The following is a 72,089-nucleotide window of genomic DNA, read 5'->3' as shown; positions in this document are numbered from 1 at the left end:
ACAAAAAGCTCTGTCTATCTCGTCCAGACGTCAAAAATATACGCCGAATATACAGCGTTTTTAAAAATCTTCACTCTGGCAGGCGTTTTTAAACATCTTCGTTTTCAGGGGGCAAAAACTTGTTTGCGTCTGGACGAACCCCCCAAAACGAATATAAAAATCCACGTTTATCAAAAAAACGGTGTGGACAGGGCCTAAAGTTGTCCTGATACATTTTGATTGAGTGAGTACACCTGTCCGGTCGTTACTGATCGTTAGTTGGGAGGGGCTGCAAGCCTGCTGCAATCACTGAACCTCCATTAATATCCGGTCTCTCTGAGAGCGACAGCCTCCTGACACAAAGACTTGTGACAACAAGACAAAGGGGGTCTGACAAGGGAGTCTATCTGCAGGAGTCCATCGAGGAAGGTCTGAGAGGAAGGCCAGGGCACTAAGAACTAAGTATCTTCTCTTCTATTCCCCCCCCCCCCCCCCCCCCCCTGGGGTGCTTGTCTCTTGTATTACTTGTCTACTTTGAGTGCACTTAGCTACTCCTACTTCTGTTTGTCAATTAACCCTCTTCCCCTCTACTGACTAACATCACAATGTGCTTTCTCCCTATTCCTGTTCTTCTGACACTCAGGAGGACACATAGACGCTACATCCCCCCTCGCAACCCTTCCAATCTCATCTATCCACCTTCTTCTACTGACCATGACTTCATCGCCGCGGACCGTCTCTGGAACTGCCAGTCAGCGGTCCGGAAAGCTGACGCTATCTCAGCTTATGCTTCATTTATGGCTCTCAATTGTATGGCTCTCACTGAGACCTGGATCTCACCTCAAAACACAGTTACACCAGCAGCCCTCTCTGACGCCTACTCCTTTTCTCATTCCCCTAGACCCTCTGGTCGAGGGGGAGGCACAGGACTCCTCATCTCGCCTAAGTGGTCACATACTGTCCTTCCCCTGCTACACCTGTCAATATCCTCCTTCGATACCCCGCGGTGGCGCAGCGGTCTAAGCATTAGCCTCTAGTGCAAGCAGCCCACCGGGGACTGGGATCGAATCCCGGTCTCGCCAGACCCGGATATGGCCGGGGCTCACAGGGAGCGGCATATTGAGCGGCCGCTCCCAAGGGGGGTATAGGACTATTTCCGGACAAGGATCCGTCGCGCAACACCGCCCCCGTCTGGTGCTGGAATAACGGTGTCGGGCTCGAGAAGCCAGACAGCTAGTCTGCCTGGCTATCTCCTCTGGGGCTGCCGGCCACGGGGTCGTGCGGCGGATCCTACGCAATAGGCAGGGGATAATTGGATAATAGGTTGGGTTCAATTGGATACCAAATTGGGTGAAAAAGGGATACAATCAGAAAAACAAAATGTTAAAAAAATTAAAAAATATCCTCCTTCGAATTCCATGCTGTTTTTGTCTCCTCCCCTGTCAAACGTCACATTGTTGTCATCTATCGCCCCCCAGGCCAGCTCGGTGACTTCCTAGGCGAGATGGATGGCCTTCTCAGCTCCTTCCCTGATGATGGCACTCCGCTCATACTACTGGGTGACTTCAACTTCCAATCAGAGAAGCTTCTCATCTGGAGTACATGATCTTCTCCTCTCCTTCGGCGTTACCCTGTCCTCCTCTCCTCCGACTCATAAGGCAGGCAATCAGCTCAGATTCAGATTCAGATTCAGATAACGTTTATTGCCATTATGCATACACATATAGGAATTTGCTTCGACATTACAGTAAGTGCGTTTATACTTTTTTCACGTGTCAAAAAACAGGACAACACAGGACAGACAACAGTGCATTGGATAGTGCAATATAAAGTGCAGTGCAGAGTTTTTACGGTGAGTCCAGTGCATATTCAGTCCTGGGCAGACTTGGGGGCGGGGGGGAGGGGGAAGCCAGAGTCATTTATCAGCCTGGCGGCTGAGGGGTAGAAACTGAGCCTGTGGCGGGCCTTCAGTGCCTTAGGCAGCCGCAACCTTCTTCCAGAGGGAAGCAGGGTGAGGAGGCCGTGGCCGGGGTGGAAGGGGTCTGCCATGATCTTCCTTGCCCTCCTCAGAGCCCTGGTGTCATGCAGGGAGTTGAGGGAGGGCAAGGGACAGCCGATCACCCTCTCTGCTGAACGTAACACCCGACCTTGTCTTTACCAGATCCTCCCACACTTCTAACCTTACTGTTACCCCTCTTCCAGTTTCTGATCATCACTTTGTATACTTCTCCCTTCCCCTCAAAACCTCCTCTTCCCTGTCTGTCTCTAACCACTTTAGACCCTCCCGTCGCAACCTACGTACCCTGTCCCCCACCACCCTCTCTTCCTCTGTCTTATCCTCCCTGCCCTCTGTTGAATCCTTCTCCCTTCTATCCACTGATGCAGCAACCTCCACCCTCCTATCCACTCTCACCTCATCCTTCGACACCTTCTGTCCACTAACCTTGAAGCCAGCACAATCCTCTCCTCGTGCTCCCTGGCTCTCTGAAACGCTACATGCTTGTAGAATAGAGCTCCGGGCAGCTGAGAGGAAATGGAGAAAAACTGGCCTCTCTCATGACCTTAACCTCTATCACTCTCTCCTCTCCAACTACGCCTCCTCTGCATCAGCTGCTAAAGCATCCTACTATCATTCCAAAATACATTCTTCTGCCTCTAATCCTAAAAAACTGTTTTCCACCTTCTCCACACTCCTTAACCCACCTCCTCCTCCTCCCCCTCCCCCTTCCTCCCTGTCCACCGATGACTTTGTCACCTACTTTGAAAAAAAGGTTGATGACATCAGCAGCACCTTTTCCCCTCCTCCTACCAACGCTGCTAACACCCCTTCCAAACTCTCTGCACTACACTCAGTCTCTTTTTCCCCCCTCTCCCCTGATGAGATTCTCACACTTATCACATCCAAGCGGGCAACCACATGCCCTCTCGATCCCATACCCTCCCCTCTTCTCCAATCCATTTCCTCCAACATCCTTCCTTACCTTACCACCGTAATCAACTCCTCCCTATCCACAGGATCTTTCCCAGCGGCCTTCAAAATAGCCAGAGTCAAGCCTCTCCTCAAGAAACCTACCCTTGACCCATCATCTGTCCAACTACAGACCGGTATCCCTTCTCTCCTTCCCTTCCAAAACCCTTGAACGCGCTGCATCTAAACAACTGACTGACTATCTCCGGAAGATGGAACATTTAGACCCCCACCAATCCGGCTTCAAGGCTGGGCACTCCACTGAGACTGCTCTCCTTGCTGTCACGGAAGCCCTCCACTCTCCTCTCCTACGTTCTCATTCTCCTGGACCTGTCTGCTGCCTTTGACAGTCAACCACTAGATCCTTCTCTCCATCCTCTCAGAACTGGGCATCTCTGGCACCGCACACTCCTGGTTTTCCTCCTACCTGGCGGGTTGCTCCTACCAGGTGACCTGGAGAGAATCGCTGTCCTTTCCACAGACCCTCACCACTGGGGTACCCCAGGGCTCTGTCCTAGGGCCCCTACTGTTCTCCCTCTACACCAAGTCTCTTGGCTCGGTAATCTCCTCACATGGGTTCTCCTACCACAGCTATGCTGATGACACTCAACTCTTCCTGTCCTTCCCCCCCTCTGACCTACACGTGGCAACCTGTGTCTCTGCATGTCTCGCTGACATTTCAACATGGATGTTAGACCACCATCTCAAGCTCAACCTTAACAAGACTGAGCTCCTCTTCATCCCCGGGAAAGCTTGCCCTCTCCAAGACATCTCTGTCACAGTGGAGAACTCTACTGTAACCCCCTCCCTGACAGCCAAGAACCTTGGAGTGATCCTGGACAACCGACTATCCTGTGCGGAGAACATTGCAGCAACGGCACACTCCTGCAGATTCTTCCTTTACAACATCAGAAGGTACAACCATTCCTCACCAGAGAAGCAGCACAACTCTTGATCCAGTCACTGGTCATCTCCCGGCTTGATTACTGCAACGTACTCCTGGCTGGGCTCCCCGCTTCCGCCATCAGACGTCTGCAGCTCATCCAGAATGCTGCTGCCCATCTGGTGTTCAACCTCCCCAAATTCTCCCATGTCACCCCTCTCCTTCGCACCCTGCACTGGCTCCCGATAGCAGCTCGCATCAGCTTGCATACCAGGCAGCTAAAGGGACAGCCCCTGCCTACCTGCAGGAAATGGTAACCCCCCAAACTCCAGCCCGTTCACTCTGCTCCTCCACCTCTGCTGGCCGACTGGCCCCACCACCTCTACACCAACACGGCAGTCATGCTGCCCGATTACGTCTCTTTATGACACTGGCTCCCCGCTGGTGGAATGAGCTTCCCACGGCTGTCAGAACTGCAGTCACTACCCATCTTCCGTCTGAGACTGAAGACCCATCTCTTCAGGTTACACCTTAACTGCTCCTCCTGAGACTTCTACTGCCCCCCAGCACTGCGTCTCCTGAAGACACCCGCTTTTTCCTCTTTACTGTGTCCCCTAAAACTTCTACTGCCCCGCGTGTACTGTTTCTCTGTTTCTCCAGTGTCTATATAATTTAAAAAAGTCTAGGTTTAGAAGATGGTGAGAGAAGGTTTAGAAGAAGTAGAAGAAGGTTTAGAAGAAGTAGATTTTTCCTTTTATCACAGAGACTGCCAATGGCCCCGGGCCTGAGCTGGATTATTCTTTGTGCTACGACTGGTGGATTGATGATTCACTTGCTTAGTCAAATGTATTGAGTGTAAATCGCTTTGGAATAAGGCGTCTGCTAAATGCCAAAAATGTAAATGTAAATGTGTGGCTAAACACAAACTGACTAATCTCAAACAGGAACGTGCAAGATGGAGACTTTCTTCTCCAATTTACTTCACTTCTCATCTGAGGAAACTCTGCACTGCACCCATGTCACTAATGGACAGAGCTCAACTATATTACATTTTCTCTGCAGCCTTTCGTACAAACATAATGTAATGTACTACTGATTGTGGTTTCAGATGACGATTGTGAAACTGATTGGTAACATAATTTGGAATAACACAAGACTGATGTTCACAACCGCCCACAAACATCACAGCACTGAAGTGTTAGATGATGGATGAGCTGAAAAATACATATTACAGTGTCTGTCATGAACATTTAGAGATGGGATATTAGCACATAAGATTAAGCCCAAAATGTTCCACTAGGTTAATTTAGCAGAATTTCTAAATATGTTGAAGATTAATGGAATCCATCATGTCTGCGCTCCTAATGAAGTAAAAGTGTATTAACAAAGGATGTCCACATTCTCTTTGTCAAAAGTGATGAATTCCCAGAATAAAATATCAGAGTACGTCATCGGGGGGGGGGGGGGGGGGGGGTAATATCTCACTTACGCCAGAGCAAAAATAGTCTTCTAATTTGAAGAAGCCATATATTCTCTGTGTAATCATGAAACCCATTGCTTGCTGACATGCTCTTCCTTTTGCAGCGGAAAGAAACTCACCCAACCAACACCAGCACCAGAATTAGACCCATCAGTGTCGGTGGCACTGAAATACACAGTTTGGTGGAAAGAAAGGGTCTGCATGAAAACACCTCAAGAATATAATTCTAGAGAGAAAACCCAGTTTATGTAGGCTTACACAACAATGAATAGAAACAAATAATACAAAATAATACAATATAACATAAGAAAATAAATAAACTTTTCTTTAATAGAGTAGAAAATAATGGAATTGTCCATCTGAGGATGGGAGTTTGCCTTTGGTATCACCTGTCAAGAATGTTCTGTTTCGGGGCGCTTAGGTGGTGTAGCGGGTTAAGCGCTGACCATGTAACCGCAGGGTCCCCGGTTCGATTCCAGCCGGGGACATATCCTGCTTGTCACCCCTCCTCTCTCTCTCACCCATCCTTCCTGTCTAAATCTTCACTGTAACTGTCAATAAAAATGAAAAATATGAGTGGGACTGCACCACTCAGAAAAAAATACTTTAAAAAAAAAGAATGTTCTGTTTCTCATCACCCTCCAGGCAACAGCTCCAGGGGCAAAGGCTTAAAAGCATGGACAGAAAGCTAACATTTGCTAATTGTACCAATGGGTGCAAATTTGCACTGGTGTTGTTTGTCTATCATACATGCAATATTCATGATACACGGTTGCATAATTGAGATGGTGTCAATGAAGAATATTTGTGAGGATCCCTTTTCTCCAAAACCCAAAAAAGTTCAGAGCAAAATGTGACACATTCAAAACACAACAGAAAATCAAGTGCTTTTGAAATGAGTAAACTTGACATCAACTCTGCTGAAACAGAAAGCTAGCAGAAAGCTAAAACAATCTGTTTTACTTCACGTTTCTTTCTGGCCTGAAGCAAATAAATAAGCCCTTGAAAAATTTAAAATACAGCCGGATCAATCAGTGATCTTTAAAAAGAAACATTGGGGGTGGATCGGTGGTTTTGGTTTTCAGATTGTTTGAAGGAGAACCGCCTTGCCCCGAGACTCTGACCATTTAAATGAGGAGGTCAGAGGTCAGACTGATAGCAGAGAAACAGTGAAGAGGGTTGTACTGGTTCCATCAGGCTAACAGAAAGCATCAATGCAATTTAGCCACTGCATAACATAACATAAGGATATGAGGTAATATGAAATTATTGTTTCGGTCCCCCTTTTGATTGCGATGAGGACGATTATGTTTGTCAATGAAAGAAATGGTCAGACATTCCTTTATTTATGGCCTTAAATGAGCAGTTAGTCAGAAGAATAATCAGGGCCAAATTCTGTGGAGGAAATTGCCTTTCAGTGGACGAAATTGAAACAGCAGGTAATGGAAACCTTGTTTCATTTTGCTCAAACAAGCACAAATGAGAGCTTGTATGGGAGGGAATATAAATCCAAATTGAACTGAGAATTTTTTTAAATGTATGTTTTCTACTGCTGGAGGCAGTTCCCAAGATGACACCACCATCTCATCTGCTCCTCACTGTTGTAATTAGAGAATCAAACATTTGTCTTAATCCAGACCTGCATCAAAATTGTCCAAAGGTCATTGTATGTATTCATAACAAGTGCAAAGAGAAAAGCAATATGGTAAGTTAATGAATGTTATATCAAGGATCAACCCTCCATGAAAAGATAATCCTTTATGATTAAAACAAGCCAAAATGTCAAACTGCATTTGTCTCAATCTAGAGTGCAGCAAAGCCCCCCCCCCCCCCCCCCCTCCTCTCTCTCTCTCTCTCTCCACCAGGATAGTGAGTATGACAGGATATATATATATACTGTATATCTACACTGGGGGAAATAAGTATTCAACAAACAACTCCATTGCAGCTATTCACATAGACCAGACATTGGTATTAACTCAGTACACAGCAAAATAAATTGTAACATTCCAATCCATAAAAAAGCTATGTGCAATAAAGTGGAATTACTCAGGAAAAAAGTATTGAACACAGTAAGAAAAAGTAAAAAAAGAAAAAGAAAAAGTAAACAAATCATTTGTCACCAAGCTTTCCTGCAAGAAACATCTCATGATGGTTAGAGGCAAAGAGCTCTCCCAAGACCTTCGCAACAAGATTGTTGAGCAGCATAGTAATGCCAAAGGTTACAGACAGATTTCTTCTTAACTCCTAAATGTTCCTATAAGCACCATTGGGGCCATTATCCACAAGTGGAAGGAACATCACTTGACCATCAACCGCCAACGCACCGGAGCTCGTCGCAAGATTTCTGACCGTTGTACAGTTGTTACAAAGAAAACAATAGGCAATGCACTCCACCGCCTCCAATCACAATCACTCCGGAAGACCCTGAAGAAAAGCCATGTTGAAGCTTGTTTGATGTTTGCTACAGAACATTTGGAGAAGCCAGTCAGACGACACAAAAATCTAACTTTTTGATTTAGGCAAACGACAGACTTAAATCCAATAGAACTCTTTGTGGAAAGGAACTGAAGACCAAGATTTACCAGTGGGCCCCCCCAGAATCTCCAAGATTTAAAGACTATCTGTGTTGAATAATGGCCCAAGATCCCACCTGATCACTGTGAGAGATTAGATTTTTTCGTACAGGAAGCATCTAAAAGCTGTCATTGGAAACAAAGGCCACACCAAGTATTGAGTAGTATATATTTAGTATACATTTCAGTTAGCATGCTCAAAACTTCTTTCCTGTGTCATTCCCTTTTATTGCACATAATGTTTTTCTATGGATTGGAGTGTTACAATTTATTTAGTTGTGTAGTTTTATTGAGTTAATACCTATGGCTGGTCTAAATTTCATGAGAATAGCTGCAATGGAAATATGCTGAATTAAAATATTGTTGATGTGTTGAATACTTACAGCATTTCCCCCACTATACACTCAATGGCTACTTCATTAGGTACACCTTGATAGTATCGGGTTGGACCCCCTTTTGCCTTCAGAACTGCCTTAATTCTTTGTGGCATAGATACTACAGATACTACAAGAGATTGGAAAGAGATTTTGGTCTGTATAGACCCTTTTGCAGCCTACGTCACCAGAAATCTGTGTGGAGTGTGCGTGCATCTGCGATGCAGTAAACAGAGGGAGCGCGATGTCATCCTTACACACAGCTCAACTTTAAATAAAATTGCTGCTGCATGGCTGCAGCATGAACCAAGTCTGAAATGTGAAAACGATGGAATCAAACATATTGGGCCCTATTATGCACTTCATCAATAAGACGAGGCGGTAGACCTAAAATGCTCTGAAGTTCAAAAATGCAAATCAAAATTAGTGAAACACTTAAACGAAGATCTCAAAACCCACTTTGAGAAAATTAAAAAACAATGCAACAAACTATGCAATCAGGTAATTACCATGACCAAATCTGCTAAGAAAAAATACCTCGATAACAAAATCGAAGAAAACTTAAACAAACCACGTGACCTTTGGAAGCTACTTAATAGCCAACTAGGTTGCAGTCAAAAACTCAAAACCAGGTCTACAAACATCAGCATAAAATCTGGAGATTCTCTCTTTACAGACAAGCTGGATGTGGCTAAGTGCTTAAACACTTTCTTTACAACCATAGCCACTAAATTAGTTAACAATCTACCACCCCACTCAGGGCGTTATGGTGTAGAGCACATCCGTGCGTTCTACAATAAACTGGGTGTACGCAAAGATGATTTTAAACTCTCCATGGTGTCAAACGATGAGGTGTTTAAAAAACTGGGCGCTCTACACTCAGAAAAGGCCACGGGCCATGACAATATTCCAGCCAGATTTCTAAAAGACTCAGCTGCCTCCATTACCCCAATCATCACCCACATAATAAACCTCTCCATCAAACAGGGACACGTCCCCCTTGACTTTAAAATAGCAAGGGTAACCCCACTGTATAAAAAAGGAAGCAAATTAGACCCAGGCAACTACCGACCTGTTTCTATTCTTAATTCCATCTCGAAACTTATGGAAAAAATAGTTTATGAACAGGTTGATAGGTACCTTACCGAAAAAAATCTGATGTATGAATTTCAATCAGGATTCAGAACATCCCATTCCACTGACACATGCCTTCTCTATTTGAACGACCACATCAACCATGAGGTGGACTCGGGCAAGTACTGCGGCATGGTCATGCTGGACCTCCAGAAGGCCTTCGACACAGTAGATCACCACATATTGTTAGATAAACTGAAAGCAATTGGGTTCGATAGAACATCGGTGAGCTGGATGCAATCCTACTTAGAGGGGAGGGAACAGGTGGTTAGTGTGAACGGAACACTGTCCCCCCCCCTCCCAGTGACCTGCGGCGTTCCACAAGGAAGCATATTGGGACCTTTACTGTTCCTAATATATGTGAATGACATGTCATCAGCATGTGATTGCAATTTCGCGGATGACTCGGCTCTGCTGGTCTCTGACAGGGACATATTGCAGGTGGAAAAAGCGCTAAGCACTGAACTGAGTAGAATCTGCATCTGGCTAGCTGACAATAAACTATCAATACACCTAGGTAAAACTGAAACCATCCTATACGGATCCCCATCTAAACTCAGAAAGGCTGTAAATTTCAAAATAAAAGTGGGTAACATTAATATCACAAGAAAAGAGGATATTACATACCTGGGCTCCATCTTAGAGGCAAATCTTTCCGGAGATAAAATGGCAGCAAAAGTAATCAAAAAAGTTAACCATAGAACTAGATTCTTGTACAGGATATCCTCACTTGTCAGTAAAAACACACTGAGGACCCTATCAGGAGCTCTCATTCAATGTCACTTCGACTATGCCGTAACATCATGGTACTATAGAACCACAAAGGCCCAAAAAACAAGACTCCAGACAGCCCAAAATAAACTGGTTAGGCTTCTGCTAGGCCTCAACCCTAGGACACATCTAACCGCTGCTCATTTTTTGAGCCTTGATTGGCTACGAGTAGTTGACAGAGTGCAGCAGCTTGCACTGGGCCTGGTCTTCAAGATACGCTACACCACAAAGACACCCAAGTACCTGTCAACATACTTCCAAAAAGTGAACAACGTCCACACATACAATACCAGAGGAAGCTCCACGAACCACGTTCAACCGCGTTGCACCACAAACAAGGGGTTAAACTCGTTTGCAAACTATGCAGTAAAAATGTGGAACGCCCTTCCTATAATCTTAAAGGAGTGCAAAACACTGCCCACCTTCAAAACCACTCTCAAAAAACATTTACAGGAGGCTGCAATCCGTAACTGGACCCTCTAAATCAAAAATCAGATTAAAAGACCCGAACTACCCACTGTACATACTTTGTGTTTTGTCCCCCGCCCCCACCTGTGGTGTATGTCCCCACCTGTCCTACCCGCTGTACATACCTTATGTTTTGTTGTATTGTTCTTCCCATGATGGATGTATGTTTATCGTGTAGATAGTACTAGTTATTTGTCTGTATTATCTTGTAGATAGTACTAGTTTTTTTGTCTGTCTTACATGTAACGATGAATTGAGAATCAAGGACCCCAATTGAAATAAGCCAGTGGCTTTCTTGGGTTTTTATCCTGTTAGTTGACCTTGTATGTAATATGTACTTTCATGTACCTACTTCTGCAAATCTTCTAATAAAGTTTTCAATCAATCAATCAAAGATCTAAACTTAAGACGTGGAGGCGTGGTCAAGGCCACTTTGCTATTATGCGTGCGGTAGTGGGCGCCTAAAACCCGGCGCTAAGCAAAGAAATGAGTCATGGGTGTGTTTTGGGCGTCTTCTCAATCAACCCAATCAGCGTGCCAGGTGCCATTCCCTTTAAGAACCGGCTGCGTTGAGTCTTTAGCGCTATGCTATTATGGAAGTCCTAAGAAGGAGGTCAGCGCGCTTCTCTGCAGAAGAAAGTAACAAGCTCGTGCATGAGGGCGGCCTTGACGTCATGCACGAGCCATTTAATTTATGTTAATCATTTGTTAATAAACATTTATCTCGAGCTTACTCGTTTTCTGTGCAAGGGAACCTTATACTCAAATTCGTTAAAGGAAAGAACAGGTCAGCTGGTTTAAGTTCAACTGCAGACAGGGAGACGGAAGGGAGACAGTCACCTGGCAACATGGAACAACCTTGTGTAATATAGTATTCAGAATAAACACAGCAATCATTATTTTCTGAATAAACATGGCAATACCTCCGCTTGTGAGTTGAGAAGTATTACAGAGGGGTCGCTGGAAGACTGCAGGAATGACTTGAATAGCATAACGTTACTCCCCCTGCCATGCAGGTACAATTGGCAGTGAGGATGTAGTTCTCCTTTCTGTTCATGATGACCCAAGCCTCGTACATTTCGGTCTTATGTCCTTGTCTTTGACTGGGCAGGACTTTTAGCACACAAAACTCAGTATCGATGTCATGATGTTTGATGCTCTGTACATGACCACATCCAGAGTAGGGTGGCCATTTCCTTCACATCAAAAAGGAGGACACTTTGCGTACACAGAGACACGCAAGCCGATATTTGTTTGGTATGATCCCGTTTTTTATTTTAATGTGTTTTTCTGGTCACAGACTGGTTGTTAGAGACTGGTTAGAGACTGGTAAGAGACTGGTAAGAGGCAGGTAAGAGGCAGGTGCAGTCACAGGCTGGGGCCTCAGCATGGTGGACAGCAAAACTGAAACACAGAGAGCCATAGCCCTTATCCATAATGCCAATTACCATGAATACACAAAATGTGTCAAACAGGGGGCTATTCCACGTACGTTGATTAGTATATCGGCGATTAAAATAAATTCAGGCAACTCGTGATTGGGATTCAAGCCTCAAGTGATTTCTCGAACGAGGATCAGCCTTGTGTCATCACTGTTCACAGAACACCGGTTTAGAAATCCTCGATATTGAGTGATTGATTGATTGATTATACTTTATTGTCCCCGAGGGGAAACTTGTCTTGGGCATGGTACTTTCATGCTTCAAGTGCAACAGAGACGATACATACAACATACAGCAGGCAAAGTAAACAGCAGGACAGCAACAAACATTGAATGAATGAATGGTCTTTATTGTCATTGATATAGTACAGGTACCAAACAACAAAATTTGGGAGGGGGGGCTCCCCTGGTGCTAGGAAAAAAAACTAAAAACAAGAAGGGAAAGGAGCTGGTTTACATAAATAAAGGCTATGTACACTATCCACTACTATACTATACTATACAAATAAAACACTGTGCTGTACTCTATGCTATGCTATACCTATTCTAACATTTCCTATTCTCTGAACCTTATGTACCCTAGGGTTGTCATATTGCACATAGTGTTATTGCACATTCATTTAAAGTGTCGCAGTTTGCAGGTTTGAAATGTACACATTTGTGTTTCAGTATTACACTTGATTTCAATCTAGTAGCTGCCATCAATTTGTCTAGATTGTCCAGGGCCTAGAACCTAGGTCTTTGCTGTGTTCAGGGCCTGAATGGCCCTGGGGTAGAAGCTGAGCTTCAGTCTGTTTGTCCTTGCGAACATGGTCCTGAACCGCCTGTTCGAGGGCAGCCGAGCAAAGTGTTCGTACCCAGGGTGGGATGGGTCTCTGGAGATCTTGGAGGCCTTCCTGAGGCAGCGTGTGTTGTACAGCTCTTCCAGAGAGGGGAGGAGGGCGCCGGTGATCTTCTGGGCCGATCTCACGACTCTCTGTAGCGCATTCCTCTCTGCGGCTGTGCAGCTGGAGAACCAGATGCAGATGCAGTAGGTGAGGATGCTCTCCACTGCGCAGCGGTAGAAGGTCACCAGCATCTCCTGTCCGATGTGGTCTTTCCTGAGGACTCTCAGGAAGAAGAGCCGCTGTTGTGCCTTCTTGATGATGGCTGCTGTGTTGTTCTTCCAGGACAGGTCATCCTGTATGTGCACCCCCAGGAATCGGAGGGTTGAGACTCTCTCCACGCTCCCTCCGTCGACGAGCAGGGGCTGGACCTCAGATTTTTTCCTCCTGAAGTCCACGATGATTTCCTGGGTCTTTGACTGGTTCCGCAGCAGGTTGTTAACCTTGCACAGCTTGCTCAGCTGCTCTACCTCATCCCTGTACCCCGCCTCGTCCCCCCCCGAGATGCAGCCCACCACGGTGGTGTCGTCTGCAAACTTTACGATGGAGTTGCTGGGGTGGACGGGGGTGAAGTCGTAGGTGTAGAGGTTGTAGAGGATGGGGCTTAGCACGCAGCCCTGGGGGGACCCAATGCTGAGTCTGAGGGCTGTGGAGGTGTGGGAGCCCACCCGCACCCTCTGGGGGCGGTCAGACAGGAAGTCCCTGATCCATGCACATATAGAGTGTGATAGTCCCAGGTCTAGTAGTTTGGTCACTAGCCTGTCTGGAAGGATGGTGTTGAAGGCAGAGCTGAAGTCCACAAAGAGCAGTCTCGCGTAGCTGTTTCCCCTCTCCAGGTGGGATAGAGTGGAGTGGAGAGTCGTCGCGATGGCGTCCTCTGTGGACCTGTGGGCTCTGTAGGCGAACTGGTATGGATCCAGGTTGGGCGGGAGGCGTGTGACTATGTGGGCCCGGACTAGTTTCTCGAAGCACTTCATGATGATTGGTGTGAGTGCCACCGGGCGGTAGTCGTTTAGGCAGCTCACCGTGCTTTTCTTATTAAATAATAAATCTTGTAAATATCTTATTGAGTGACATTGGCAGCAGTTTCCACCTGGACATGGCATAATTTGGTATAAATATATATTGCACATAACCCTTCAAGTGGTGTTTTCGAATATTGCACATATGGGCGCACATATGGGCGCGTGCACGCAGACATAAAGAGTCCCGAAGAGTCGAACTGTCGAAATGAAGATACTACCCTGCGCAGCGGTCCTACTTTTTGCGGTTACATTTACATTGCGCTTTTTACATTTAACCGAAGCCTTCATGCAAATCGATTTACAATATATATATATCTGTCTAAGTGAATCATCTATCCATCAGTAATCATAAGAAAAAAATTATCTATGCCAAATTCAGGGTCCAGTTAGAAGAACATAATTTACTACTCAGAAAGGCTTCAAACACCATTGTAATCGTGTCAGTTCTTGTAAATTAGCCTGCACCATCATTTTATAGCCTACATACTTTTTTAGATTAGATTTTAGATTAGATTCAGACAACAAAATGCAGTAAAAAGTGTGTCAGAAGAGGGATTTGAACCACCGTCTTAAAATGACGAATAAATACTATGGCAGCGGTCGATACCACTATGCCATCGTGACGATATGACGGTTTGTAGCCTGCTGCTCATATCACCACAGTAGTAAATATTCATTTATTAAAATATGAACATATAACAATAACTGGGGCTAGTATGACCTACGCATTTAATCGGTCAGCAATTCCTTGCCAAACCATTTCCCTCGCCTTGTTAATTGCGGCAGTATTGCACTATTTTACATCTTATTTTTCCGTCTTCATAAAGATCAATAAGTCGGAATGCTGCGCAAAAGTAGGACCCCTGCAGAGTGGAGTATCTTCATTTCGACAGTTCGACTCCTCTGGGCTCTTTATGTCTGCGTGCACGCGCCCATAGCGAGGATTTCTAAGCCGGTGTTCTGTGAACACTCATGACACAAGCCTGATCCTCGTTCGAGGAATCACCTGAGGCTTGAATTCCAATCCCGAGTTGCCTGATCGCCTGATTTATTTGTATCGCCGATATACTAATCAACGTTCGTGGAACAGCCCCCAGTTTGAGATGATGTGAGCTTTGTGACAGGCGATTAGAAGGTGGGTACACTGTTGTCATAAAAAGAGATGGCATGGTCAGCAACAATATAGGCCGTGGTGTTTAAACAATGCTCAATTGGTATTAGGGGCCCAAAGTGCCAAGAAAATATTCCCCACACGATTACACCACCACCAACAGCCTGAGCCGTTAATACACGGCAGGATGGATCCATGCTTTCATGTTGTTTACGCCAAATTCTGACCCTACCATCTGAGCGTTGCAGCAGAAATCGAGACTCATCAGACCTGGCAACGTTTTTCCAATCATCTATTGTCCAATTTCATAGGGCCCGTGCAAATTGTAGCCTCAGTTTCCTGTTCTTAGCTGACAGGAGTGGCACCTGGTGTGGTCTTCTGCTGATGCAGCCCATCTGCTTCAATGTTCGATGTGTTGTGCATTCGGAGATGCTCTTCTGCATAACTTGGTTGTAATGAGTGGTTATTTGAGTTACTGTTGCCATTCTATCAGCTCCAACCAGTCTGGCCATTCTCCTCTGAACTCTGCCATCAACAAGGCTTTTTCGCCCAGAGAACTGCCGCTCACTGGGTATTTTCTCTTTTTCAGGCCATTCTCTGTAAACCCTAGAGATGGTTGGGTAGGAAAATCCCAGTAGATCAGCCCTGAAGAGGGAAAGATTCCATTGCCTTAGGTTTATCCCCCGGAAGGGAAATGGCTGTGAGTTCTGTGGAATGTGTGGTGTCAAAACTGTCATCAGTTCAGATTCAATAAAATGAATGATGGTTGGTTGTCTCTTTATTAGATTAGATTAAACCTTTGTCATTGCACATGACAACAAAATGTATATTTTTTTGCTCTAGGCACAGGGTCAGCCATAGCCATACCCCTGGTGCCAGCCTCTCTAACCTCTAGGCTACCTGCGCCTCTGATCAACAGCTCAGGACTAGTTTCAATACTGTGGTTTTTAGGATGGTCAGGGACTAGTTCAGGCGCTTGTTACTGGGCCCTGAGGTTATCATCATGCTGTAAGTATCAGTGTTGTGATGACCAACTCTCTCTCTCTCTCTCTCTCTCTCTCTCTCTCTCTCTCTCTCTCTACTAGAATGTAACATTTCTCTATTAAGTATTTGCCTTGTAATAGATAATAATACGTTATTAATGCCTCATCTGATTCATTCTATTTGTTATTCCTTTTTTTTTTTCTTTTACAAACTTTGCATATAGTGATAATTACATTGGAGTCAGATTATCAATAGTAGATGTATTTTGCTATCAAGAAAATATAGCCGAAAGTCTCACTTTCTGAAATACTCAAACCAGCCCGTCCGGCACCAGCAACCATGCCACGTTCAAAGTCACTTAAATCACCGCTCTTCCCCCATTCTGATGCTTGATTTGAACTTCAGCAGATTGTCTTGACCATGTCTACATGCCTAAATGCATTGAGTTTCTGCCACGTGATAGGCTGATTAGATATTTGTGTTGACAAGCAGTTGAAAAGGTGTACCTAATGATGTGGCCGGTGAGTGTATACTGTATGGATGAATCATTCCACAGTCACCAGGTTAGCACAAACAAACACAGACCAAGAGCAGGTAGCTGGAAATGAAAGAAATGGGCCAAAGTTACATCTCAAGGGGGGGGTCATCTAATCTATAAAACATGCGTGAGGAGAAACACCAAGGTCAGTAAGGTAAGTGACATCAATTCACTCTCATTGCTGTATAATTTATACCCACGGTACTCCTGATAGTTCATGAATAACAAAGCAATCAAACCTCAATTGCATGTGATTGAATGGTGGTTAGGTTAAGTTGGATGAATAAGCCACTAAATCACTATGACTCCAACCTAGTTGTAGCACTCCTAATCACCTTAACCTCTAGGAATGGGAGTTGCTTCCTATGCTAATGGTCACAGGGAGCCCTCTGGTGGCCATCTTTGAACCAAAAATACATTTGACTATGGCCCCAATGTGTCACATTAACGTGACATTGTGTCTATGTGATGGATTAAGGTCCATCCACTGGCTGAGAAGCACAGTATGATGTAACTATAGCTACCTATCATGTTTAGCAATTCTCAATCCTCAATTCTCTGAAGAGTCACATTAAAAGTTCAGTCATATTTTCCATGCCACTTGTGACTATTGTTTGCTACTCAGAGTTCTGTAATAGTTCTGTAATAGTTCTGTAATATGTTCTCAGTGTCATCTGTGGTAGGTCCTGTGGGAGGGAACTTGAAGGACTTCTACCCCCACCAGGCTCCCCTGATATTCAAGTTGTATACACCAGTCTTCTACATGACATAACAGGGCAATGCTGTGTAGGTGAGAAACAGTAGATAGAAACAGTAACATGGAGGGCAAATGAAGTGCATCACTGACACAACAAAGGTGGTATCAAGTTCAACAAAATGAACTAAAGAGATATAGGGCTACATTTAGAGCCATTTACCATCTAATGGAGGAACTGGATTGTAAAATGGTGGGGAAGTTAAATTCATTAAAGAGCTGTCCTGGAAAAATACTGTAGAGGTTGACCCTGAGCTGTACTTCTGCTCATCTAATGTCTAACAGCTCTTCACTGTGATTAGGAATAAAGAGGCTGAATTCTTTCCTCTTAATTACGCCTCATTTGGTTAGAAAATCTTTAATTGCTTTCCTAGCAGCCATCCAATAGCGTTGGCACAACAGCAAACGGTGAAGAGCAAATTAGGGCTTGAACGTTGTGGCGCATCTCCTGCTCATAGAGGACCCATAATGAATTCTGCCGCTTTGTTCTACCTCCTCAACCCCGGGAGTCCAGTAGGCTTGAAATAAAACAGTAAGACTCAGTCATTATCATGCACTCTGAAGCAGGAAGACAGCCCAACAACAATATTATGCTACGATAACGGTTACCATGACAAATAAATCATCTGAATATTGATCCTGTGACCTTGTACTAATCGAAATCATAATGGCGCATGTCCATTATTGATGTACAATATCAGCCTCAAGTGTGTTTGGATGCATTCTCTCTGTCAGTGATGTCAAATTAACTCGAGAACCCCAGCTGTTATCTGAACAATTTCAAACAAATATGGCAAATCTATATCTTGGATACCTGATAATGTAGTTGTGCCCCTAATGAATTAGAGGAACATTAACGGTGCACTCCTAAATTAGTTTTACAAACAAATGTCTAACCTCTAGTTTTGATATATATAGGCCCTATTGGGGAGATGGTGTTGAACAATCATAAGTGATATTCCTAAAGAATCAATGGATATGCAACATGAATTGAAATGAGCATTGCACAGCAGAATAACTCCTAGATTTTGCCTTTAAATTAGCCGTTATCAGTGTGCTAAGAAATAGAGTGATTCCATTTCAATGTAGTTGACCTAATTGGGGTATTATTTGAGCAGGTGAGGCCATTCAGATTAGATTAATAACTTATACGACGTCGACATCACAACATCTGATACCACACACTTTCCTTCTGTGAATCCAAAAGCTGTCAACAACATATTATCAGCTCGCCATCTCCACTGAGAGGATCCAATAAGGTCCTGTGGGTCTATGTCCCGATGGAAGGATAAATGTGTGTATGTGGCTCTCTCTATCCTCTGTGGTCCTTGCTATAAGTAGCCGAAATGTAACAGAGAAGTGACTGATAGTCAGCATGTATCCCAATAGACACAAAACAGGCGTGATTGAATGGCTTGGGTACAGGTGCTTTGGGTTACCATCTGTTTTTGCTGTTTTAAAGACAGTAAGTCAAAATGTAGTTTCAAACATAGGGAATGATTGTATCCCCCCTGAGTGATAAGGAATTGACTGAAAACCCTCTGTCACTGCTCACATTCGAGCCCAAAGTAACATCCAGGTGGAGAAGAAAGTTGTTACTAAGGAGTTCAGTTGCGTGTGACAGTACAGTGGTAGCTTAATGTAGGTGGCTTTAAGTACTGTCGTTGAAATGTTGCCGGCAGGTAAATAGTACAATACAGTAGCCTAGCTAAAATAAAAGGCTTTATCTAGCTGCCAGAATAATTGTGTATGCTGCAGTGTAGACCATAATACAGTAATACAGAGGGGCTAAATTAAAACACAAATTGGTTTATGTTGTCTTTCACTGGAGCAATGTGACCCCTTATTCCCCTGGTCATCGCAAACGCTCCCTGGACAATAGTGCATTGGAGAAAGGGAACGAAAGTTTCAACACTTGCCTTCCTCGCTGATGACAGACACCTTTTGAACTTCTCTGTGAAGCGCATGTTTAATGACGGTGTTCGGACCTCCGGCCAGCCTCTCGTCCGTGGTCCACACAGGCTGTGGCTCCGGGACTGATACAGTGGCGGTTTTCCGTCGCGGGAGCGCGGAGGAGATAGTGCCCATGTGAGAAAAAGAATTGCGCAAAATCTATCAACATCAGAGGTGCAGCTGTTCCTGCGACACCTCACACTAATAAAAAGCCCATAGGTGCACCTGTTTCGATGCAAAGATTCACCTGTTTCTGCTTCTTCACAAAAAATAATGCCTGGAGCATCCCAGTTGTTGCCAGTCTTCGTGGTATCATCAGTCCCCCCCCCCTGGCTGTGGATGATCGGTATTAACGCCTGTCTGTGTTTGCAAACTGGAGCCCGGCGAGGAGAATCCTCCTGATTGAAGGTGGCGATGCCGCCAAATCGTGAGCTTAGAATGATAAGGTTCTATCTCCGTTTAGGGTAGTTCAGAGATATTGAGCGTCAAAGTTCTTACATTCCATTATGTTTTGTGAGATGGAACCTTTGTATTTGATGAATTACTAACTCGAAAAATGTCACAATTGTAAAAATAACAGCACACAGGCATTAATAAACACCTAATGGATCAGATTATGTAAAAAAAAAAAAAAACTCAATTTTGACAAAAATGGAGATAGAACCTTATAATAGGCTAGGTGCACGATCTCCCTACTTCCTGAAAGGCAACTGGGATGAACATATCCTGTCTCACTCTATTGGTTTAATTGATTAATCAGCTGTGCACTGTGTGTTCCAACAGTTTACCGCACAGCTGATTAATCAATTAAACCAATAGAGTGAGACAGGATCCCAGTTGCCTTTCAGGAAGTAGGGAGATCGTGCACCTAGCCTAACGTCACGAAATACACTAACGTCTGTTGTTGCGCCTGACATCTCTAGTACTTTTGGCCAACACCGTGACAATGAATATTATTATGTCTAGTGGTGTAGTAATACGTATTTAATGGGATAGTTCTATTAAATGACTGATTGGTTTCCTTAACCTGAAAGCAGTCTATGGGCAAGAAGAAAGTGCCACTCTTTGGATTTGTTTATCTAGCCACTGTCAAAATATTGTACCATTGAACCAAAAGCCAATGGAAATCAATGCACCCCACAGTAAATTAGCATGTTTGAAATGTCATGCCAGTACATACTCAGTTACATGGCTTCAGTTATGGTTTGTGGTAGCTATTTCCAAGAACTTACCAAATGTCTTGGTATTTCAAAACGCTTTCTTACTACTCTCTGTTGGGGAATTATGATGTGCAATGAATATATTTACTGTAAAACGTCAATAGCTATATTTATTCAAACATTTTATGAACACACACATTCATGCATTGATCAACAGGTAGATTATTGACAAAGAACACACTGTAGTCTCCATGTCCCTGACCATTTTAGATGCATTTGAATATATAATGCATTTTGCAAGTGGTATAGATATGTGTGGAAAACAAAAGAATGAAAATAATGAAATTGTTAGACTAACATTTACATTAAAAACAATATTTCACCACTCCTTTTCTGTCAAACATGTTAATATAAAACAGATTAACATTAATACACAATATATTTCAAAGACTCACAGTCATTCTAAATCTAAAAAGACACATAAAAAACAATATTAAAACTAAAGATAACAATCAAAAATACTGTCATTTACAAAACCTGTATAACATTTACAATCATGCTCCCATTAGATGAATTCATTTATTCAACTTTGTTTGATGTTTACAATAAATGGGTCTGTCATAAAGAATGTTACAGAATATATATATATCTTGGAATCTGGCTAGATGAACAATTTTCATTTAAATATCATATAGACAATCTTGCTTGTAAATTGAGGCAAAAAAGCTGTTTCTTATACAGGAACAGAACCAGTTTTCCAGTGACATGCAGAAAGAGGGTTGTCGAAGCAGTCCTCCTCGCTCCTGGATTATGGAGGTTTATAGAGGTGCTGCTACTTTGACTCTTAAACCATTGCATTCTGTCTGTCATTCTGCTCTTAGATGTATCACTGGTGACAGATATGATACGCACCACTGCAGCTTATATGAGAAAGTGTGTTGGTCTTCTCTGGCAGATAGGCGGAATAAACATTGGTATCTATATTTTTAAGGCCATTACCTGAAAGTTACCTTCTTATCTTACATCATTACTTGATTGGAACTATGGACCCTATTTGACACGCTCAAATGACTGGCTTAAACTAGAGGTTCCCCACATACAGACTAAACTTGGAAAGTCAGCCTTTCGTTATAATGCTCCTGCTGCTTGGAATGGTCTTCAGCTCATGTTGAAGATTAATGCACCTTTGTCCTTTGGGAGTTTTAGAAATGTAATTGCTGATCTGTCTGCAACAGTTTGCGATTGTCTTTATTGTTTTCCCCCTTTATTTTGTACTTTATATATGTCTTATATATTTCATTATGTCTTATGGTTACTGTGTAAATTGATTCTTTGATTTATCAATGTTTATTGTTAACTGTTTAATAACTTGTTGAATAATCTGTATGTCTCGATGATATTGGAAATGAGGGTGACCTCAATTGTCCTTTCGAGAGTAAATAAAGGTTTGAAATGAAATAAAATATGATGAACTAATGTAAGGGTGTCTGCAACATTTCTGAAACCTAGATTAAAGACAAATCAAAACGCTTAATACAATACAGCTCTATTCTCTGTGTATTCATTTCAGCTCTGGTTATTATCAAGTCACTGTTGGTACTAAGTGAGCAAATAGATGATGGGATGAAGCAATAAAGATGAGAACTGCATGCCCTCATATTACCCTTGGAGGTAAACAACCATCAGAAATCGGTATATGCAAGTCAGAGGCTGGTGGAGGTAGTAATCAGAAGACAGACTTATTGTAATGCATGGGACAGAATGAGGAATGGTGTTTGATACCAAAATGTCCTCATCCTCAGATTTATACCTCCACCAGCTTCCCATGGTGCAGGTACTACATGACACTGGGCTTTTGTGAATACAGTGTGTTGCCACGAGTTAAGGGAGGCCTCTTTGACAGAACCAGTGGCTGGTGTGGTGAAATGAACGAATATGAATCAGGCCTACAGTAGGTCAAAAATAGACAAAACATTTAAGACTATTCTATTGATTACATTGAGTCAGACGAACTCAATCAAGCACAGATAAATACCATTTGAACCCAGGTCTGACCCGAAACTGTACTGTAGATGGTGCTCATGCATGGGCCACCCCATTGGCATGCGATATCCCTTTAAAACTCTTCAGCTGGTCAAGAAAGCCTGGATTCGGGCACGTGGCAGGACGGGCTGATTTCACTGTGGCAAATGCCTGATCAAAAGGCTGCCCTTCCTTGGACATCAGGTATCCAATGACAACCGAGGCACCACGAGACACGCCAGCGTTGCAGTGAACCAGCACGACTCCTTTCTGAGGGTTAGGAGAAACAATATGTTGGTCAATTCAGTGGTATTCAGGTCAGTTCAATAGCATAATAGGACATTTGCTTAGATCTAAAGCGAGCCCTGACCCCTCATGCCAAGGCACTCCTGTAGATATATACTATATATAAATGCCATTTAGATAGCTTTAGATAAGATAAATAAGATTGGATATGTATAGGCAATCTGGCAATTGGTCTGTCTTGCCCTGTGATTGGCTTGGTGACAATTGTGCCATATTGCTTAATCCAATCCTCTGATATCTAGAGGAGTGCCAAGGAAACCCTGGCAAGGCCTTGTCTTGGAAATCCTCAATCGTGTCCTTTGCAGCTGTCACGTCCTCAATTCAGCAGAAGTGCCGCAAGATCAGTTGCATTGTCCTGCACTTCATGGTAATCTAAGTCATAAAGAGTATGCTAATCAGACACAATGGCAAAACTACACGTTGTAAGGTGAGAGAACGATTCCCCACTTAGCTAAAAGCAACATGGTTTGATTAACAGAGCTGAAGTTACTCCTGTATCACAGGTTACATCGGCAGTAAAGCCATTCACTAAACAAGTGAGTGGAAACTTATTGTAATAATAAACCTTCTGAGAATTTGGAACATGTGGCAGTGTCAGGTTGTTGGTGACTAGCACAGCGATTTGGTAAAAGGCTGTATGACAAACAAAGAGCCGATAGTGATATGATCTTTCTACAACGTGCTAAATAATGCACGGTGAAAACTCACCATGTATTATTCACCACGAGTGTGGATACCTGGAATAAGGGATGACTGACTACAATGGTTGACTGTTCAGTCTCAGATGGACTAGGAAATAGACTGAAACAACTGACATGTGTTAAAGGTCCATTAGCTTTTGGTCCAACTTACAGTTGCAGAAGTAGAAACAACTTAGCACCACTGATGTATGTCTAGGTGCTCCGGACAAATTCGGTCTAGATACATATTCACACAATTCAAATAACTGAGAAGAGAAAATGAACTGGATTGTTGTCTCTACATACATTGCATTCTAATATTATCATAACGTAATAACACACACGTATGTACGCACACACAAACGCACGCATACACACACAAACCCACACACATACACACACACACACACACACACACACACACACACACACACACACACATACTGCTTACCTCTGAGTTTGCTTGGTCTACAAACTGTGAGCACTCATGAAAATAAGACGTTATGTCGGTGTCAGGATGATCCAGAATGCTCAGTGTTTTATAAATAAACAACTCTGGAAAGGCGTTTTCAACACCATATGCAACGTTCAGTATGTGTGACACCTGAAATGAATGAAGAGCATCTATGAAGCACCAAAACATAAGCAGGATGTATTACAGAACAATACACACAGTTCTGTGATAACTATACCTGATATTTCCTTAAAGTGGCAAAGTCGTGTGCAGCATCTTGTGAGCCTACAAAAACAATCCAAAACAAAAAGCATTATGAGGATGTACGGACTTCTTAGAGATACTGTGAGAGTAGAGGTACTTTACCAATCAGTTCAAGGAGAGTAGAGATACTATACTGAGTTTAAAGAGTTACTAGTGATGTTTATAATTATATAGATTATAGATAGACATACAGACTATATATTATATTAAAGCACATAGCCTACAGAGTCTACAGAGTCCTCTCTTCATGGCAGAGATGTATGAGTTTATATTTATTCAAGTTTATTACATTTTTAGACAAAAATAAATAAAGAATACAATAGCCTTAAGGTTAAAGCTGAAATGGATCTCATCCTATTATGACAGCGATGGGGAAGCACCTGCCATTCCCAGGTGACCAAGTATCAGTTAATATTGCACTGCAAACTCACTCACCTAAAAGTAAATACGGTTTAATGACTCCAACTTGTAAATCCCAGCTGTTATCCTGAACATAGCCGCATGCTGTCCCGGACTGTGCTGTATCTTCAACAACATGAACAGTCGACCCTTTCCATGTTTCAATAATCCGTCTCCCACTCAGTGTTGTCACACGGGTGCATTGCTTCCTCAATTTTGATTTGGAGAATGTCTTTATTTCCTGTGTAAGAGACTGCATCACATGTGTGTCCTAAAACCTCTGAAGCCGAAAAAGTAACTACCTTATTGGTTATTGGTTGGGAAGGTAGTGAAGTTGTATCCCTTAGCATAGATATACTGTAGTCTCTCCAGTGTCTTCCCGTTCAAATACACACACACATTTTTCTTGCCCCCTTTTGTCAACCCCAACTTGAAAACTGAGAACTTCAGGCAGTCTCTCATCCCATATGGTAGCCTATCAGATCTGTTTTCTATGCGTCACAGATGTCACTGTCACCTGCCCTCCAGAGGCATGTGTGCAGCAACAACAAGACTATTTCTTGCCTATAGGCTTGCTAGTATTTGCTACATTCATTAGTTATTTTTGTCATAACTAAAGTATTAGCAGTTAAAAAATACATTACTGTTAGAGCCTCACTATGTAAGTTTCTTTCACTCTCTCTGGTCTCTGATAAACAGCTTGAACCACGTTGCTTGGAAATTATAACTACCCCCAAACCTAGAAAGCTACAAATGCATAATATAACATTACATCAAGAGATCAATAGGATTTCAAATATATACAGTCTTTTACAGCTATAGCCTACATTGTTTGTTTTTAAACTGTCCAGTAAAATGAACACATAAACATTTAAGTAATATTTGATTTTGGGTTATGATAACATTAGACACAGTCATAAGTCATGTTATTCAAATGTTATGTCAACATTTAACAGCAGTATATCGTGAGCTTAGAATTATAAGGTTCTATCTCCGTTTAGGGCAGTTCAGAGATATTGAGCTTCAAAGTGTTTACATTCCAGCATTATGTTTTGTGAGATGGAACCTTTGTATTTTATGAATTACTAACTCAAAAATGTCAACATTTAAAAAATAACACCACACAGGCATTAATAAACACCTAATGGATCAGATTATGTAAAAAACTCAATTTTGACAAAAATGGAGATAGAACCTTATAATTCTAACGTCACGATATGTCACAGATTGCACCTGTACTGTAAATGCTGAACACAAAAGAGTATTTTGGATGGCCGAAATCTGCCCCATTTTTGTTTGATTGGACAACACTAGCAAATGGCAATGGAAGCAATGAAGAATAGGAAGATTCCATTTCATCTCCATCTTTTGGACTTCGAACTCTTATTTCGACATGAACCGCTCTGCGTTTTCTGCTGCAGCTTTCTGATAAAAACCAGGATGTATATGACATTTCAAAATAAAAGTGCTATGATGAACTGATAGGAATGTAAAAGGCGTCTAATTTTGAGATGAGTAAACAATTCCATTAGTTGTGTAATACGCCTAAATCCCAAATTAATTGAAAAGTGAACATGAGTAAATTGGTGTACGTATTCCCCATTCATTTGGCATTACAGCTCATAGCTGGATCTATATCTATTTTAACAACAACAATGTGACAAACATTTTTTATATATGTATTGTGTAGCCAAAACATATGAATTTGAGAAGACTGTGTGTTGCATAGAGCATACATTAGGTTCATAATGTGTGTGTGTGTGTGTGTGTGTGTGTGTGTGTGTGTGTGTGTGTGTGTGTGTGTGTGTGTGTGTGTGTGTGTGTGTGTGTGTGTGCGGGGGTGAAACCTTAATTTCAATAATAAATAGATAGCATTGGTCGCACAACTTTATAACAATTCGTGTTATTCTGTGGTATATTTTGACCTGACCTCAGTCAGGCTGTACAACACACGCTGCCTCAGGAAGGCCTCCAAGATCTCCAGGGACCCATCCCACCCTGGGAACGAACACTTTGTTCGGCTGCCCTCAGGCAGGCGGTTCAGGACCATGTTCGCAAGGACAAATAGACTGAAGCTCAGCTTCTACCCTAGGGCCATTCAGGCCCTGAACACAGCAAAGACCTAGGTTCTAGGCCCTGGACAATCTAGACAATTTGATGGCAGCTACTAGATTGTAATCAAGTGCAACACTGAAACACAACTGTGAACATTTCAAACCTGCAAACTGCGACACTTTAAATGAATGTGCAATAACACTATGTGCAATATGACAACCCTCGTGCACATAAGGTTCAGAGATAGGAAATGTTAGGATATTTATAGCATAGCATAGAGTACAGCACAGTGTTTTATTTGTATAGTATAGTATAGTAGATAGTGTACATGAATGAATGAATGAATGAATGGTCTTTATTGTCATTGCTACAGTACAGGTACCAAACAACGAAATTTAGGAGGGGTGGCTCCCCTGGTGTTAGGAAAGGAAAAAAAAAAAAAAAACTTTAAAAAAAAAATCACAAGAAGGGAAGGAGCTGGTTTACATAAATAAAGGCTATGTACACTATCCACTATACTATACTGTACAGATAGACGACTAGGGTTGTCATATTGCACAATAGTGTTATTTCACATTTATTTAAAGTGTCGCAGTTTGCAGGCTTGAAATGTACATGTTTGTGCCTCAGCACTACACCTGATTTTTTCAGTCCAGCAGCTGCCATCAATCCGTCCAGACTGTCCAGGGCCCAGAACCTAGGTCTTTGCTGTGTTCAGGGCCTGGACGGCCCTGTGGTAGAAGCTGTTCTTCAGTCTGTTTGTCCTTGCGGCCAAGGTCCTGAACCGCCTTTTCGAGGGCAGCCTGGTAAAGTGTTCGTACCCAGGGTGGGTCGGGTCCCTGGAGATCTTGGAGGCCTTCCTGAGACAGCGTGTGTTGTACAGCTCTTCCAGAGAGGGGAGGGGGGCGCCGGTGATCTTCTGTGCTGTTCTCACGACTCTCTGTAGCCATTTATACAGAGAGCCTTTATTTATGTAAACCAGCTCTTTTCCCTTCTTGTTTTTAGTTTTTACCACCAGGGGAGCCCCCCCTCCCACATTTCGTTGTATGGTACCTGTACTATATTAATGACAATAAAGACCATTCATTCATTCATTCATTCAGCTCCAAAAAAGCTTGCTGGGCGTTTTATACTTAAGAACTCTTATTTTGACATCCATGCGCTGTGGCTGCTGCTCCCATCTCCTCCTGCTTCTTTCTCCTGGCCAAACCTCAATGGGCGTAACGCAGTTTGTTGTAGCTCGCTGTGGGACTGTGCTCGATCCACAGAATGGGAAAAATGGTAACATTGTAAAACACTACGTTCATTATTCCCACAACAACACACTAAATTAACACGGCGAAGATTTTTACTACGTAAACGCGCCAGTTAAATCGTCTCTCGCCATGTCGCGGGGAGCGGTGCAGCCAGGCCAGCAGAAGCTGGCGGAGAAACTGACCATCCTGAACGATCGGGGCGTGGGGATGCTCACCCGCATCTACAACATCAAGAAGGTAAGGTCCCGTCTCCCATGAATAACATGGTTATTAGGGACAACATTTTCGGCCTAATAAAATAAAATGCCTCCCAAATACTCTCTTGTTCACGTCTGACAACCAAAGCAGAACAGCACAGCCTGACACCATGGAGTCAAGGCCCTCCCTGCTCCAAAGCTAATGTGGCTAAGACAGTAAATCACTGTTTGTTATTTCTATCCGGATATTTGTCGTGTTATTATTAATTAATACAATTATTTTTTGTATCATTACTTTAGAATGTGTGGTTGTGGTTGTATCACTGGCTTGTGAAAGGAAACACAATGGTCCATATTATCAACTACAGTATGTAAAAAGCCTACTGTAGCTGCGTGACTAGTGGCCGTCCACGGTAGTGCTGGCCTTGTCATTCACTATACTAGGCTCCTTTAAAGCGCTGACTCTCTAGTATGTGTCTCTCATTAAAGCCTCGAATCCAAATTGCACAATAATAAATGCACCATTTCATTTTGACTCATCAAACACACGGTTGCCCTGATTTCTTGTGCAGTAGCTGAGATTGACCCTACATCAGGTCTACCTACCTACACCATGAGCACACATACATTCTCAACCTAGTAAAAATAGCTGTTGTTGATGGATTAGACTAGTGTATGATCACTGATCTTCAATCAAGAATGAGGGATGATGACACACCATTACTGTTGGATATATTAGCCAATAACACAACAACAGCTTATTTTTGCGATGCCTAATAATAATAATAATGCCTGAGGAAATCTATTAGTCTGCAATCGACCCACTTTTCACAGTTGAAACAATTAAGGCCTTACGAGGCAGCATCTGTAGAGAGGATTATTGTTTCTCTGTGTTTGTATGATACGCGTATGCTTTTATGCGTGTGTTTATATTCACACTGCCTGCACATTGTTATTTGACCCTAAGGGGTAGCCTATAAAGTATATATATTTTTTTTTTAAATTGACTTGAATATGTCCAGCTGATCACTACAGTTGTATAAAAGAACAAAATTCATTAGCTCAGAGAGGGTGAGGGTGAATAAGAATGTGTTCTCTTTCCTTGGCTTGGTGGTACTGTATTTTGATGACGAGGGGGGTGGTCATCAGAGAAGTGTGGCCGACTAGTGACAGTGGCAGAAGATTGCTGGAGGCTGTCCAGCGCGCAGCTGAAAGGAGGCTAGTGGTAAAAAAAACTGTGTCTGCTTGCACCCTCCAGCAAAATCAAGCCTTGTTGTGCCCAGGCCAGGGCCTGACACACACACACACACACACACACACACACACACACACACACACACACACACACTGTCCTCTCTGTCCCTCACTCCAAACACATGCAAGCAGACACATTATCATTGGCCTCAGCATTTCTCTGCCAAAGTACAAAGCGGCGATGCAACGTGGTTGACAGAGTTGAGCTGTCTGCCTGTTTGGGATTCTGTACCACGATGACGATCACACTGATTGTTGGTCAGTCAATTATGACTCATGTCTTTCTGTTATATGAAACTTTCATGCAGATACTACATGTCAAAGCATTATATTCCTCCTATTTCAGTTTTCTTCACAGAGAACACAACAGGCTACTGAACTTTATCAAAATGATGGGGGTGTTTCAATGCTTAAGTGTGCCAAGTAGTTCTGTTGCTTGGCAACTGGTAGACATTGATACCAGCTGACAGAACCATTCACGATCTTAGATGGCAGTCTCTGGTTCAGCTAAGGGATAGTTCATCATGGCCTATTATACATTTACAGTGTTATTATTGATATCTAATTAGTAGTCTATAAATCGAGGGGTAGCATTAACTTTGCAGGTCCCAAAACAATAGGGATGGCGGGACCCCTAATAGTCCGTTAACATTTAACTCCTTCAATTCAATAGACAAAATTGTCCTGGGCCTTTGAGACAGATAACAGGAACGTTATCTATAATGTTGAATTGTGAAGCCTACTTAATTAATGAACGCATATTCATTCAACATGTTAGATACCCTGAGTAGAAATACATTTTCGGAATTATAAAAAAAGAAAATCAACAAAAGCTGAAAATAGTCATATCTATTGACAGTTTCTATTGATGCAGAGCCACCTCGTTGACGGGAAATCTCAACAGGACACAGTACAGAGCCCCTCCTCAATGTCCTTGTCTCTGCAGCGACTCAGGAAGTCAGGCTTATCTAGGTTGTAATGGTCCATGGGTTCTGGTCTCATTTATCTCAACCTCTTAGATGTCATTCTGAGACGAAGGACATTCAACCATTCAAATACAGACAATCAACACCAGAAGGCTAACTAAGTAATATGAAACGACTAGGCCCTATACCGCACATGAATCACTTATGCTGGTTTAGTGGCGGTGTTTATCCTAAAGCCTTTAGAGGTGAGTCATGTAGGCGTGTAGATGCCCTTCTCTGGTGTACATACGCTACGTTTCCGACTAGCTTGTAAACAAACAAAACACGAAACGGGTATGGAAAAGGCTCAACCTTTGACGCCTGGTTTTTAGAAAGCACTTTGTCTGGACCCCCCCCAAAAAAAAACTGCACCTATACGACCACGCCCATGCCTGCACTCTTTCTGGCCACAAAAAAAAAAGAAAAAAGAAGAGAGATAGTGCTGAATGTAGCGATGTACGTTAGTCAGTTCCTTAGCGTTGTGTCTCTCAATTGAAGGCCTGCTACGGCGGAGGCCACAGGGAGGGGTGTCCCATGAGGCCCTGACCTCAATCTGTTACTCACTCTCTCCGACCGCCCTCTTTAATGCCAGCACTGGGTAGGCTCTTCTGGATCCCAGCGCTGCTCACACACAATTAGACACAGTTCCAGGGCACTAGCTCTGATATACAGTAGCTGTCTACCAACACTTTCTTCTTCTTTTTTTTGTTTCAGTTTGCGCTGGTACTACCTTGTATTTGTCAGTACTTACTAGTACAGTACGAGTGGTGTTTATTATAAGGCATCCTATTAAAATAACCATCATTCACAAGTTTTACTAGTACATGTAATTTCTGATAAGTAGCCTACCTGTAATACCTTCTATTTTCAGTCGGCCAACCCCATTGTACTTTTACACCCTTTTGTCGATTGTGAAAAAAGACAAAATGTATTGTTGTTACGTTGTGTTGGCCATGTTAAGATCTTGTTTGTTATTGTGGTATGTTGAAATGACCTCTGTGTTAACTAGCTAAGTGAAATGGTGAAATTGGTTTCTGCCCTAAATTGTAACATGTGTAACTGGTTGTGTGAGCATCAGATTTTTTGGGGGGGCGGTGTTCTCTCTAGGTTTTTAAAATGAAAGCACTGGCCTTGGATGCAACGCTTGCATTGGTTTTCCTATGTTTTACTGGCATGTTTGTGTTCCTTTGTACTAATCAAACACTTCTCCCTTAAAGCTGAAACCCTTAATACCCTACAGTGTCCCTACTGCGGGGGGAGATGTTGCAGTGCTTTATGTATAGGTTACTAGTTGTCAGGACAAAGCCTCTTACAAGCACACAAGAGTTATTGAACACAATGTAAAAAAAAGGCCCTATGATTTAAAATCCCTTCTCCCCAAAGTAAAACCCAAAAGCATTTTGTTATTTTCCTGTGAGATGCATGGTAAATGTTTAAACCCTTATTTATGTGTTATTTTCTCTCTTTCTACTACAATGCTTCACCCAGCAAGGACAAGTTTGGAAGGTTTGCTCAGCTTCTCACCTTCCCTCAATCTCCTCTCTCTACCCCTCCCTGCTTTCTTGCCAGCCTCATGCCCCCCGAAGTCTTTGAATGCAACTCACAACCTTCACAATTCAACAAAAAGGCCATCCCAAGTGCAATAGCATTTTTTTTTTCTTTCTGTGACTCAGTCACAATCTTTTTTGCTGTTGCTCATTTGTTATTGTTTCATGTCTCACACATATATATCTTTCATAGTTGTAGATAACCTTAGTTAGGAACAGCTTTGAAGATATGGGACTCTGTAGTACAAAATGCTCATTGCGGATCACGAGTCCCAAATCATATTCGCACGCTATAGTTTAATACATGCAGCCCCATTGCATTCACTAGGAGTTGACTGGAGAAGGACATGCAGATTCAACCACAGAATGAGTTTGGTTTGTTAACATCAAATCAACTATCACATTTCCAGGTTGTTTTGCACCTTAAAAAAACACTAAGTCTTTTTACAGCGACATTATGGCCTCACTGATGAGGAGATTATCTAAAGATACAACTTGGTTGAACAGTCACTGCATATTGCAACTGTTTAACTGAAAGAAAAATGACAGTGATCTCTGCATGGAAGAACTGCATCCAAATCAATAGTTTTGAAATCAGCCTCGATAACCTGAGGAATGAAGTAGACGAGTTGTCACCGACTCCAACAACAAGTCCATACCATACAGTGTTTACATGTCTGTGTGAGCTGTATTTCCGTTCCTTTGATGTAATGCAGTCAGGATACAATCGTGTGCAAGATGGCCTCCGTGCACCCTCTGCATTCAGAGGTGCGTTTGATTTGCACAAGGACGAGTTCTGATGGGCAAACCGGGCTTACGAAGTCATCCGGCACAGATGACCGACCGTCCTGCCGATTTACGAACTCTGAAAGTGTCAAACTCCCTCCATCTGGGATGAGATGTTGTGCAAATCAAACCCACCTCTTAAAGCACAGTGCACAAAGCTGCTATATGCAACCCGATGAGATCTAGGCCTGTGTTGTGTTTGTTATAAGGCGAGATGCATGCCCTGCATCATATTAACCTTGTGACCATACACCACCCTACCTCAAATAAACATCTGACGATGTTTTTTACTGCTCCTAATATCGATGCACAGTTCAACGGTCTTCTCTCTCCCTGTAGGAGTCTACCCATCATGCTCTGCTCTGTCACTAACACTCCTCTCAACCTTCTCATCCAGCACCCTGTCAGAACACACCTAGATGTTCTCTACCACACACACACACACACACACACACACACACACACACACACACACACAAGCACACACACACACACTCAGCTTCTCAGCACCCTGTCAGAACACATGTAGATGTTCTCTACCACACACGCTCACTCGCACACGCTCACGCACTCTCACACACACACACACACACACACACACACACACACACACACACACACACACAGGCACACTCCCTTCTCTCTCACTTTCACTCTCACTCAATGCTTTCTCCATTGCAACCAAAAATCCTCTCGTACTTTGCCTTGTCATTACCCTGTCACCTCTCTATCTTAGAATGTTCTGGTGTGTCTCTGTATGTGAATATTAGGAATGGAACGTTGCAGCTGCAGCATCTTCAGCGTTTGTGTTTATGTCTGTTCCCCCTCTCCGTGTCTACTCTAGGCGTGTGGTGACCCCAAAGCCAAACCATCCTATCTGACTGACAAGAACCTGGAGTCTGCCGTCAAGTTCATTGTCAGGAAGTTCCCAGCGGTTGAGACTCGCAACAACAACGTAAGTGTTGTTCTGTATATACGCTGGGGGGGTTTTCAACGTAAGTGTTGTTCCGTATATACGCTGGGGGGTTTTTCAACGTAAGTGTTGTTCCGTATATACGCTGGGGGGTTTTTCAGCCCATTTTAGCAGTCGTCAAACGATTTCTAAACGAATCGATCTTATCTGTTGACCTACTTACGACATTAATTATTCTACGCCTCACATTAATATTTCAAATGTTTATGAACCGTTCACATATACATTTCCATAGTTATTCTGTTCAGTCGTCTTACTCAGTGTATCACCGCCTTTTTTCAGTAACGTTATCACTCTGTATGTCTTCTCAAGTGTTTCTTTCCACAGAGGCTTATCTTTCACCGTTGGCTGGCATTGTATTTGATTACCAATGTTTAATTGCTTCTTTTAGTGCTGTAAAAGTGGTGGTGTGTTTTGATACGTTGTACCTCTTTGCTGCAGTGTCTTACGTTCATGTCTGTGTTTTTTGTTTTGCATGCTTAACGGCTTTTTTCTGGAAAATTCTGTTTTTGGTAAGTTCAAAACTCCTCTGAGGGTCCCTCACTCGTGTGACATATCTCTTTGTACAAAGTAGTTTATCATTTCAGACTTTACTTTGAAATTGTTCTGAGTTCATCTTTTTAGTGTCATTGTGTATTGTACAAAGGGATCCAAGATTTGTGCAGTACACCCAAATTAAGAAAATGTTAAATCTTTTTCCAATTCAAACCAATTCTGCAGGTTTGCAGTACAGTTCTAGTCACTGTCAAGGGAAGCAGAATGCATGTACTGTATAGTCCTGGATTCCTCATTCTGCAACTGCATGTGAATATGGCACTGGAGCTCCTGTTATTCATCCTCTATTTAAACATCCTAACCTACTATACACATGAAGCGTCACTGAGAATGCAGTAGGTGGACAGGTGTAGATCATTGTCCTGCTGCTCCCCCCTGCCCCTTCAGAATCATTAAGTATGTTCGGTCATGTCAGAGTAGACTTTTGTGTTTGAAAAAAGAAAGGAACATTTACATTTATTTAGAGCAAGAGACTAAAGTTAATTATCCAGGAAACAAGTCTTCAGATTTGGCTTGTAAGACTAATTTTTAAGTCATTTAGGTTATAACTTTAAACGTATATATAACATCAAATATACAAATATAATAATATTACAAAGAGCCCAATTTTAGATTTTTGGTTAGAACCTTGTTTTTTCTTTTCTTTTTCTTTTACAGCAACAGCTTGCACAACTACAAAAAGAAAAGTCTGAGATTCTCAAGAATCTAGCTTTGTATTACTTCACATTTGTTGATGTGATGGAGTTTAAGGTAAGTTCTACTATGGAAGTGTTTTCTTCTTTTGAGTTTGGGGCTGTGATGTTCCATTGTATGATACTGGAGATTAGTAGACAAATATGCAGTTTAGGGTAGTACTGTCTGACAACAACTTTAATTCCATTCTATTTATCTAACCTATCTCATGGAAGAGGTTATTGTATTTCCAAACTACAAACATGTAATCATATGTGTTTTTCCATCTCCCTCAAGGACCATGTCTGTGAGCTGCTGAACAATATTGATGCTTGCCAAGTTTTCTTTGATATAGTAAGTTTTAAGTCAGCATCTTTTGTCACACTTGAAATTAATTGCACTGCCGTTTACGGCACACACAGATGCTTGAGAAATCAGAGTTGTTACAGGGTGCTCTTGGTGTCCAATTTTTTCTTTCCCCTCAAGGTTCTGAGGTTAATCTCCCATCTTTTTTTCAGACTGTAAACTTCGATCTCACCAAGAACTACCTTGATTTAGTGGTGACCTACACTAATCTGATGATGCTCCTGTCTCGCATTGAAGAGAGGAAAGCAATCATCGGGCTCTACAACTATGCCCATGAAATGACACATGGCGCAAGGTCAGTCCGCTTTAAGACAAGTGTCTCTGACAAACTGGACTCGCCGTCTCAAGTTACTCACAGTGGCTTGTTTTCTAATAATAGAATTGTAATAATACCGGGTTATTTGAAAGATACATTTTGTATGGTGGTGTGTGGGGTTTGCTTAGAAACTTGCTTCTGAAAAGTACCATTTACAACCTGTTTGTGTTTGTCCAGTGATCGGGAGTACCCTAGGCTGGGACAAATGATCGTTGACTACGAGAATCCCTTGAAAAAGATGATGGAAGAATTTGTTCCCCATGGAAAGGTGAATTCAAACGTGAAAGTATCAAGTCCTATCCCTACTCTTGAGCACTACCATACATGGTTGTTAGTATTAGGGTTAAAATATATATATATATATATATATATATATTTGCTTTCCTTCAGCTACTTTAGATGTGTGCATTTGATTTAGTCATTTTAACAAGTAATAATATTACTTAATATTAGTTAATATCTCTTGTAAATCACAATGTAGAGTTGCCATGAAAAGATAGACGCGACAGTTGCGTGCTTTGTTTTACTCAGAGCAATGATAGGTTGATAATGCGCAAAAAAAAGAATCCGTTGTTTACTCACTACACGTGAAGCTGGGAATCCACAACAACAAGGCTGCGTTCGTAAATTTGTACTTGCTTTTGAACACGTCCTAAAAACAAAAGTATGTTTACAAGTCAAGTCTCCCTTACTGGTAGCCTCCGGACAAACGAGAACAGTGAATCCAATCCACAAATTACAAGTATTTAGCGATCGTTACTAACCATCTTGTCTTTCCCCAGTCTCTGTCGGACGCCCTGCTGTCTCTGCAGATGGTCTACCCCAGGAGGAACCTGTCTGCAGACCAGTGGAGGAACGCCCAGCTGCTCAGCCTCATCAGCGCCCCCAGCACCATGCTGAATCCAGCCCAGTCAGACACGGTCAGTACCACAACACAACACAACCACAACACAACCACAACACAACCACACACCCGCAGCACCATGCTGAATCCAGCCCAGTCAGACACGGTCAGTACCACAACACAACCACACACCCCCAGCACCATGCTGAACCCAGCCCAGTCAGACACGGTCAGTACCACAACACAACACAACCACAACAGAACCATGCTGAACCCAGCCCTGTCAGACACGGTCAGTACCACAAAACAACACAACCACAACACAACCACACACCCCCAGAACCATGCTGAACCCAGCCCTCAGACACGGTCAGTACCACAACACAACCACAACACAACCACACACCCCCAGCACCATGCTGAACCCAGCCCTGTCAGACACGGTCAGTACCACAACACAACACAACCACAACACAACCACACACCCCCAGCACCATGCTGAATCCAGCCCAGTCAGACACGGTCAGTACCACAACACAACCACAACACAACCACACACCCCCAGCACCATGCTGAACCCAGCCCTCAGACACGGTCAGTACCACAACACAACCACAACACAACCACACACCCCCAGCACCATGCTGAACCCAGCCCTGTCAGACACGGTCAGTACCACAACACAACCACACACCCCCAGCACCATGCTGAACCCTGCCCAGTCAGACACGGTCAGAACTGTAAACCCAGTCAGTCAGACACGGTCAGAACTGTAAACCCAGTCAGACACGGTCAGAACTGTAAACCCAGTCAGTCAGACACGGTCAGAACTGTAAACCCAGTCAGTCAGACATGGTCAGAACTGTAAACCCAGTCAGACACAGTCAGAACTGTAAACCCAGCCCAGTGTTTCTGTCAGTTTGTCCCCTAAGAGTGACTCTCCGTTCCAGATGCCCTGTGAATATCTGTCCCTGGACGCTATGGAGAAGTGGATAGTATGTAAGTATGGATTACACATTGGGGGTATTTGTCTTTAATTTTCGCTAATTTAGTATTTTTGGATCAGTCACTTACCTCTCACTCGTGGCGAGGGGATACCTAATAATATAATTATTAAAGTGACTTTGATTCCCATATCAAATAATTTGTGGGTAAATGTTAGGTGACAAACGTTTAATTGTTTCTATTAAAATGCTCTGTTAGAAGACTTTTTTTTTTTTTTTACTTTATCACAATTTCTCAACACCGTGCTAGCTCAAGTAACGAGATGACTTCAGCTACGTCATTGTCTTACCTTTGTATTCTGAACAGTCATTTGAACACAACATTCTAAACGGCCGGTTTAATCTATAGTGACGGCTTTTATCTGTGCGTACCGAGAGCTGGCGACATGTGTGCTGCTAGTGCTGGCTAAAACGGGAGGGATGTCAAATGTAACCAAAATGATATAAATGGCTTATTTGATTGAGTTTTAATACCCAGCGAACGCCTCCTATTGGAGTGTTTGAAATGATCTGTGGTAAATCTCCTAAGATCTAATAGGAGGTTGACACCACTGGAGCCTGGGGAAGGGGGAGAGCATCATTTGGTCTATCTTTGATTCACACACCGCAAATGACAAGCCATGTGAATGTAAACCTTCAAAAGCTCTGATTAAGAATTGTGTGCAAGAAGAGTGCAATTGCTATTCCTAAAATGGATTTTATAATATGTATCTGTTGTCCCTTGTCTGTTTTTATGATGTTTTATTCTCCAGTTTTGTAACCTTGTACTTGTACTGGCGTGCTATCTTGGCCAGATCTCCCTCGAAAAAGAGATTTTAATCTAAAAGGACCTCCTGGTTAAATAAAGTTAAAACAAACCAAAAAGTTGTCACAGAGGTGTGTCTGTGTGTCTCTAACCTCCTCCCCCCTCTCCCCTGGCGTGTGGTCAGTCGGGTTCATCCTGTGTCACGGCGTTCTGAACAGCGACCAGGCGGCACTGAGCCTGTGGAAGCTGGCCCTGCAGAGCAGCACCTGCCTGTGTCTGTTCAGAGACGAGGTGTTCCACATCCACAAGGCTGCAGAGGACCTGTTTGTCAACATGCGCGGGTGAGCGCTCTGTTCCCTTCATAACACAGCCTTTCAACCCAATGAGAAGCCACTCAGGCAACAACACTCTAATAAAGGGTTGAATGAATAGATAGAAAGACACAGAAGCATCCGTGAAATAGTCTGCCCTTAAAGCTCGATTGTATTAACAACTCTACCTCTTCGTTTTTTACAGCTACAACAAGCGCATCAATGACATCAGAGAGTGCAAAGAGTCAGCCCTGCAACATGCGTAAGTGCTTCACTAGTCAAGGGCCCTCTCACCGACAGTATTCCAAAGACACCGAACAACACCAAGTGTTTTTTTTACGTGGCACTGACAACATTGGTCTCCTCAGAACTGTGTCTCTTACTGTGTGTTCTTGTCTGGTTACAGGGGCTTGATGCACAGAGAAAGACGCAAGTTCCTGAGGTCGGCCCTGAAAGAGCTAGCCACAGTCCTCTCAGACCAGCCCGGCCTGCTGGGACCCAAGGTACGGTACTTCGTTGCGCTCGAGTTGGCTCTGCACAGTCATTATGTTAGCATGTTGGGGACTAATGCTGTAAGTTGTTAGGATTCAGTCTTTTAAGTACTAAAAGGCAGCCGGTCTGACACAGGTTAGAGGCTAGAGTTAACTTGACTGATAGTTGGCAGTAGCAATATGACTCCTGAGGGGGGGGGGTGTTCAACGAGGTGTTTGTGGCGAACTGTTGCGTCGAGACTATTAACTGAGGTAAGCCAACGTTCGTGGAGAACGCAGCGGGTTTGTGTTCAGAAGTGTCGTTGGCTGACCGTCAGCCTTGTTGGAGCGACAGTGACACCTGTGACACCTGGAGCGACAGTGACACAGTGACACCTGACCCCCTGACCTCGTCCTCGTCCTCCCCCAGGCTCTTTTTGTCTTCATGGCTCTGTCCTTCGCCCGGGACGAGATCATCTGGCTCCTGCGCCACGCTGACAACATCCAGAAGAAGAGCACGGACGATTTCACCGACAAGTAAGGCTGTACTCTGGGCTGTACACTTAAACACTCCAATCATGTTTACTGTTCACCTATGACAAAAATCCTGTAGTGTTAGGCTAGTGGTTAGGGTACATCATAAGAACAGTGTACTGTACTCAGTGGAGGCTGGATGTAATTTCTGTTTACAAGGAAGGTCCTGTCCAGCTAGGGGGGGTGGGGTGCCCTGCCAACGTTACCTAGATCTGAGAGGACCGGGGATGGAGGTAGAAGCAGGGGTGACAGAATTGAACCTATCAGGGCATAAACATCTAGCTTCCACGAGTCCAATCCTTTTCATGTCCTTTCACGCAAGTATGTCGGTGGAAAAAGGATATGGGGCTGTTTCTGGACACAGTTCACATCTCCAATGAAAAAATAAATTAAAAAAACAATAAAAAAATGTTTTGGAGAAAAGACAACGTACAGCGATTGTCTAGAACTCTAGAGACTCTGGAGGCCAAATCTTCAATTCTGCTCTGCCACTTAGTACGGTGTCGTTGTCATGGTCCCCACAGGCACATAGCAGAGCTGATCTTCTACATGGAGGAGCTGAGGGCCCACGTGAGGAAGTATGGGCCCGTCATGCAGCGCTACTACGTGCAGTACCTCTCGGGCTTCGACGCCGTGGTGCTGAACGAGCTGGTCCAGGTGAGACGTCGGCCGGGGCCGTCTGCCTCGGAGGAGGTCCTTCCTCTGGGTGGAATTCTGTTTTTTGGGGGGTTTTTGGTTTAAGGATATATCAAATGAGCCCCTTAACCTTACAGGGACTTGTGCACGTATCTACATCTGAGAACATTGAGTCGGTGTAAGCGACGTGATTTCAGGAGTCGTTTTTCCTTTTAATCCGACCCTTACAGTGTCTACACGAGTACCTCGTGGGAAGGGGCTAAAGGGGTTAATTCTGGATTCAGTGTGTGATTGTGGATGAGGAGGGGGTGTTGGGGGGAGAGGGTTGATATTCGACGGGAGAAAAGCACAACCCGCCACTAGATGGAGACCAAGTATGTTCCAGATTTCATATTTTTCAAACCCTCCTCTTGTCTTTTCTTCCTCTTGTATCGGTTTGGTTAACCCCTTCACAGCCTTCTCTAAAACCTGCTGGGTAATGCTGGGTTTACTAATTTAGAATTTATTCTAGATTATTACAAGCATGCACCGTATGAGGCCTCATAATGTCCTATTATGAATCAATTCTCAACATGTAATTGCCTGTGGAATTTAAAAAACATTTTTTAAAATAATAACTGAGGATCATAATACCGTTCTAGATACTCATGACAAGTTTTCCAACGCATTACGACCACCTTTTAGAACGCGTGACATAAAATACGCTTCCGTAACGGTTCCTCCCCTTCTCCTCCAGAACCTGTCCGTCTGTCCGGAGGACGAGTCCATCATCATGTCCTCCTTCGTCAACACCATGACGTCCCTCAACGTCAAACAAGGTATTCAACCTAACACGACCTGCTCCACCGGCCCTCAGTAACAACCTCATCAACAACACATTTGAGACTTCCCAGTAAACAAAGAGTCCAAAAGACGTCGTCTTCTGTAGTCCATAAGACGTCCTAAAGACGTCACCTGGACGTCCTAGAAAGACGTCATCTGAACCCACGTTCAGGCTTCCCTGAGGACGTCTTTTGGACTCTTTGTTTACTGGGTTTAGGTCGATCCAATCTCATCTTATGAACGCTATTATATTATTAGACTTAATTCTCATCCAGTTACTGTAAATGTATTTTTTTTGTTTAGTAATAGTTGTACTCTGGGCATTATGGGATGTACAGGTGAAGTTAGCCCTTTTAGATGATGGATCTGGGTCAGCTTACAGCTTCCCCCCCACCCCCCTCCTCCCCTAAGAGTGAAGGTCAGGGCGTGGAGGGGAAGGTAAGCCGATCCTAGATCCGTGCCTAAGGGGCTAACTTCAGCACTTCACCCTCATACATTGTTATTGTCCTTCGCCGCGGCCCGTATCAGCCGGCCAGCCCTTTGAGCCCATTGTTGCAGTGTAGACAGGTATCCTGTTGATCATGACTGATGGAGGGCAGATGGCTAGCAGCAGGGCACAGCAGCACGGCTGCCCTCCCCGTGTCAAGGTGATCCCATATCTGAGTGAATTGTCTCTGTCGGTGTTACAGTGGAAGACGGGGACGTGTTTGATTTCAGGGGCATGAGGCTGGACTGGTTCAGATTGCAGGTAAGCCCATCAGGGAGATGAGCGCCGCAGGGGCCCCCGGGGGTGGGGGGGAGGGGGGAGGGGGGTGGGGGGGAGGGAGGAGGGGGGTGGGGGGAGGAGGGGGGTTGGGGGGAGGGAGAAGGGGGGGGGGGCGGGAGGAGGAGGGGGGAGGAGGGGGGGGAGCTGGGGCACAAGGCAGCCGGCCCCGCGGGCTCGCCGGATCGGGTTGCAACCGGGTCACATCAGGCCTAATTAGCACTGGCTAGAGCAGTAATGAGACATCAGTGTTTAGCTTGTAAACAGTCTCACTGTGTCCTTGTCAGTCCCGGCTTTAAGAGAAGAAGGATAGCCTTTCAGGCCTTTATATGGGCCTATGTAGATTAAGTCATTCATCGACATAGGCCCTAAAGGGGTTTTATGGAGGCTTCTGGAAGACAATAAAAGATATCCTTCATTTAAAGTGGGACGAAGGGTTAGCCACATGTAAGGACCTGTTCTAGCACCATTTATATTGCATGACTTAGCTTATTAGTGATTTATGAAGCATGTAGAACGTAATGTAGGGCCTTTATATACTGATTATGAAGGCTTCCGCTCCAGATTAATGATTTCAACAGGCCAGTTAATGAAGAAGTTGCTGGGAATAAATGTGATGGAAATAAGGATTCCAATCTGCCATTTGTGACAAATGTCTGTCAAAAAGAAATGTGGTTTTGCTTCATGTTGCACATTATGACATTGCCATGCTTTCTGAAAGAAAAATTACTTAATGATGCTGAGGATAGGTTCTGTGCCTTTCCCCCCCATCTCTAAGTTAATTTGAAATGAATGACAATAAATATTCTTCTTTGAAGCTCTGTTTGTTTAAGAGTTGTGTGTGCCTTTTATCCGGGCCCAGATGAATCAGGGTTCACTCCAGAGAACTAGCATATTATTTTCAAGTGCGGTTGAGCACTCTCAACGCTTGAACCCCTCAGTACTTTGCTGAGATCATCACAACCACGCCCGGCCCAGCCTACACCCCAGTGTATGGTCTCTACACCCCAGTGTATGGTCTCTACACCCCAGTGTATGGTCTCTACACCCCAGTGTATGGTCTCTACACCCCAGTGTATGGTCTCTACACCCCAGTGTACGGTCTCTACACCCCAGTGTATGGTCTCTACACCCCAGTGTACGGTCTCTACACCCCAGTGTACAGTCTCTACTTTGATCTCAGCTCAGGGGCCGGGGCCAGAAACGCTTCACTCTGAAAAGTTGTCAGTCTCAGGGAGGGAGAGGGTGAGGGAGGGAGAGGGAGAGAGAGGGAGGGAGAGGGGGAGAGGGAGAGAGAGGGAGGGAGAGGGGGAGAGGGAGGGAGAGGGAGGGGGAGGGAGAGAGAGGGGGAGAGGGGGAGAGAGAGAGAGAGAGAGAGGGAGAGAGAGGGAGAGGGAGAGGGAGGGAGAGAGAAAGAGAGGGAGAGGGAGAGAGAAAGAGAGGGAGAGAGAGGGAGAGGGAGGGAGAGGGAGAGGGAGGGAGAGAGAGAGAGGGAGAGGGAGGGAGTCAGAGGGAGGGGGGGAGAGAGAGAGAGAGAGAGAGACTTCCATGCGTGGAAAAGGGACTGTTTTCCCACAGCTGAACAACTATTTTCTCAAGTCCACCACGGTTTTTCAACTGGCTGCACTTTTTCACAGCCAGTCTTTCCTCCTTGACACTATTACAACAACAGAACCCCACAGATAGCGAGGTTTCTTCATTGTGTCCCCTCGCATTCGGATTTGCCAGGACAAAGAAAATTCAGGAAGTATTTAAACAGCCGGCTTAAGAACAGCTGATTGTATGGACAGCTATATATACACCATACGTACTCAGGTGCCTCTGTCAGGCCCTAGAAATAGACTCCAGTCACAATATGTCAGAATACACTCAGTTTAGCAAAGCGGAGACCCTTTAGCACGTACTCCACATGTGTGGAACAGAACCTGAAGCTTGTAAAGGCTTAACGAAGCCTTGATTAACCCTTTTGAAGACAAATTGTAACATTTAATGTGATCCACATAAAGGCTGCTTTAACAGGCTCCTTACTTCTGGTGCTGTGCCAAATGTGGCATATTCCTTTTTGCACCCGGTTTTACACAAAGCATGACTTTTGATTATGAATGATTTGTGAAGGTTGTTATAACCGTGGCCTTAAAATGGGTTGATTAAGGCTTCAAAGTTGTAACTTGTCTAAATTAGGACTGCATGTTCTGTTCCCTTCTGTTCTCCCAGCTCGACATCCAAAACATTGTGGCGTGATCAGCACTTACTCTAAAAATACGCCTTGCATTTCAATACTCAGTTCCCTTTGAATAATGTCTACATTTATTATCCTTACTCTTCTTCTGAAGCCACGGGTTGGAAGAGTTCAGCACCTGCTGAAGGTCTTCTTGCGGCATGCACCACCACCACGGCATACAACAGTCATTTAGTTGGCAGCGATTTAGATGATGAAAACCAGCGGGATGGCGTTCCAGTCAACGCTTTCACTGCATGTTCTCACACTTGGGTAGCAGTCACTTCTTCTGCAAAAAGTGTGTGTGTGTGTGTTTTTCTTTCAAGGATTTCACGCTTTATTTTTGGAACCTTGGCCTCTCCAAGGGCTGTTTGTACTGGTCCTACAGCTGCATCCCTGGACTTGATCTCAGAGATGGCATTACCGCTTTCTAGCTATGGCCATTTTCCTGTAATGATCTCAACGTTAAAAGAAAACAACGTTTTCTTGAACTCGCTGACACACCAAAGAGAATGTGTTTTGCATATTGTCTTCATGGGATCCCACGTGGCTGGGAGGAGAGTGTGTTGTTTGGCCATTGTCAGTATCAGCAGTATCAAGTTAGCACAAACGCTTCCCAGAATTCCTCCTCATATGTTAATGATATGGTAACTTATCCTACCACACTTTTCTCCCAGACTGATTTCCAATTCAAACTTGTCTTTGGTTTTTCTTTGATTCTTTTTGGAGGGGTGGGGAATGGGGTGGGGGTGGTGGGGGGGTTGAAGAGGGAGTACTTTTTGCAGTCAGCAATTTTCCTGCTATTAATGTAGAGTTAACATAAAAAATTACATTGTAAACCTGAGAACTACCAACTGAAACAGGACTGTAAAATTCAACTCAATCAATGTGAATGTGAACTGATAATGGTGCTTGCTGATTGGATAATGTTGTCCGTTGTTAGGCTTACACCAGTGTGTCCAAGGCTTCTCTGGGCATCGCTGACCACCGAGAGCTGGGCAAGATGATGAACACCATCATATTCCATACCAAGATGGTGGACTCCCTGGTGGAGATGCTGGTGGAAACATCAGACCTCTCCATCTTCTGGTAGGGGCCCCCTTTTACCTTCATGTTGAATGTGCATTCTGGAGGCTTGACCTATCGCTAAGCCACGCCCCAAAATAGAAATTGTCCGATCATATCACAGCGAAAGTCACTACAGGCAGAAAACTCAGACAAACAACTCGCTAATATCTGATGGTGAAAAGCTTCTAGACGAAATATTCTTGTCATCTTTAAAAAACACGTCTATTACTTACTTGTAAATCAGAAATGTGAACTCCCGCCATTGTAAGTCATTGAATGTCATTCAGTCACGGTCGGTCAGTCAGTCACTGTCAGTGAAGAATTTGAGCGAGCGTTGTTTGTTTGAGTTTTCAAAGGGGGCTTGGCTTAGTGATAGGTCTATTGACAGTGCCAACTTTATGGTTGATATGTAATGCATAGTGTATTATTATCACCAAAAAATGCCTTTCTATTAGGCTTACCAAACGTTTGAAATAAACAAATGATTATAATTTCAAAGCTTTAGCTCATTGGGGGGGGGGGGGGGGGGGGGCGGGGGGCTGTGCTCCTTTCTGTCCTTACAAAATCCATTTCAGGGACCGTCTTTACTCACAAGTGCCCCCAGAGGGGAAGCAAATAACCTTATAGACTGTATCTTTAAGCGAAGCCGTTGAGAACAACAACATTGTAAAAGGTAATAGCCCTCGCTCATCCCTCTAGACGCCATGGTAGCTGTCTGTTTAGGAGTTTTGTTTAGATATTTTTCTTCTTTTTTTTCTTTTTTTATGCACGGTGGAGACAGGACAGGAGTTTTTGGAGAGATTAGATATGAATGTACCAGATGGATATATGAGTTAAGGCCCCTTCTTTATTTTTTCCCACTTTCTCTCCTCTTCTCCTCCTCCTTCTCTCTCCTCTGATAGCTTTTACAGCCGGGCGTTTGAGAAGATGTTCCAGCAGTGTCTGGAGCTGCCCTCCCAGTCTCGCCACTCCATCTCCTTCCCCCTGCTGTGCACCCACTTCATGAGCTGCACCCACGAGCTCTGTCCTGAGGAGGTACGTAGCACACAGGGGGGGGCTGACCTCAGACCAGTCTGTCCTGAGGAGGTACGTAGCACACAGGGGGGGGCTGACCTCAGACCAGTCTGTCCTGAGGAGGTACGTAGTACAGCAGAGGGGGGCTGACCTCAGACCAGTCTGTCCTGAGGAGGTACGTAGTACAGCAAAGATGGGCTGACCTCAAATCGGTCTCATTGTCAATACAGTTGCACATTTTAAAGGTGCACTATTCAGCATTTAAATGATGGTTTGGGGGTTTCATTTGAAGAATGTCTTAAAGTATTACCAAGATATTTCAAGTAGCTCTGTTACCATATCATAATCCCCCCCTGCAAAAATCCCCTTATCATGGACGTTAAAGGGCTATTTGCATGTAAAAATGTGTAATGTACCTTTTCAATCTGCCAAATATAAAATGACTATAGATAAACCTCTTACGGTTGTTTTAAATTCCATGACATCTAAAAGACTTATTTTGTTTCAAATTATGCACGCCTCTAAACTTCTAAGAAGTGGAATCTTTCAGTAAAAAAAGCGACTGAAGTTAGCCCGTTCCGTTTTTGTAGCTCTTCAGGGGACTGTAGTCTCTAGAAGTAAGGCTCCTTCCACAGGATGTCTTTCCCACGCTGACTAATGGGGAGCGCTGCACCTCGGGGATGGGAGGCTGGGGAAACTGGGTCTGTGGTTCAGCTGTGTCTCAGCAGGCACGAGGTTCTCCCTCCGCTAAACCCCGCAGGATGGAGTCCTACCGAGAGTCAGGAAAAGCGCAGCGAAACGTCTGGAGGCCTTGGAATGTCGTGTAACGAAGCGTCCAAGTGCTGTGGTCCGTTGTACCAGGATGTGTACTGAAAACCCCAACGCTGAAAAGCATGATTTATTAAATGTGTAATTGAACCATACACCGGTGCAGCTACTAGGCCTCTCTGGGGAGATGGTGGAAGGGCCTCTGCACACACGGCGCACAACAGCTTCCTTTTTTCCAGCCGTCGAAATTCGCCAGGCGCATTCATGAAGTGTTTGTTCCTGCAAAACATTGCGCTCTCCCAATATCCATCTCGTTTGGTAAATAAGGCATATTTTCACTCCTAATTGGTTGACAAACGGTACCAAAATAAGCGGCACAATGGCGGTTCTCATGTGGGCGAGCCAGTGGTCAAAGGAGAGCCTTAGTGTAGAGCTGTCTGAGAGCACTTAGAGAAATAAAAGAGATTTATTGAGCCATAGAAGGCTTGGATTTCACTTATTCAAACACCAAACTCCCTCTCTCAGCATGTCTTCCAAATGTTCCTCTTCCTATGTCCACTCCACACAGCTTTGGACAGCTGCAAACTTTATTTATGTTGGAAAAGCACTAAATGTTTCCAAGAATATTTCCATCTTGCACAGAGAACTTTTTATAGCGGTTTATAGTAACAGTAAAAAGATCACCGAGCTTCAGCAAAGGTCAGCCTTGGCATCAAGATTCTGTTTTATTTTCTTCAGCTAACACCATTTTTACGTCAGTTATTATTATTTTAATTTATTTTTAATATTTTTTAATATTTGGCTATCATCAGAGGGGAAATTAGAAAGCAACAATTGTCATAAAGCTGTATGAAAAGCATGTGAAACTATTCCCCTCCTATTTTAGAGTGAAGAGATCATAATTGCAGCGTGCTTTGTGAAGGCGCACTGGTAGGACTCTGACGTCTGTGTGTCAGAAATGGCCTGAGGGGGGGTGAAACGAGACCTGCCACTCAGCGCTCTAAATGACAACCTCTGTTCATCTCCCTCACCCCTCAGGACATGCACACCCTCCCCCCCCCCATCTGTTTGGGTTTTCCAAAAGAGCAAACTGAATTGCTTGTCATACTTCCCTGGCACAGGGTTGTTTTCCCTCACAGGGGGAAAGTTGTTTTGCGGGAGACCAGTGTTAGAGTTCACTGTTTGGTCTGACTGGGGGGGGTCAGTTTGGGGTATAGGCTATGACTGACAGCTTCATTAAGAGCTGTCTGCCGTGTCACAAACAGCCATTCACTACTCTATCCTCTGCACCATCACCACCAATATCATCAACTACAAAATGGACTCACAGTGTTTGTATTACTTTGTAATTACTTACATCTTTCACCATTTAGCAGACACTTTTATCCAAAGTGACTTACAATTAAAAAATTACAGGTACAGTCTCCCTGGAGTCATTTTATGTCTAAGTGCCTTACTAGGGCACACTAGTGGTGAAGTTCCCAGGTGGGATTTGAACTCATGACCTTCTGATCATCAGTCCAACTCACGATTCACTAGGTCACCACTACCACCTACAAAATGCATTCACGGTGTTTGTATTACTTTGTAACTATTATATGTACAATGTAACGTTTAGTGATAACTTATTTTTACAAAAATACTTAGGGTTAACACTACAGGCAGCAATGATGAACAATGCTATAACAAAGTATAACAACACAGTAGTATAATACTAACACTATACAGTGTTTCCCAAAACACTCTAATGGTTACATAGCGCCTTTATCCAAAGCGCTTTACAACGACCTCTCATTCACCCATTCACACACATATTCACACACCAATGGCGGCAAGCTACCATGCAAGGCGCCGGCCCCGCTCACTGGGAGCAATTTGGGGTTCAGTGTCTTGCCCAAGGACACTTCGACATGTGGCCAGCCGGGGTTCGAATCGCCAACCTTGCGATCATTAGACGGCAGCTCTACCTCCTGCGCCGCAGCCGCCCCCTGTGCCACTCTACCTGTGCTAACATGTCCTGTCTCCTCCCTCCTATCCCAGAGGCACCACATCGGCGACCGCAGTCTGTCGCTGTGCAACATGTTTCTGGACGAGATGGCCAAGCAGGCACGCAACCTCATCACCGACATCTGCACCGAGCAGTGTACGCTGAGCGACCAGGTGAGAGGTCGTCGTCATGGTGATCAGTCAGGGGGCTTGCGTGGCAGATGAGTCAGCAGTTAGAACTCTCTATAGCTCTCGTCATTCACGGCGGTTGCAAACGAATCACAGTTGGGTTTGTACAAATTGTATGAAAAACACTGTAGGTAATTTTGCTAGTAGTGAGACCTGTAAAGAACAGAAAAGAGAAAAACAGCACACCTTTAATAGCATATTGCATTGGTAGGGTTGGAACTGTTGACATTCGCAAATAAAGTGTTGGAACTTTATTTGCGAATGTGGACTTTCAAGTAGGTCTTGTAGTAGCTGTGCACGTTCCCAGTGCCTTTTTCGAAACATAATTTGTCACTTCGTTCCTTATGGTTTGTGGGTGTTAAAAAGGAGTTTCCTTTTCCTCCTGTGCACAGCTACTGCCAAAACATTGTGCCAAAACCATCAGTCAGGCGGTGAACAAGAAGTCCAAGAAGCAGACTGGGAAGAAAGCTGAACCGGAGCGTGAGAAACCTGGGGTGGAGAGCATGAGAAAGAACAGGCTACTGGTCACCAAGTAAGAACAGCAGCAGCACCCCGTCCAAGGTCACCCAATAAACAATACACCCTCTGAAGGTCATAGAAGTCATAGTATTACCCCGATGTTCACTAAAAGTACTATACTGTACACGCTGAGGTTTAAAGGTTTATTCGAGTTTCAAGTGCATCTCAACAAGGGTCACAACACACTTTAAAATCAGATACAGACACATAGGTTACACGATTAGAAGTGTAGGCATGACAACAAAGTCATAACAGAAGGAAAAAGAGGAGAAAACGATGGATTTTGAAAGAGGAAAAGGAACAGCTTACAATAGGACAGGTCAAAAAAGTTAGACTTTTAATCGTGTTTTAATCAATCGATGCTGTGTCAGACTCCCTAACATGGGGGCTGGCAGTTCTGAAAATGACCCTGCCACCCACCGCTCTCTCTCTGACCGAAGAGCACGCGCTGGCGTAGGGACGAATAGGATCAGCCAAGCAGGATGGAGCCAACCAAATGATGGGCTTTAAAATGTATTAAGGACTTTGAAATCAACCCTGACCGTAATTGGAAGCCAGCACGGTGACTTAAGGAGAGGGATCATGTCTCCATTCCTTCTGGTTCTGGTCGAGATTCTTGTAGCTGTATTTTTGGACCAGTTGGGAGATTGTGTAAAGCTGTGTTTGTAAGACCCGGATAATAGTGTGTTACAGTAATCTCGCCATGACTTGACAAATGCAAGAAGCGATTTTTCTGCGTCTTGTTAGTGAAAGAGAATGTGTTATTTCCACCTACACAATTTACCCACAAAAAAAAATAAGGTTGGGAGTCCAAGATTCTTTTGTGTGTTTTTTGGGGGGAAACTAGACATCCTTCTACATGTAGTACCACATCTGTGAACTCAGGTCAGTGGTCTCCTCTGGAGGGAGATAGGAGTGATGCATCATCACAGTTCCTCTCTAGGATACAGCTGCTACCATCTGAATGCTGAGACGGGCTTTCCCCTCAGACCGTTTAATGGATATTCAGGGATACTTACTAACTCAAATCGTCCGGTTTTTAATTTATATTTCCCTGTGTCTCTGTATGTCATGCTACTGTAAAGCTAACTCCTATAATTTGCACTCCCCGCTCTAGGTATTTGGGTTTCATTTGTTACAAACCCGACTCCTAATTCTGAGCTTCCAGGACGGCACCACCAAGGCTATCATAATATTGTAAATGGAGGTTTGGGGCCAAAAACAGGATGTGAAAAGGCAACAGTAGCTGTGGTGCATGGGGGTGGGGGGGGGGGAGCTAAACCATGTGCTATGTCACAGATTCCCTCTTTAATCTGAAGAAAATGAGTTTTGAATGTGATGTGTTTTGCTAGCTTGGACAAGCTGCACACTGCGCTGTCAGAGCTGTGCTTCTCCATCAACTACACTCCCAACATGGTGATCTGGGAGCACACCTTCACCCCCCGCGAGTACCTCACCTCCCACCTAGAGATTCGCTTCACCAAGTAAGTATGCACACACACACACACACACACACACACACACACACACACACACACGCATACACATCGGCTTCCACTGAATTGTATCCATTAGGTGGGTTAAACCTACCCCCCGCCCAAACATGAATCCCGTTGATTTTCTCATGGAGGGGTTAGGGATCGGTTTATTGTTTTATGTCAAGGAACATTGACAACCATTTGTTTCTATTAATTAAAATCGAAACTCTGAAGAAAACTCCCCTGGGGTTTTTAAGATTTGTAATCTGTGATTTATTGGTCATGCAGACAAGGGCTTTTTGGGTAAGACTGATTCTTGACACCAGTCCAGAACCGAGCCTGCCCAACTAAATAAACACAGGGGGGCTGAGGAATAACAGGTATTTTCCGCTGTGGGAGTCGAGAGCTTGTGACGTGGGTGTGTTGGCTGGCCCCTCTCCCCGGGGCTGTGAACCCCTCCACGTCCCGGCCTTCCCAGCCGTGAGAGGGCCTATTACCGCCACTTACCACTCCGCCCTGCTCTGTTCCTCCAGGTCAACGGAGGATAAAACTTTTTTACTGCCCCGCCGTTCCCAGCCCTACATCTGAAGGGTGGGGAAAAGTGGCTTGTTATTTGTAAATGTTCCTAATGGTTGGTCAGAGTGTGAAAAACCCCCGGGTTTTTATCACTCGTTGCACCATACTTACGAAAAAAAAAAAAAATCACGCGGCCATGTTTGAAATGCCGTCGCCGGTCCGTGGGCCAAGTTGATCTTGAAATATATATATATATATATATATAGAGAGAGAGAGAGAGAGAGGGGCGAAAACAATGCAGGGTATTGTTGAGTTGTGTGGAAGTGTTGAAGAGTTGCCCCCAAACTCCCTGGAGTGTGTTTAACAGAGATGGCGGGGGCTTTCCCTTGTTTTGTTTTTTTCTTCAGGTCCATCGTGGGGATGACCATGTACAACCAGGCCACCCAGGAGATCGCCAAGCCCTCAGAGCTGCAGACCAGCGTCCGGGCCTACATGACGGTGCTGCAGTCCATCGAGAACTATGTCCAGATCGATATCACCCGGGTGTTCAACAACGTGCTGCTGCAGCAGACTCAGCACCTGGACAGCCACGGGGAACCCACCATCACCAGCCTCTACACCAACTGGTACACACACACACACACACACACACACACACACACACACACACACACACACCCACCATCACCAGCCTCTACACCAACTGGTACACACACACACACACACACACACACACACACACACACACACACACACACACACCATCACCAGCCTCTACACCAACTGGTACACACACACACACACACACACACACACACACACCCACCATCACCAGCCTCTACACCAACTGGTACACACACACACACACACACACACCATCACCAGCCTCTACACCAACTGGTACACACACACACACACACCCACCATCACCAGCCTCTACACCAACTGGTACACACACACACACACACACACACACACCATCACCAGCCTCTACACCAACTGGTACACACACACACACACACCCACCATCACCAGCCTCTACACCAACTGGTACACACACACACACACACACACACACCATCACCAGCCTCTACACCAACTGGTACACACACACACACACACCCACCATCACCAGCCTCTACACCAACTGGTACACACACACACACACACCATCACCAGCCTCTACACCAACTGGTACACACACACACACACACACACACACCATCACCAGCCTCTACACCAACTGGTACACACACACACACACACACACACACACACACACACACACACACACAATCACCAGCCTCTACACCAACTGGTACACACACACACACACACACACACACACACACACACACACATACCCACCATCACCAGCCTGTACACCAACTGGTACACACACACACACACACACACACACACCATCACCAGCCCCTAGTCCCCCCCCCCACACACACACACACCATCACCAGCTCCTAGTCCCTCCTAGTTGTTTGTGGTGCTGGTGGAAAGCCAGTGACAAGTACAGAAAGACTGTGTAAGGTAGGGAGATGAAAGGGATTTGGAAAGTTAGATTAACAAACAGAGGTTGTATATTGCTTCCCTTTTTTTAAATGTATCTTTATTGTATTTTATCTTTACCTTTTCTTTTTACTGTTTTCCCCTGCTTTTATATTCATTCTATGCTTGTATATGTTTTTATATTCACTTTATGTTCTTATTCCTGTTGTAAAGCACTTTGAGCTGCATTTCTTGTATGAAAGGTGCTATATAAATAAAGCTTACTTACACACACACCATCAGCAGCCTATGGTCCCCCACACATCACTCTCCTCTAGTCTCTAATATAGATCATCACTCTCCTCTAGTCTCTAATATAGATCATCACCAGTCAGGGAAGAAACACAACGCGCAAAGGATTTGGTCCTACCATTTCTCAGCTGCCTACATCGCGTGTCCCTAATGAGAACGATACTCTTCTCTCTGCAGGTATCTGGAAACACTCCTGCGCCAAGTCAGTAACGGCCACATAGCTTACTTCCCAGCAATGAAGGCCTTCGTCAACCTGCCCACCGAAAACGAGCTGACCTTCAACGCAGAGGAATATTCCGATATCTCAGGTTCGCTTCTTCAATCCTAATAGTAGTCTATTGTATTCAGGCACTCTATTTATACCCTCTTATTAAAAATCGATGCATTCTAATGATGCACTCTTATTTGACTTCACTTGACAGTATCCTGGGGTATACTATCTAGTTTAGTGGTGGTGTTTTCTTGACAATTGTTTGTAAGACTTGACAAAGGCCACGGCCGAAACCGTTGTCAATTCAAATGTACACTTTTGCATCTGGAACTAGAGTGTGCGCCTTCTACTTCATTCTATAGTATTCTGCTCCGTCGCCAGCACCTCGCCTACATTTTCTGCGGTGTGCATTCTCTTCTTTTCCAATTATGTTTTCTTGACAATCCCATAACTGTTGTTGTTATCCGACGTAGAGATGAGGTCGCTGTCAGAGCTGTTGGGGCCGTACGGGATGAAGTTCCTCAGCGAGAGCCTGATGTGGCACATCTCCTCCCAGGTGGCAGAGCTCAAGGTGAGGTTACAGAGGTCACAGAGGTTAATGGTTTAGAGGTCAAACCCCCGGCCCCTGAGCAGCAGGGTTTGACCCCCCCCCCCTTCCCGGAGCAGTTTGGACTCTGTTCTCTGTTCAGCGGTGTAGGGCATGCTGCGCTCCTCCGAACCACTGTTCTGTCATGGCAACCGAGCCAGAGCAATTATGTGGTTTCTTCATTATCCCTTAATGAGGTGTTTCCCGGAGCCAGTGTGAGTTACTTACTGGTAACTGACTTTAGATCATGTTTCTGCCCTCACTGAATAATTTTGTAACTATAAGGAGGAGATTTTAAAATTCACAGAGTTGTCAGCGAATGGTATTGACAACATTTGAAGAACTTTGTGCAAAAATAAGACTGAAAGAGACTGTGCCATGAAAAACCAAAAAAAAGCTGTTGAAATAGTCATGGTTCTTTGTTAGCCTTGCATGTCAGAGTTTCTTAACTTTAATTTACATATAACACATAACAGCTTCAACACAGCCCGGGCTATGAAGATTATGAATGTTTTTCAAATGGTTTTCTTCAGATTATAATTGGTGGTCTTGTCCCAAGAGCAAACGCAAGTGTGTGAGAACGGCGCTGGCTCACATTTACGACGCTCTAACATGCAAACCGTTCCTTTCCCCCATCTGAAAGCAATTTGTGTTCGAAAATAAGTTGCGTATCTGATTCGCAATCAGTTGTTGAGCGAAGCATGCTTCTTATTCGGTCTCCACACCATGCCGTGTTCATCAAATGACTTAACATGAAACACGTGTTCTGCTAATTCTCTCAAAGCAATGGGAGAGTGGAAGGCATGCGAGCTGCGCACATGACAGGTCTCAACACTTCAAAACCCCAATCCCTGTAGCTCGCGGTGCCAAGACGCCCATCACGAACAATTACACGGCTCTAATTGTTTTTGTAAGATCACAGCATTGTGGAGCATCTGGTGATGGTAAGGGGCTTTTCCTGTTGTGCGAAGGAGGAAAGTCTGTGGAATGAGGATGCCTAGTTTATTCTCCGCACAGCTCATCATGAGGCCCCTCACCCTCTCCTCTCTCCCTCAACTAAACCCCCTTCCCCTGTTTTCTCCTCTCTCCTACTCTGCTCTTTTTCCTCACCCTTTCCCTCGCTCACCTTCTTTTCTTTATTCTTTTCTCTGTCCCCCCCCCATCTCGCTCTCCTCTCTTCTCCTATAGAAACTGGTGGTGGACAACGTGGAAGTTTTAACTCAGATGAGGACCAGCTTCGACAAACCGGAGCAGATGGCAGCACTGTTCAAGAAGCTCTCATGTGGGTATAACTCTGCCTTTCCACTGGCCTTTCCTGGCAGGGCCAGACAGCCAGCTGCAAAGGGGCGAAATCTTGTCTTTATGGAACATTAGTATTTTTCTGATATCCAGTCAATCATACAACAGAGTACAGACACTCTCTCAGTCATCTTCTGTCTAAAGTTGGCTGGCTTTGCTTATGTCTGCTGGAGGTCAAAAGACAACTCTTTTGAAACCTTGTGTACTTTGATATTACTGTTCAATCAATCAATCAAACTTCATATATATAGCACAAGTCCTGAATGCAACTCTAAGTGCTGAACAATAGTAAATAAACCACAATACAATACAAATAAAACAAGAGGTAGGAGATAAGAAAAATAGACGTAGAAATAAAACGAAGAACAAAAACAAAACAAAACATTTGAGACACTAGGTAAAGACCAGGTGTGAAGAAGGTGTGTTTTAAGCCACTACTTTTAAAAATATCCACACTCTCTGCCACCCTCAAGTCCTCCAGCAAGCCATTCCAAAGCCTAGGGCCATAGTGGCTATAAGCAGCCTCGCTATGGGTCTTTGTCCGGAAACCTGGAACAAGAGACCAGTACCAGAGGACCTGAGGGATCTAGTGAGAGCGTATTCTAAAACCATGTCCGACATGTAGTCGACTAACAGGTAGCCAGTGCAGTGATTTTAAAACAGGTGTAATGTGTGCTCTCCTTCTGGTCCTGGTTAAAACACAAGCAGCTGAATTTTGTACAAGCTGGAGTTGATCAATGGCTTTTTTAGGCAGACCACAAAGGAGAGCATTACAATAGTCCAGCCTGCTAGTGATAAAAGCGTGCACTAGTATCTCAGTAATGGCCTGGGAGAGAAACGGACGCACTCTGGCAATATTTTTTAAGTGATAGAAGGCTTTTGGTTACATTCCTGATGTGGGCATCGAAATGTCAATGTGAATCAATGATGACACCCAGGTTTCTGGCCTGGTAAGCACTGGACTGAGTGCCAGTGACTTCAATTTAGTGGTTAGTTTCACTCTGAGCCTCTGCTCCAATGACAAGTACCTCTGTTTTGTCCTGGTTGAGCTGAAGGAAGTTCTGAACCATCCACGCATTAATGTCTATAATACCGTTTTGGAGGGCATCAATAGGGCTGGGGTCATCAGGAGACACAGCAATATAGAGCCGAGTGTCATCGGCGTAGCAGTGAAAATTGATGCCATGTTGCCTGCATATATGCTTGGCAGCATACTGTATATAAACTGAAAAGGACTGTACCTAGGATAGAGCCTTGTGGTACTTGTGGTTGATCTAGTTCTATTCATTGAGGGCAACAAAACATTCTGTGAGGTAGGACTTAAACCAGCTTAGTGCACTGCCAGAGAGGCCAACATACTTATGCAGGGTGTCTATGAGGATATTATGGTCGACTATCGAAAGCTGCACTCAGGTCAAGGAGAACAAGAACAGAGTTTTTTGTCATCCAAGTTAGTCCTACGCCCGTTCACGACCTTTACCCGGGCCGTTTCTGTGCTGCGATGGGCTGTTATTACTAGAATGTACTTTGGATCCTAAGGGACTAGAGACATGAAGAAGCTGACAGGTTGTTTGTCTTGGTTGTTTAAGCCGTGGACAGCGTGCTGAAGCGGATGACCATCATCGGAGTCATCCTCTCCTTCCGTTCGCTGGCTCAGGAGGCACTGAGAGACGTACGTTTGTTTCCCTCCACCACTTGTTACGACACAATGTATTTACACACACAACATTTATTTACTGTCTTTAGCTGGTTTCTCAACAGCACCCCATGCCAACGTTTGACATGGGTACTTGTTATGTAATATTTCTCACCTGGTGTCAAAACATATGCGCATATGTTTTGCATTTATTTAGAAATTATACAAATAAATTAACAACCCTAACCCAAACACATTTTTCATTGTTCATCGTTGTTATCATGTTCACTATTTTTTTCTCCACAAAATGACAGTAATATTACTCTATTTTGAAAAACAGGAGGACATAAATACAGATGTTCTCACCATTGTTGCCCATCCTTCCTCCTCAGGTGCTGTCCTGCCACATTCCATTCCTGGTCAGCTCCGTGGAGGACTTCAAGGACCACATTCCCAGAGAGACTGACATGAAGGTGGGAGACACAAATATCCTGTGCCGGGTTTAAGATGGAGGCGTCGTCTTGCTTCGTGCTACCTTTTAATGAGGGTTGAATTTGACATGAAGTAGACTGACTATGACGTCCTCCTGACTTGTGGTTCTGTATGTCACACTTCCATCTTCTCAGGTGGCCATGAACGTGTACGAGCTGTCGTCTGCAGCGGGCCTGCCCTGTGAGATCGACCCGGCCTTGGTGGTGGCCCTCTCCTCACAGAAGTCAGGTGGGAGAGAGAGAGAGGAGAACATGCATTATAAATGCTGGCGTTCAGTGAAGTTTTCTTTAAGGAAAACCCCATTGCTGAGTGATTCCAGAGGCAGCTTGGTAGCGAGGGATGCATATAGGCAGATGTTGATAGTAATATTGCATTCGTTTCATGAAGATAATTAACCGTGACGTTGGGTTGTCTCGCTGACGTTGTAATGACTATCATATGGTTAAGAGGGAAGAGTGAATCGATGTTGAAATCTCCCGGTTTGAAAAAGTAATCTGTTAGTAATGGCAGAGAGAGTTGGACAGACAGCCATTCCACTCTGCAGTGGCTCTTCAGGTTAGCCAGTGTTTTGTTTTGTTTTTTAACAAAGAAAACACTAGTCAACTCCCTGCCAACACTGTAATCACAGTAGATATGTTGAGTTTGTGTAGTTAACGCTGGACACCTCTCAGCACCACAGAGGGACTTGCGAAGCTGAAAGACCCAAGCACAACATCTTTGCACATCGGTATTAAGTTTTCTGGTCATGTGGCCTGCAGCCCCGGCCAATCTACGCCTGTGCAGTCCAGACAACTCTCCAACTCCCAGCCTTTCTCTCTTTTTATTAACCCAATCGCCACCATCCCCTCTCCCTGAGGATGACTGGATTGAGTGCATTTGTTACCTCCTCACAAAACCAGACATACAATGATCCCAAACCATCTCAGCTGGGTTCCCTAGCCTTACAACGTAAGGCTCTGTCTGGCTCTAATATCTATGATATCTATTATCTTTCACTAAATCACTTTTAGTTTTGTTAAAATTAATATTTTTTTTGGGAGTGGTCCGACAACTCCACCCGGTCTATACCGCTCCTCTGTCCCCGTTGGACCTGACCTTTAACTCTGTCAGGCCCGCTCAGCGCCACGGCACCTCTGGCCCGTGCAGGACGTTTTAGTTATACGACCCCGCTGTTCAAACACAACTCTCCAATGTTTGCTATCAAAACACTTATCGGCCCATCTCCCACCCCCGAGCTCCGCATATTTGAATCCCCTCCCAAGTGTTGTCCTGGTTTATATAAATTACAGTTAATTACTGAGCGTTAGTACGGTTTGTGTTGGCTCTCTGTCTTGTCGTTTGGATAATATCCAAGACTGAAAATGGATTCCCCCCTGAAGGGAGTATACTAGCCAAAAATGAGGTGTGTAAAGCTCTGGTCACGTTCATGTAACACTAACAGACGTTTCCTTTGGTGCTAATAGAGAACATCAGCCCAGAGGAGGAGTATAAGATAGCGTGCCTGCTGATGGTGTTTGTGGCCGTTTCCATGCCCACCCTGGCCAGCAACGTCATGTCCCAGTACAGCCCTGCCATCGAAGGTACCTGCTCTCCACTCAAATGTGACAGCAGCGGGTGGAAGCAGGAACAAGTCGGCAACTGACCAAATGTTCTGACTTTTGTTCTGAAAATTTAAAATAAATGTAAACGAGACACAGCTTGCACTCACACAGCTTAACTACTTTAAATGTAAAGTAGTGTTGTAGTTAACTAGGTAGTACTGGGGATTACTCACTGAATCCATTGCAATTGCAATGTTTTGGCTTGACTAGAGAGCGTGTCATTAATTTTCAACAACAACAGAAATATCTAGACATTTTTCAGAATAAAAGTTGGAACATTTTCATCGGTTGCTGACTCGTTCCTGCTTTCACCGGCTGCCGTCATAAATTCAGAAGGAGACGACTGTGTCCACAGATAATTTAACTTAAATGTGTTGTTATATGCACGGATGTGGTTCATTATAATCCCCCAGTGCTGTGAGATTTATTAGGAAAACTCATATCTAGTCATCTTTTTTTTTAAAGGTCACTGCAACAACATCCATTGTCTGGCTAAAGCTATAAACCAGATCGCCGCAGCGTTATTTACCATTCACAAGGGCAGCATTGAGGACCGCTTGAAAGAGTTCCTTGCGGTAAGTTTTATGGTGATAGTGAATTTGTTTTATATTGTTTCATGTTGTTGTTGTTTTTTTTAGCCCTTTATTATAAACAGTACTTTAATCTGTTTTTGATTTAATATCTCTCTGTTGGGTTTTCCACAAACGCTTGGCGTCTGGTGTGAGAATTTATTACCGTGTGGGAAGAAGGAGTGTATTTATTTATTTCGTTTTTGTTTTCAAGACCGGGATTGGTAAACATCCATAAAACCCCAGTGATTCTAAATGTTTTTTTAATATCAAAGATTCATTTTTCCTGGATGACTAGGCCTTGTTTTCCCCACTATTTCCACTGGAATGCCTTCTGCTGTCGGCCTGGAACGTTTGGTTTGCTGTATCACTGTTGGCCATTTATTGAACTCAATATACTGTATATTACTACAAGAGTGCCGAAACTATTTCCTATCAGAAGTCGTGAGCTCTATAACCTCCTGAACCGGGTCAATGGTTGGTTTAATTTGGAAAGCTAATGTTCCTGATCGGCCAGGTTTCCTTCCTGAAGGCGAGGCCATTAGGAACTGGTGGTGGTGTGGAGTTGTTGACCCTCAGGTTTAACATGAGTGATAGAAGACACACCGCTACATCCACACATTGAACTTGTTCTCTTGTCTCCCAGCTTGCCTCCTCCAGCTTACTGAAGATTGGCCAAGAGACGGACAAAATAACAACGCGTAACAGGGAATCGGTGTACTTGCTCCTCGATATGGTGAGTCATCCCCCCCCCCCCCCTCCATACACACAGTACGTCATCCATCCACCACGGGACTGGGATTTATGTCACCATTAGATCAAATGAAATGACCAACATATTCAGTTATGAAGTAGCCTTGATTTAAGGATCCCTATGATAGAAGTAGATTGGCATTCTAGAATATAGAACATGAACCCTCGGAACTGGACAAGTGACTCAGCGGCCATAGGTCAGGGAGGCTATCTCATAAAGCGGCCTGTGAGTCACCGATGCACACGCACGTCATCCAGCACTGGCCCGGGCCATTTATTTTGCCACTATATCATAACGAACCGACAAAATTCACTTATGAAGCAGCCTTGATTAAAGATGGATATAATATAAACAGATTGGCATTTTATGATCTAGCCCTTGGAGCTTGACAAGGGACTCCCGACACCTATATCACAGTGAGGGTGACCTCATAAACCGGCCTGTGAGTCTCCTCCAGTATTATAAATCCCAGATCCATCCAGTTCTGGGCCTAAACATGTAACCGTACTGCAGCGCATTCAAAGCAATTGCTGCAGTGTTGTGATACGTGTCTCCTCAGACATACAGTCAGTATCTCATCGTTTGGGTTCTTGTTAAAGGAAAGCTAAATAACTCGGTCGCTTAACACAGCAAGACATGAGCATAATCCAACTTTCTGTACTTTCATCTAGCGTCACTGTCCTCCGATTTATTTAGCCACTGTGTCACTCCGACACATTCAGAGTTCACGTGCGCCCTCAGTCAAGTCAACCCTGCTACGTACAGCAGAGTGACCTATCTACTAAACGGGGCTCTAGCATTGCCGTTTTTGTTTAGCGTCGTCAGCTAAAACTGAGAGATGCTGAATGGGAAACCGCTTTGTGCCGGAGAATGAACAGAGCACCCGTTTTTTTTGTTGTACTGACTGTACTGGAAATTACATATGCAGTCATGCATACACATGCATGGGCTTTTGATCAGAGAGGCTTACTCATTGGTGTGTGGGATTTGCCGTGCCTTTGAAGGCTAATCTACAGGAGGTTGTGAATACTGAGTAATGGAAAAGGAAGAATCGTCCGTCTTTATCCAGCAGCCGAGCTGGCAGATGATAGAACCCCCCCGCCCCCGCCCCCGCCCCCTCTGTCTTATCCACGGGCCCCGTTGGACTTGATAACATTGAAAAGACCGAGATCACAAAAGTGTGATTAAAACGATGTGTTTCTGTTCTCACAGTGATTGTTGTTGGCTGTGGCCGGTGTGTTTTTGTTACCAGATTGTGCAAGAGTCCCCGTTCCTCACCATGGACCTGCTGGAGTCCTGCTTCCCCTACGTGCTGCTGAGGAACGCCTACCACGCGGTCTACAAGCAGACAGTGTCCTCCTCGGCCTGACGGGGCCGTCTTCCCAGTGTGGTCCGCGGTGGGATTCTACATCCCCTACCCCAGACAGACAGTCCTGTAGATTTGAAAGGATCGGATAGGTTTCAGCATTATGGTCTCCACACCTTGGCTAGGCTGGTTGGTCATTTTCTTCGCCATACTACTTTACACCCATGCAATTGTGTCAAATTTACAGGAGTGCACAGGGGGTAGAGGGGCTAGAGGTCCGTTTGGAATTCAGAATAGATATTCGGAGGCTGTCTCCTGGGTGTGTCCTCTCCTGAGAGGCTGTCTCCTGGGTGTGTCCTCTCCTGAGAGGCTGTCTCCTCCTGGATGTGTCCTCTCCTGAGAGGCTGTCTCCTGGCTGTGTCCTCTCCTGAGAGGCTGTCTCCTGGGTGTGTCCTCTCCTGAGAGGCTGTCTCCTGGCTGTCTCCTGGGTGTGTCCTCTCCTGAGAGGCTGTCTCCTGGGTGTGTCCTCTCCTGAGAGGCTGTCTCCTGGGTAGGGCTGCACGATTAATCGATTTTAAATCGAAATCGCGATTTGAAATGATGCGATTAGCTAATCGCAAAGCCTGCGATTTGCCTGCGATTTTTTTTTTATTTATTTTTTTTTTGCTATTTAGCAGACGCTTTTAATCCAAAGCGATTTACAATTACGAATTACAGGGACATTCCCCCTGGAGTAACTGAGGGCTAAGTGCCTTACTCAAGGGCACACTAGTAGTGGTGTGGTTTCAGGCGGGATTTGAACTCACACAACCTTCCGATCACAAGTCCAATTCACTAGACCACCACTACCCGTATGGGATACGTCATACAGCGCGTCGGATTCAACGTCAATGAACGTCAACGTCAATGAACGTCAACAATGAACGTCGTCAATGAACGTCAACGTCAATGAACGCACACCAACAACATCGCATCGTATTTTTTGAAAGTACCTGCCCTTTTCCAAACAGCTTCCAATTAAGCTTTCCTAGATGGTTGTGTGAAACAAACCACCTGAGTCAGTTAGTAATGCTCCATCACATGTTTTAATCTGAAGCTTGACTTTAAAGCAACCCAACTTTAAAGCAACCCAATGTAAGTTTAGTTCTTTCACTCGTAGCTCGGGCTGTGGGGGTGCTAGAGGAGGGAGCCTCTAAGTCCCCTGAAGACGTACAAACAAACTGCACGTTGATACGACCTTCCTAGCCGGAGATATGGCCACACTTTACAAAAACTTCCTTTTTTTTTTGCTATTTAAAAAAAAAAAAACGCAAATTAATCGCAATCGCGATATCTGTCCAAATAATCGCAATTCGATTTTTTCCCACAAATCGTGCAGCCCTACTCCTGGGTGTGTCCTCTCCTGAGAGGCTGTCTCCTGGGTGTGTCCTCTCCTGAGAGGCTGTCTCCTGATGTGTCCTCTCCTGAGAGGCTGTCTCCTGGCTGTGTCCTCTCCTGAGAGGCTGTCTCCTGATGTGTCCTCTCCTGAGAGGCTGTCTCCTGGGTGTGTCCTCTCCTGAGAGGCTGTCTCCTGGGTGTGTCCTCTCCTGAGAGACTGTCTCCTGGGTGTGTCCTCTCCTGAGAGACTGTCTCCTGGGTGTGTCCTCTCCTGAGAGGCTGTCTCCTGGGTGTGTCCTCTCCTGAGAGGCTGTCTCCTGGGTGTGTCCTCTCCTGAGAGGCTGTCTCCTGGCTGTGTCCTCTCCTGAGAGGCTGTCTCCTCCTGGGTGTGTCCTCTCCTGAGAGGCTGTCTCCTGGGTGTGTCCTCTCCTGAGAGACTGTCTCCTGGGTGTGTCCTCTCCTGAGAGGCTGTCTCCTGGCTGTGTCCTCTCCTGAGAGGCTGTCTCCTCCTGGGTGTGTCCTCTCCTGAGAGGCTGTCTCCTCCTGGGTGTGTCCTCTCCTGAGAGGCTGTCTCCTGGCTGTGTCCTCTCCTGAGAGGCTGTCTCCTGGCTGTGTCCTCTCCTGCCTAAGAGGCTGCTCTCTGGAGCCTACCATTCAGAAGGACAACCCCAGCCCCTCCTATAGCAGAACACTACTGTGGGCAGATTTTACTAACAGTCTTAAGACAAACTAAACAATATTAGTTTTCTGGGACCAGGGTTTTATTTAATCGTTTTATTGATGAAATATTCATTAATGTGTTTACCTAAATTAATCTGTAAGCTTTGTTGACAAATGACCAGTGACACTGCTTTATTCCATTGTTTAACACAGCCTTTCTTTTGTTACTAAATGTTGAATGGGTAAAAATTAAACACTAATATTGTCTTCTCTAGAAAACGGGGATGAATAAGTATCACTACATGAAAAAAATAAAATGAAAAAAAACATTGCTCATTATTTTTGAAATAATACAGTTATTTGATTCACATGTTCTGGAATTCATTTGTTGGATATGATGTGTATCTTTGTGAATTTGTGTTCCTTTGAAAAGTTTGCCAAACTGTTGAAAACATAGCATCTCTATTTGGAACTGAAGTATTGGTAACTAAATATTATAAAAAGTAACAGATGGTGATATTTGTACAAAGCATAGAATAATTTTTTAACTAATGCTCATGATGTCTGGTTGGCATTACCACTCCATTGTACATGTCTGTACGGTATTATAAACATTCTTTCATATTTATTGAATGTTTATGAATTGTTCTTCTTTTACCACTTTTATATGTTTTCAATGTATGGGACTGTGTATCCTCCATAACGTGAATAAACCTTAGGCTGTATCCACATACTCGCCAGTTTGATTTGTTTGAAATGTTTTGACACGCTCATTTTTACTTATAGCTTTGACTGAAAACTAACCTGAATTTAATGTTATATTTCAATTCAGCTCTTGGTATCTTCTTGAAACCAGAGGCTGCTTTGAACATGAAAGCCTAGAGTGGAGTTATTTTGGTACATAGCCCACATTGGTTTTGGTAACTTATTTCTTGCTGTTCTTAGCTGTTTAAATATTATGGGGGAAGTGAACAGCCCTTGGAGTCCCTCACGTTGATGTTCCCTTGTGTCCCTTGTTTAAAATGCCCCAGATAATACATGTGATGTCATGTATTAAACAGCAGTTTCAATGTTGACTATCAGCAGTTTCAATGTTTCAGTACTTAACAAACAGCAGTTTCAATGCTCTAGTATTACTTGAGAATAGTGTGAATTTTAAGAATGGCTGACAATGGTAATCTGAAGGGTTCTTGATCTTGGACAGATCATACCTACATTAAATGAGAGAGAGAGAGAGAGAGAGAGAGAGAGAGAGAGAGAGAGAGAGAGAGAGAGAGAGAGAGAGAGAGAGAGAGAGAGAGAGAGAGAGAGAGAGAGAGAGAGAGAGAGAGAGAGAGAGAGAGAGAGAGAGAGAGAGAGAGAGAGAGAGAGAGAGAGAGAGAGAGAGAGAGAGAGAGAGAGAGAGAGAGAGAGAGACTAGAATGCACTACTGAAGCTTGAACAGCTACAGTTCATTTAGCATTCAGTTTATTTAAATCTTGATTATCTATCCACCCAAGCCATGGTGTCTGTACACAGCCTCCTAACCCCCCCCACGCTGTTCTTTGTCTCCCCTCGGTGGCTCTGTAAACACAGAGGAGGCTACTTCACACTTGTTTAATCTGCCCTGTAATTTGCCACCCATATTAATCAAAGACCATTATGTTCACTATAATTAGGCTTGATTAAGGTTGGTTTGGGTGCTTAGCTTCTTCATTCACGGTGAACATTAAGGATTTAATATTTTTTTATCTGAGAGAAACTTATTTGAAGTATCTATTTCATTAAGCACATTCTGGAATAGTGTATATAGGCCAACATATATAACAATACACAATGGTATAATAAAAAAAAATAACAAGTAGGCTACCCCTACCCAACAAGATGTTGGAGTAAGAGGAGGAGGGTCAGGCATGATGGGGTATGATTTGCGAGGGTAAAAAAGCTGGTCCCGCAGAGTGAGGTCACTCCAGCGAGCAATCAGTGCTGCATCGCAACCGAGAGGAGGGACCCACGACCCACCCGGTCTGGTATGAGCACACACGCGCCAGTGGAATAAGCAAACCGGGGGAAACTACGGAACCGTCACCACTTGGAATTCGAAAACTCTTCAGTTTTTGTTTGTTCGATTTTTTAACGCGAAGGATCATGACTTTGTCTCCGCTTTCGTTCAACGTTACGCAAAGTTTGGACCGGTCAGGGTAGACAGACAGACTCCAACTTTACGCGCCGGCGACCCTCCAGGTTTTACGCTTTACGCATTCACCGTTGAGGTTAATCCATGTCTCACTCATAACAAGATACACATTAAGTCTCGATTTTTTTGCTCTTTATCAAACCACCTGTCCTAATCCAAGAGAGGATGTTTTCCCACGAGTCCTACGTCTGGTTCCTCGTGGTGACCTGCCTGTTTAGGATACCCAGAGGAGCCTCTGCCGCGGCGTGCGAGCCCATCCGGATCCCTCTGTGCAAGTCGATGCCGTGGAACATGACGAAAATGCCCAACCATCTCCACCACAGCACCCAGGCCAACGCGGTTCTGGCCATCGAGCAGTTTGAGGGGCTCCTTGGTACCCAGTGCAGTCCGGACCTGTTGTTCTTCCTGTGCGCCATGTACGCTCCGATATGCACCATTGACTTTCAACACGACCCGATCAAACCCTGCAAGTCGGTGTGCGAGAGGGCGAAGTGCGGCTGCGAGCCGGTGATGAAACGGTACAACCACACATGGCCGGAGAGTTTGGCCTGCGAGGACCTGCCCGTCTACGACCGGGGCGTCTGCATCTCACCGGAGGCCATCGTGAAAGCGGAGGGACCAGGTAGATGAGAGTGATGCTAATGTATGAAGATGATTAGTCCATTTGTTCGGCATTCGGAACCATTAATAAAATCATCCGTTAATTGCAATTCTCTTCATTCCTTAGACAACCCATACTATCAAGACCCCTCCAAATGCTCACCTGGTAAAATATTATTATTATTATTAATATTATTATTATTACATTGTGTCCACAGCAATCTAAAACTAACCTAGAGCACTGCATATTATACTTTATATACTTTTTATATAATATTACTTGAATTGAAATAGTGTTTTTATTTTATTTAGAATCAACTCCTGACTTTCCAATGGATTCGCACAATGGTGGCAACTCGAACTGTAAAGGATCCAACAATGGTATATCCTGATATTAAGCATGGTTTAGCATGGTGTTAAAATGCCCTATTGTTTAAGTCTTATTGACGCTGTATGTTTACCTTACTGACACTACATTTGGTTGTTTAGTTGAAGTACTGAGAAATGTAGGCTATAATGTTTTAGAAACGTGATGTTTTAATGTTTTTCATTGTATGAATTTAATCAATTCAATTTAATTAATTGATGTGGCTCAAAAATCTGAATAGGCCTGTTTCAGTCTGACGTTCTACAACGCACCCATCTTTTATTGTTTCAGATCGATGCAAGTGCAAGTCAGTAAGACTGGGTCTCAAGACCTACTTAAAGAATAATTACAATTATGGTGAGTTTACATTATTTGATTTATTATGGTTAAAATAGTGTTTCAGTGGAACATAACTGCCTTTCAATTTCAAGTGAGTCACTGATAGAATGAAATGACCTAAACTACATGGATTCATCCGTTTTTTTTCTTTCTCCCGATTTTCGCCAGTAATTCGTGCGAGGGTCAAGGAGATCCGCAGCCGGAATCATGACCTGAGTGCCATTGTTGAAGTCAAAGATATTCTGAAGTCGTCTCTGGTGAACATTCCTCGTGACACAGTGACCCTCTACTACAACTCTGGGTGCCTGTGTCCTCCGCTCACGGCCAACGAGGAGTACATCATCATGGGCTATGAGAATGAAGAACGATCCAGGTAAGACCCTCCAGGCTGTTAGAACATCTTTGTCAAGTCTTAATCGTTCATGGAGTCGCTGATTTATAGTTGACTTGGGACTGACTTGACAGTGTGCACTATGTGTGTGTGTGTGTGTGTGTGTGTGTGTGTGTGTGTGTGTGTGTGTGTGTGTGTGTGTGTGTGTGTGTAAAGTAATAAAAAGTGATATAATTTAATTGCGTGCTGGAAAGCTGTGAGTACTTTCTGAGGAGATTTCACTTATCAGGAGAGTGCTGTACATCTGAGATACCCTCAACAGAACTATCACTCATACCATAATATGCCATCATTCCCAAAGGCTGCTGCTCATTGAAGGCTCCATTGCACAGAAGTGGAAGGACCGGATGGGGCGTAAAGTGAAGGTGGGTACACCAACAATATCACACTTGGGCACTCGCTGATACTCACGGAGGCAATGCAGTGTGAAAATTAATCCTTACTTATTACTCTGACCAAATCTATACCACTAAGAAAGATGAGGGTTTGCTTTCTGATTTCTCGACCCTTCTCCAGAAGTGTGCACTCATGCACTCCCCCTTATGGATTGGACTGATGTAAGTAATATGGTGAAAAGTCTTGTCCAGCCGTACTGGCACCAATCCAGTGCTTTTAAATGCATGAGGGGAAGTGCTCAAGTACACACTTCTGGGTGAAGGCTAGAGAATCGGAAAGCAACCGTGTTCTCTTGCTCCGTGCATGTGTATTTATGATCATTATTAAAGGGATAATACACCCAAATTACAAACTTGTTTAGATGTGTTTCTCACCTTGAAAGTAGCATTTGGGGAAGTAACCTGGCCATGTTCAAGTTAAGGAACCATCCAGTCCATTTTGGAATATAGATGAAACTATCCCTTTTAAGATTTTAAGTCCCCTAATAACTCATTGGATTTCTAGAATTGAGGGGAAAGTGTTGTGTTCTAGTATCTACAAGTGTGGTCAGTGTGGAGGAAGTAACAGGTAGATCTAGCTGGATGTATACTGCTGGGACCTCGTCTCCAGGGACAGTTCACCCAACCTAATTGAATCCTTGATCCTCATCAGTAAACTGCAATACTCCCTTTCGGTTTGTTCACTGAGCCACAGCCTCCAGACCTAGGTTCAAATAGTATTTGAAAATGTTCTGGTACTTTAGACATTTGTCTGGGCCTGTGTGGAATGCCAGATGGGTGGGGTTTGTACTTTTGGAACTATTTCATAAGTTATATTTTAGTGCCTAGCCCAGGATAAAGGGCTACAGCAGCCAGTTTTGCTTCCTGGCTTTTCTTGAAAAAAAGAAGAATACTCAAAGCAACAGGAGTGCTGAGTGGGGACGTTAGTCTTCACAGAGCTGTTTGGGAAAGTAACACCAGATTTAGCTAGGAGCAATTCTTCATCAGATGTATCGAAAGGTTTGTTTGACAAGCCGGCGAAAGAGGTCCCTAAATGGCAATTATCTTGAATCATTGTGCAATAACATTGTGCAGCACTAGAGTCTCATATATCAGCTAGAACACATGAACATTACTAATGTGGGCCGCTAAGTTATTTGAAAAGATGACAAAGACCGTTTGAACCCAGGCCTGACATTAGCAGTGATGACCCTGAAACACTGTTGGTTTTCACTGTTGGCTGCTGCTCTAAGAAAACAGGCTCAAATCACACCAAACCCAGAGACTTAAGTATTGTGTGTGTGTGTGTGTGTGTGTGTGTGTGTGTGTGTGTGTGTGTGTGTGCGTCTGTGTGTGTGTGTGTGTGTGTGTGTGTGTGTGTGTGTGTGTGTCTGTACTCTGTGTGTGTGTGTCTGTGTGTGTGTGTGTGTTTCCAGCGATGGGACCAGGTGCTGAGGGATCAGAGCAGAGGAAACTCGGGGAGAGGCGGCGTGCGACGGAGCCGCCACTGAAACCATGACGACGGAGCCGCCACTGAAACCATGACGACGGCGTCCCCGCGGTGTGACACGGACCAAAGTGTGGAGAGAAAGTGTTTGTTTGCTAAAAACTGAGAAATTGCACTATTGCACGTTTATTTTTTATTTTTTATCATTGTCACGTTTTAACGAGTTGTAGCTGAATGTAGAGTATTTTTTGTAGTTCCTTTGTTTTGTATTATATTTGTTCATAAGTCTTTTTTTTTTCTTTTTTTTCTTTGCACGAACAAAACTTTCATTTAACAGTGCTGTGTTATGTGCATAACCATTTGGACCAGGGCCTTGGTTGGGGGCTTCCTGAGAGATTGTGACAACGTCTTGCGGCAACGTCATGTTTAGAAGCACTCTAAAGAAGAGAGATGGATATTTATCTAGCGGCGACAGATTTGGATGAAGTGGATGTCTTTAAGATACCAAAGTGCTTTGACACGTTGATGCAGTGCTCTGTTTAGCTTTAAATACTTTCAAAGGAAACACAAACCGGGTTGTAAGCTCAACGCAACTGCGATGAATGTTCCCTACGAGAGGATGAAACACTCCTCAAAGGAGAGAAATGAACGAGTGGGTGGTGGGGGGGGGGATTATTTTGGCAAGTTGCAAAGAAATGTCTGGATGATTCAAGATTGGGAGTGCGTGTCACTACACTAACAGTAGGTTATTGAAGATATGTTTGCGTTCCATGTGTGTACTATCCCACCAGTTCTGTTGCCTTACCCCTTCTAATTTTTTGGTCTCAGTTGAACTGCTTCTGAGGTTTATTTCCTATTGAATTATCTGTTTTTTTCATGTACCTTAGTCTGGTTCGACATGCACAACATATATCAATCTATGAAATGCTTACCACAGCTCTGTTCAGATTATAAATCCGATTTTGTTCTTCATTAAACATGTCTGGCTGGTGTCATGACCAACATATGCTCATGTTTGTGGTTCAAGTCCTGTTTGTTTGTTTCATACATATTGTATCATGATCATTGACTTTCTCTAAGCCTGTGTAGTAACACTGTATGGTAGTTACTCTTTGATAAGAGTTTAGCAGTTTTTGTAATTATACAGTATTATCTGAAACAGGGACTGCTCTTATTTGCACTTGCATAATAACCAAACCACTCAACTACGTTATAAATCAGTCAGTGACCAAAGCACTGTGCAACAGCATGTTAATACCGTGTCAGAACTAGAGTAAGGACAACATCACCACAGGTGGAGATCAACTTGAGTGTTACCAAAATGAGTAATGTTGTGCACAGTATCTGGCTGCACTTTAAACATGTTGAAAGAAACGGGGTGAGTCTGGACTCAGGCCAAACCAGTATGCTTCTCCAGACTTCTCTGAAAGCATTCCTGCTCTTAGAGAGAGGGAATGTGATGTATCCTCCCCAGTACACATTACACATGTCTCTTCACAGGGAGATAGTGTGTTGGGACCTCAAATGAAATCATAGCTGTTTAGATATAGAGGCAGTCTTGCTGTAAACAGCCTAAACGTGCACAGCAGTGACAGTGAATAACAGAGAGAGACAACCATGCTTCCCACCTCCTCACACTGGTATGAGAACCGAACACACATTCAAATTAAGTATTTCCTAAAAAAAAAAAAAAAAGATTCAAGTATGTTTCTCAACAGTCCAACAGTCAGTCCCAAAATATAAACATACGCTTGTCATTAGGATATCTGTGAGGCTTTTTGGGACCATATCAAAAGGTGAAAAAGAATATAGAGCGTATTATGTAGAACCCACATGACGTGGGGCAATGCCACGCCAGCCATTTTGTTCCAGGAAGTTCCCTATATATTACAGGGAAGACAGGAAGAGGGAATTATAGCAACAAGGTGTCAGGCGGATGATTGGGTGGCCAGGAATTTATCATGGCCAGGGGGCCGTTCCACTAACGTTGATTAGTATATCGGCGATTAAAATAAATCAGGCGATCAGGCAACTCGGGATTGGAATTCAAGCCTCAGGTGATTCCTCGAACGAGGATCAGGCTTGTGTCATGAGTGTTCACAGAACACCGGCTTAGAAATCCTCGATATGGGCGCGTGCACGCAGACATAAAGAGCCCCGAAGAGTTGATCTGTCGAAATGAAGATACTCCACTCTGCAGGGGTCCTACATTTGCGCAGCATTCCGAATTATTGATCTTTATGAAGACGGAAAAATAAGATGTAAAATAGTGCAATACTGCCGCAATTAACAAGGCGAGGGAAATGGTTTGGCAAGAAATTGCTGACCGATTAAATGCGTAGGTCATACTAGCCCCAGTTATTGTTATATGTTCATATTTTAATAAATGAATATTTACTACTGTGGTGATATCAGCAGCAGGCTACAAACCGTTACATCGTCACAATGGCCTAGTGGTATCGACCGCTGCCATAGTATTTATTCGTCATTTTAAATCGGTGGTTCAAATCCCTCTTCAGACACACTTTTTACTGCATTTCGTTGTCTGAATCTAATCTAAAATCTCATCTAAAAAAGTATGTAGGCTATAAAATTATGGTGCAGGCTAATTTACAAGAACTGACACGATTACAATGGTGTTTAAGCATAAGAATCAC

The 72,089-nt window shown here is 44.0% G+C and overlaps 3 protein-coding genes across 4 annotated transcripts; 2 read left to right on the top strand and 1 right to left on the bottom strand.

The window, feature by feature from the left end:
* Positions 1 to 22,562: 22,562 nt before the first annotated feature.
* Positions 22,563 to 24,867, bottom strand: dusp19a (dual specificity phosphatase 19a; the record flags this gene model as incomplete). Its single annotated transcript, XM_080536763.1, has 4 exons — positions 22,563 to 22,775; positions 23,943 to 24,095; positions 24,184 to 24,230; positions 24,645 to 24,867. 4 exons carry the CDS (start codon positions 24,865 to 24,867, stop codon positions 22,563 to 22,565), a joined length of 636 nt encoding a protein of 211 aa, XP_080392889.1.
* A 3,181-nt stretch (positions 24,868 to 28,048) lies between these two features.
* On the top strand, positions 28,049 to 61,870 carry nckap1 (NCK-associated protein 1; the record flags this gene model as incomplete). 2 transcript variants are annotated; one of them, XM_080536071.1, is made up of 32 exons in its annotated part: positions 28,049 to 28,156; positions 31,824 to 31,841; positions 33,513 to 33,623; positions 34,854 to 34,946; positions 35,166 to 35,222; positions 35,387 to 35,529; positions 35,728 to 35,818; positions 36,333 to 36,470; positions 37,345 to 37,393; positions 38,328 to 38,484; positions 38,660 to 38,716; positions 38,861 to 38,957; positions 39,355 to 39,461; positions 39,983 to 40,115; positions 40,831 to 40,912; positions 41,606 to 41,664; positions 44,841 to 44,986; positions 45,868 to 46,000; positions 48,788 to 48,907; positions 49,315 to 49,454; positions 50,794 to 50,925; positions 51,843 to 52,061; positions 53,425 to 53,555; positions 53,932 to 54,029; positions 55,233 to 55,326; positions 56,933 to 57,015; positions 57,372 to 57,452; positions 57,606 to 57,699; positions 58,935 to 59,051; positions 59,538 to 59,647; positions 60,288 to 60,377; positions 61,648 to 61,870. In XM_080536071.1, 32 exons carry the CDS (start codon positions 28,049 to 28,051, stop codon positions 61,762 to 61,764), a joined length of 3,405 nt encoding a protein of 1,134 aa, XP_080392197.1. In that variant the 3' UTR covers positions 61,765 to 61,870. The 2 variants fall into 2 exon arrangements, with proteins under 2 accessions (XP_080392197.1, XP_080392196.1); XM_080536070.1 differs by lacking the exon at positions 31,824 to 31,841.
* A 4,209-nt stretch (positions 61,871 to 66,079) lies between these two features.
* Positions 66,080 to 69,496, top strand: frzb (frizzled related protein; the record flags this gene model as incomplete). The annotated part of the gene is made up of 7 exons (XM_080536103.1): positions 66,080 to 66,536; positions 66,642 to 66,680; positions 66,827 to 66,895; positions 67,173 to 67,238; positions 67,389 to 67,593; positions 67,913 to 67,976; positions 69,422 to 69,496. The coding sequence occupies 7 exons, from the start codon at positions 66,080 to 66,082 to the stop codon at positions 69,494 to 69,496; spliced, it is 975 nt and encodes a 324-aa protein (XP_080392229.1).
* Positions 69,497 to 72,089: the final 2,593 nt, after the last annotated feature.

This window comes from Nansenia antarctica (assembly GCF_963989245.1).
Source record: "Nansenia antarctica genome assembly, chromosome: 7".
Taxonomy (NCBI): domain Eukaryota; kingdom Metazoa; phylum Chordata; class Actinopteri; order Argentiniformes; family Microstomatidae; genus Nansenia; species Nansenia antarctica.
Note: the sequence above shows the minus strand (reverse complement) of the source record. Positions and strands in the feature narration are given on the sequence as shown.